This window comes from Theobroma umbraticum, unplaced genomic scaffold, assembly GCF_002168275.2.
Source record: "Theobroma umbraticum cultivar Fairchild unplaced genomic scaffold, ASM216827v3 scaffold_12.1, whole genome shotgun sequence".
In the NCBI taxonomy this organism is placed as follows: domain Eukaryota; kingdom Viridiplantae; phylum Streptophyta; class Magnoliopsida; order Malvales; family Malvaceae; genus Theobroma; species Theobroma umbraticum.
The window spans coordinates 12,208-81,090 of NW_018397269.1; the positions used below are offsets into that span (position 1 = coordinate 12,208).

The window sequence follows — 68,883 nt, forward strand, 5'->3', positions numbered from 1 at the left end:
GAATCTCTAACTCAAAACCTCTAGAAAGATTGATAGAGAAGTTTAGGATTAGAAAGATGAGAGGTTTCTGAAAGATACGAATGATCAAGGAAGGTTTAAGCTCAAGGAGAATCATTTGAAAGATAAAAATGTGAACTTTAAGTTCTGCTCTTACTCAAAGATAGGATTTTTCTGCTTACTACTTTTTCTCTTGTTTTTTGACTCCTTTCTTCTTCAAAGATGATTCCAATTCTTTCAAATTCATCCAAAATCCCTACTTTGATGTCCTTAAGGTAGGTGTTTGTAGCTCTTTTCCGCTTAACTCATTTAAGACCCATTAATCCGTTTAGATAATTGTGTTATTGTGTTGACTCATATAACTTATTTAATTAATCATGTTACTGACCTATGTAACTTGTTTATTGGTTTAGTTAATTGTGTTACCATGTCAACTCAAGTAACCCGTATAAGTAACCAACACAAAATTTTATCCAACTTTATTAATATATTGTTTCTGTTTTATTAATATATTTTGTGGCATGGAAATGATATGAGGCAATGGTGAGTTTGTCTTCCATTTTCGTTATATTGTTTTATTATGCTAATGGATTATGGATATTATTTGGATTTTATTATAGTTCTCTTTATGTTGAGTTGATGTTGACTTTCTGATGGATTTTTCAAATGCTTATGGGTTTTATTGTTATTTTATAGTTTTTTCATAATTATTAGTTTTAAATTTGAATAACAAATTTAAATTTTATTTGTAAGTATGTTACAAAATTAAACTTTGAACAAAAGTATTTTAATTAATCATGTTAATTGTATTTAAAAATTTAATTAGCTTTATCATGTTAATTGTTTAAATGAGTTATCAATTGTGTCATGTCATATAAAATTTAATCGGACCCATTTAGTGTAATTGCATGCTACCCATTTAATAAGCATATCCATGTACATGTTTAGGATATTGTCACATTTAATTAATTGTTTCGGGTTCATATTTACCTTTATAATTATTAATACCTTATATTTACACAATACAATTAAGATATTCTAGTTAGATTTGAATATAATTTTTTTTTAAAAAAAAAGTGAATATTATTATTAATCCAACAATTAGAATGCCATAACGAGTCTTGAATCATGGTGGTAGAAGATTCATATTGACATAGAACATCTAGCTTTGAAGAAAAGTATAAATTCGGAAAGGAAATGTGTAAGTGGTTCAGTAAGAGACTGGGTAAAGTTGTATATTTTATTGTATATAAAAATATGTTGCATTTGAAGATGAAGTGGACATTGAGCTTAGACGGTAGAAAGGTGATGACAACTTGGTCTTTTGGGTTGAAAATGGTAGTAAATGTTATTGTAATAAAATTTGAGTTGGGGAGAAGGACAATAAACAGGGAAGGAACTCATGAGAAGACCCGGGTCAATATGCATACTGTTAGAAGATCAAAGTCAATTGGCAATGTTAATAAGACCCTCGTTTGTAACTATCATGCCAACTGGAAGTTGATAATGAAAAGGACTAGGCTAACCCCATTCGTAGACTTTTCTTCGGTGCACCTTTCTTACAAAGACTCATGTGAATGGAATAACAACTTTTCAACAAAATGAATAACATAACAAACAAGTCAAGTTCACACGGAAACAAACAATCAAAATGATAAAGAGTTAATATTTGAACAAAATCAGCCTTGATGGAGTAGTTTCTTGTGAAAAAATTAATTAAAAAAAAAACTATAATCCCTACTTTCTATAAAAGTAGAAGACACCAGTTTTAGAAACAATTAAAGAAACAAAATAAGTCATAGTAAATAAAACCAAAACATTTGATCTGCTTCGTCAAATTATCGTATTGTCACCCTATTTATTACATGTTCGCAACAAAGTAGCAATATCCACATATTTATTTGATTGTTGATTTACGATTTTTTATTTTTATTTTTATATTTTACAATCCGTTCGCTGTTGGACTTAAAAACCGTGTTCAAACCTTAGCTGGAATCTACTGGAATCGGCAGTGCAGAGTTGCCGGGTTGTCCCTCTCCAGTTTTAGTATTGGTCCTTAAAGCATAGCACAAAACTTTTCAAGCTATTTGGTTAGCTATATATAAGTTGTAGCTTCTACCCACCACAAAACACTAACTTCACAATGCAAACCATACTCGTCTCTACTGTCTTCCTCCTCATTTTTTTCTCTGCAGCTCCCTTAACAAATTCAGCTCCTTACACCCCTACGGACCACATACTCTTGAATTGTGGTGCATCATCGAACACTACATCTTTGGATGGCCAGAACTGGGTCGGCGATGCTGATTACAAATATTCCTCCTCCATCTCTAAATCCTCTTCATTTGCATCCATAGCCTCCTATCAAGAACCCTCTGTTACTGAAGTGCCTTACATGACAGCTCGTATTTTTCATGGCAAATTCACATACAAATTCCCTGTTTCGCCTGGCCCGAAGTTTCTTCGTCTCTACTTCTACCCAAATGAATATCCTGGCCTTGATATAACCACTTCCTTCTTCTCCGTCACTGCTAATAATTACACTCTCTTGCACAACTTCAGTGCCTATTTAGTTGCTGCTACTAATCCCCAAAAAGGCTTCATTATCAAAGAATTTGTCGTCACTGTTAGTAACAATAAGATGCTACATGTCACCTTCAGCCCATCGCCATATTCTTTTGCTTTTGTGAATGGCATAGAAGTCGTTTCCATGCCTACCCACCTCTATGCAGGCCAGAAATATGGCTCTGTTCGCTTAGTAGGCACCAACTACTTTTTCGAGCTTGATAACACCACTGCTCTAGAAACTGCGTATCGGCTAAATGTTGGCGGAGGAGATGTTTCAAATATAGACGATACAGGGATGTTCAGAACATGGCATGGAGATATGGACTATATCTTTGGAGCAGCATCAGGAGTTGCCCCTTTTGAGCCTGAAGCTACAATAAAATACACCCTGGCCACGCCGATTTATACTGCACCACAAGTTGTATACAAAACCTCTCGTACAATGGGCCCTACTGCAAGTATTAACTCGAATTACAATCTTACCTGGGTTTGTCCTGTTGATTCTGGATTTTACTACCTTGTCAGGCTTCATTTTTGCGAGACTCAACCGGAGGTAACAATGCCGAATCAACGTGTATTCAACATCTTCCTTAATAATCAGACAGCTGAGGCCAGTATGGATGTGATCGCCGTTAGTGGTGGTAATGGCGTTCCAGTGTACAGAGACTATGTTGTGTGGGCACCACATGGCAGTCCAAGTACACAAGATTTATGGGTTGCAATACACCCTTCCACCAAAAATCATCCAGAATTTATAGATGCTATTTTGAATGGTTTAGAGATTTTCAAGTTGAATAAAACAGATGGTAGTCTTGCGGCGCCAAACCCTGAAGTAGAAGTGGTTCACATATCACCACTGCTTGAGCAAAAGCACTCAAAGACGAGGAGAAAATTTAAGGCCGTCATCGGAGCTACAATGGGCAGCGCCACATCACTCTTTCTTCTATTTTCCTATATTTTCTGGCAAAAGAAACATCTTCTGCTCATACAGAAATTCTCACAAAGAAGAAAAGTTTCACCTTTGTCAAAAGGCATAGGATGCAAGCACTTTTCACTTGCCGACATCCTCACTGCAACAAACAACTTCGACGATGCTCTCGTTATAGGACGTGGTGGCTTTGGCAATGTATACAAGGGTCACATTCAGGGTCTACAATATGAGGTGGCAATTAAGCGACTCAATTCAATGTCCCATCAAGGTGAAAATGAGTTTTGGACAGAGATTGAGATGCTCTCTCAGCTTCGATACATTAACCTGGTTTCACTAATAGGTTATTGTAATGATAACAATGAGATGATTCTTGTTTACGATTATATGGTCAATGGAACCCTTCGCGATCACCTCTATAACAATGACAAAATCCCTCTCCCATGGAAGCAAAGGCTGCAAATCTGCATTGGTGCTGCTCGTGGATTAGACTACCTTCATTCTAGTGCAGTTCAGAGAATCATCCACCGTGATGTCAAGACTACCAATATTTTGTTGGATGAGAAATGGGTAGCTAAAGTCTCGGATTTTGGGTTGTCGAAAATGGGTCCAATTTTCATGGCCAATGTCCCAATCACAACTATGGTGAAGGGTACCTTCGGGTACATGGATCCAGAGTACTATAGAAGGCTACAATTGACAGAGAAGTCGGATGTGTACTCTTTTGGGGTGGTGCTATTTGAAGTATTGTGTGCTAGACCCGCTGTGGATATAAAATTGGAAGATGAGCAAATAGGTCTAGCCGGTTGGGCTCTCAAATGTGTAGAGAATGAAACCATTGAACAAATCATTGACCCTTACTTGCAAGGTAAAATTGCACCAGAGTGTCTAAGAGTGTTTGCTGAGATTGCAGAAAACTGCCTACGTGAAGTGGGACTTGAACGGCCAACGATGAGTGATGTGGTGGGAATGCTCGAGTTCGCGCTGCAGTTGCAAGAAACCGCAGAAGCAAAACAGACAGTCCAAGTTGGTGATAGAATTCAGGCCCGAACCATTGATGAAGTAGTCTAGTTTTTTTATTTTCTTTACTGGTCGGCTGTCTTTTTTATTGTTTCCGCTCTTCTCTACTTTGTTTTTGGTTTTCTTTGCTTTCATCTCTGTCTTTCAAGCCTTGACTAATCAAATTAAAAAGTCTACATAGTTTCTATTTAGGTTTAAGAAATGAATTTCATTAAGAAATAAAAGTAATAGATCAATAATAGGTCTTAGAGTCATTAGCTTTTAGATTCTTTTGTTGACTAATTGCAATTACTATAATGTTTATTGTAATTCTTAACATTCTTATTTAAATGCAAATATAAAAGACGTGATTCATTTTCCACGAAAAGAAAAATTTTTCTTTCACCGTTCTTTCTAATAATTCATTTGGGGACCAACATCATGCATTTCATCTGTAGTTAGTCTAAATGGAAAATGAGCTGGAGCTTGGACATTAGGAAAATGACTGCTTGATTTTCCCACCTGGAATCAAATGTTTGATTGGAGGTCAGCAACGAATACCAAAGTCCTCCTCCGACAACAAATTGAATTGATTTATTGGTTGTCTTGACTAGCAACATGGCTAATTATCAACCATGCAAAACCTTCATTCTTATGCTATTTAATTAGTCACAACAGCTTCCTTTACTAGACTGGGGACTTTTGCAAGCCCCATTCCGAAAAGAAGTCGGCTTACTTACCTGGTATATTTTTCTAGCCTATTGAATTTTTTTTTTATTATGCGCATGGTTAAAATTTATGAAGTTATTTTAAAAAGTGAGCAAGTAATAAGTATGATGAAAATACAAATCTTTAATTGAGAAAATCGAATACTAAAATGTAATATTTAGAAAATTTTCCTAACAAGGAGATTTTAGAAAAGTTATAACCGACAATTTTTCTATATTTTCGTTAGTGAAAAATAGCCCTGGACCCTTATCAAAACCAGTGTTGGGTTTCTCCCAATGATTTTTCACAAATTGAATTATTTCTAAATAATTAAAAATATATAGAAGAAAAAGAATAAGTTGTATTTAAAATTATTAATAATTTGTAAATTTGTATTATCATATTTATTTACTTGCATCATATATATTTTTAATTTAAAATTTTTTAAAATTCTTGAATACTCTCCTGAGAAAAATTTCCTTAGGCTCCACTAGATGTGTTGGGAAGGCCTTCTGAAAACCTTCAATATTTAAATAGTGGAATAATAAAAAACAGAAAGAAAATAAGACAAGAATAATAATATAGGGAAATAAAATTAAATATGAAACGCATAATATTTTAAAAAAATTCAAATAAGCTCTTATACTTTTATTGCATTCAATCAAGTCCTCATATGTTTTATTTTGAGTCAAATAAGTTTTTATATTTTTATTTTAAGTCAAATAAGCATTTATAATTAATAACTGACTTAATAAAAATGTCATTTGTCATTCTATGTCACATGGCATTAACATTACATGCTGACATATCATAATTGAAATGCTAATTTAATATGATAATATAAGCATATAGCCTTTTTTACCTTCCACATCAACTTCATGTCAATGTCATGTTGATATAAAATAATATGTGATATTTTAAAAAATTACAAGTGACATTTTAACTAATGGCAATTAATAAATCACTAGTCATGAAAGCTTATTTGACTCATAGAAGTGTAGAGGTTTAATAGAATGTAATAAAAAAAATAAAAATTTATTTAAATTTATTTGAATAATTTAGAAGTTTATTTGAGCATTATACTAATATGAAATTAAAAATTATTTGTCAAAGTTAGGAAAATATAACACATGATTAATTGGTATTATTTTTTGAACTAGCGTCTCGGGATCCTAATATCTTCTTTAAGCATAATTACGCTCTCGAACCCAATCCTATTTCATAGATTGAATCTTATCTTTTTAATGAATTTAAGGCAAGTTTAGGATTTCATTGAGAATGATAAATTTAATTAAATAGTCAATCACACTTTAAAAAAAAGATTAATGACAATTCTTTCACTTGTCGGGCAAATGGGTTCTTGAACCCGTGGGCCGAGACAAAGAAGAAACAAGTAAGATCACATTTATATAGCAACTTAATTCCCAAGCTGTTGCAGTATTTGTGTTTTTTTGTAAGGACTCGCTTGGTAAGGAGGATAGAAAGGAAGAAGGAAGGGAACAGGAATTCCCAAGATTGTGACAACAAATGTGGTTATGAAACCTAACCATTAGGCTGAAAATTTTCATGAGAATGGTGCTCAGACTGCTATATCTCGTTCGAATAAGTCTCCATCAATACCGTGAACTAAAGTGATAATCTGACACCTCCACCTCCGAAATAAAAATCAGGAATAGCATAGTCAACGGATGCTTGAAATGATGCTTCTGGGTACACACATTCAGCATGAGGATTTATACTTTTCATTTCAGAGTCTGCTTTGTTTTGCAGCTCCAACACATGCTCTAGCATCACCTGCACTTCACCCATCGCAGGCTGTTCATTTCCCTTCTTGCCAATACAACTATAAGCTATCTCCACGAATTTCCTGAAACATTCTGGAGCTATCTTTCCTTTCAGATGCGGATCAATGATACGATGAATGGTCTCGTTTTCGATGCATGTGAAAATCAGATAAAGTGGAACGATTACCTCTCCACCACAAAGTACTTCAAACAAAAGAATACCAAAGGAGTAAACGTCAGATTCGTCCGTCACAAGATGATTCTGAAGCTGTTCCTCACCGATATAGCCTTCAGTAGTTTCAGTACCAACAAGGTCTTGCTCAATTTGTCTTAAAGCATTTGACATGGCAGGGGGACCAAACATGGAATACCCAAAGTCAGAGAGCTTAAAGCCCCATTCTTGATCCAAAAGAATATTGCTACTATTGATGTTGCGGTGAATTACCGCATGCTTTGCGCCAGCATGAAGGTAATGTAATCCTCGCGCTGCTCCAATGCATATCTTCAGCCTCTGTTTCCATGGGAGTGGATCACACTCGCCATGGAGATGATCGTAAAGTGTCCCTTTGCCTGAGTATTCATACAAGAGGATCATGTGATTTTTCTCATTGCAAAATCCAATGAGAGGCACGAGATTTGGGTGACGCAGTTGGCAAAGAAATTGCACCTCAGTTCGGAACTCTTGAACTCCTCCACCCATTATCAACTCTTGATCAAAGTTTTTGAAGCATTTGACAGCAACGGCCAAGGTTCCATCATCTATAATCCCTCTATAAATTGAACCTACATAACTGCCTTGACCAATAATCATGTCTTCATGGAAGTTTTTCGTAGCAGCCTTAATCTCAGCTAGTGAAAACTGACGACATAGTCCATCTGGAAGTGCCAGATATTGTTTCTTTGCTTTGTTCCCACCTAATTGGGACTTTATTTTGTGTGATGTTTGCTTAAAAACTTTGGAGAATGTTGTAAGACAATTGGAATGACTTCTCATGGTGGAAGTTTAGGATTTAGTAACTGGAGATTACAAAAAGAGAAAGCCAAAGGAAACAAATTTGGATTTGATCTTGTTTCGGTTTCATCTATCATCAAGTAGAAATCTGACTATATCATTTCAAGAGATTAACCTTGCATTAATTCAACGGTCATGCACATTTCCTGGCAGCTTCCACCTACATGCTGCATATTTACTACCGTTCCACTTTCCCACTGACCTTCCAAGAGTTGCCCAACTTTGTCAATAATAGCAGACGTTAGTTCACTCTGTCGAGTGTGATAAAAGGGAAATTTCACTGCACGGTGCACAATGGCCTTGGTCTTCTAAAAGAACGTTGGCATCAAGCCCCAAGCCGAGTTTTCTAGAGGGCCAAAACAACTACACTTGCGGGGAAAATCAAAATTGAAAAAAAAAGAAACTAAACACTTAATTTATGATTTGTAAAATGGTTTTGCAATGATATTCCGAGCTATTAGTTTTAATCAAATGCCATATTTGCATCTAAAAATGGAGAAAGAATCTGAAATAGTGTTACTAGAGGAAAAGTTAAGCGTAAGTGCAAGGAAAGGAGAAAGATCTAGCTCTGCTTCGGGAGACAAAAGGATTTAAGCTAAGATGATCTTGCTTGTTGAAGAGTATTGTGTTAGGTTTCAGCTCAATTACCAACATTTTTGTTTAACTCTAATAGTTTGAGCAACAAATCTAATAGTTTAACTCTAATGTTGTTTCGAGTAAAGATAGGTCGACACAGCATATCAGTGAACAAGTAGCTAAACCTAAAGCTCAGAGTAAGTAAAGATATTTGTTCTAACAATAAGTTCTTGATCTTGTATGCATTAATTTAGAAAATATACACAGCAAAGACTTAACAAGAAAGCTTTAAACAGTAGTTCGACACAAGATTACATGCTAATCATCTCATAAGTCATTCACTAGGTGCACAGCTTTCATAATTTGACAGAAAGTAAGCTGTTCCAATACAAAAATAGTCACAAATAGTCTTAAAGTTAATAGCATGAACTGATGAGGTTTTCAATGCAAGTCACAAATAGTCTTAAAGTTAAAGCAATTTTTTGAGCTATATTGCCTAATTAGTGGCAGTTGCAGTAGCAATATATTCTGCTTTAGCTGTTGATTGAGCCACAACATCTTGCTTCCTAGAATTCCAACTGAAAGCAGAATTCCCAAGGAAGAACACATAGCCAGAAGTGCTTTTGCAATCAATAAAGTCCTTTACATAATCACTGTCGCTAAAACCACGTAAACTTTCTTTTGAAACCCTGTTGTAACTCAAACCAAAATCCAAGGTGCCTTTCAAGTATCTTAAAACTCTCTTTGGCAGACTTGAAATGTTGAATTGAAGGAGTTTGCGTGAATCTTGAAAGGTAACTTACTAAGAACATAATGTCTTGTCGAGTGCCATATACACACAATAGACTCCCTATCAAGCTCCTACATAATGAAGGCTTGGTAAACTTAGGAAGATCACCAACATCAGCGTTAGCATTCTCAACCACAGGACAATCAACAAGTTTCCAACTCAACATATTAAACTTCTTGAGAATCTCAAAAATGTAATTTTTCTGAGAAAGGAAAATACCTTGTGAACTTTGATCAACCTGATATCTAAGGTAAAACTTCATTTTTCCCAAATCACTCATTTCAAATTCAGATTTCATTGCATTCTTGAATTACATGATGAACTTTCTTTAAAGACTTGTAACAAACAGGTCGTTTATATACAATGATACCATCAATTTCATTGTTTTATTGGCTTGTAAGACATATAAAGTAGGTTCATTCATACTTCTAAAGAACCCTTTTGAGGTCAAGTACGAGTCAATTTTGTTGTACAAGGATCTAGGGGCCTATTTAAGCCCATATAGAGCTTTATGCAATTTATACATGGGGTTGACCTTACTATTGACTTTTAATTCTTCAAGTATTTCAACAAAAATATCTTCATTTAAGTCCCCATTCAAGAATGCTGACTTGATGTTTAGATGATGGACATCCCAACCAAGGCATCTTACAATTGAAATAACCAACCTAATTGTCTTAAATCTAGCAACAGGTGCAAAAGTTTCTGTATAGTAGATACTCAGTAGTTGAGCCTTGTGTTTGTTGACAGAACCATTTGCATTGTATTTGGCTCAAAAAATCCACTTAATGTCAATGACATTCATGGACTTTATCCTTTCCACAAAGATCCAAGCTCTGTTTTTATTGATCATTTTCAGCTCATCCTACATTGCATCTTGCTAATGAACTTGATTCTTGACTTCATAATAATTTTTAGGATTTGAAATAGCCATATTGCATATATCGTATATGCTCTCCTAACTCCTGGAACCTCTAACAGCAAATTCAGTGTTATCACAATCATGATCAAATTCATGAATGACTTCTGATAATGACCCCAAACCAAGTATTCTGTGATCAAATTTCTCAACCAGGTTAAACTCCCAATTCCACCTTGCATTTTCATCAAATATGACGTCTCTTGCAACCTGAACCATTTTGGAGTTTACATTGAAGACCTTGTAGCCCTCGGCTTGCAAAATGTATCCCAAGAACACTCTAAGCTTTGCTTTAGGATCTAATTTTGTTCTTTTGACCTCTAGAACATGAAGATAACATATGCATCCAAAGACCTTGAGTTGGTCAACTGCTGGTTTAACTTTATACCATGCCTCATAAGGTGTTGAAGGGGATTCGAATCATGTTATGGCGGATCATACGCAACGAAGTATTAAAATTTTAATTCCTAAGTCGTAAATCACTTTAATTGAAATTAATTTAAAAAATCAATAAGAGAAACATTTTGACATATTTGAAAGTTTGATATCTGTTTTCTTTGACAGAGTCCTCTTTAGCTTTTCATTTTTTATTTTTGTATATTAATTAGGACTTATCAAACCATAACAACACAATTATCCTATCTCTAATGGTGATCCACACAATGTCTTCACTAAGAATATGTAAATCTCTAAATCAAAGTTTGTACTCGCAAACTCTCAACTTTAAACTTCCTTGTGTTTTTCTTTTTTATTATCATCCTATCTCAACACATAAGAAAATAAACAAAATTTTTGTGTACATTCAAAAAACTGTTAAAGGAATCTTTTATAGAGTAAATTGACCTAATTTATATCCAATAATCGGTCATTTGTTTTGAGTTTTCTTGGTAGGTTCGCATTTGAGGGGGGCAAAAAGGACAAAGTCACAAATACTGTTCCAATTATATGCGAAAGTGACAAATAGTAGTAAGAGCTCGTGAATTAATAGAGGCAAATAAATGTCTCAAAGATTCAGACAAGATGATTTTTTGCCCTTTCTGAGTTTTGTTAAGCAGACGACAGACGATGCCCTTTAGAATCACCCAACAGGAGACACGTGGTGGGTTTTAGCTAAGTTCTTTTCTTTTTTTACCAGCAAAATGAGCAGCATGCGCTGATTGCCCAAAAAGCACACAAAGGGAACGCGTCGGTTTGAATTCTGATCAGAAACCATGTTGCTAGAATCGTATTTGTTGACTCTCAGCAGCGAACAGTTTAGTTTCATGTCACATAATTTTGGTTGATCCCGATGGAGCTACAGATCTTGCCAGCATAGAGTGGGGCTAGTTTTAGACCTACAAAATCATGGCGGTGGCGGTGATGGAACTTTCATATATAGGCTGACCTCGTTTTAGCCCCGCCTTAATTATACGACTTTGTTGAGGCATTGAGTTTGTAGTTTGTGATATGCATTCACTTCACATTTCAATTCCTTTTGGTTAGTTCACCAAAACCCTTTCTCAATAATTCATGAATAAGAATGCACGTTGAGCAATTCATTAGTGGACCATCAAGTCCCCCCGCCCCACCCCACCCACCCACCCTCTTTTTTCCTAATTAGGATTAATTTTAAATCCAGTAAATCTCAAAATTTATGCATTTTGCTAAAAAAAAAACTGTAGTAATTAAGATTTATAATGTTTTAAAAAAAATACTAAATAGAATAGTAATGTGTGTTTAAGACAAGATATGAGTGGGCGGGAGACGAAGAAAAGTACAAAAATTGCATGAGCAGCAAAAATAACATCTCCCCAATGTGGGCAAACAAAGAAATTTTGGTTATATCAATGAATGCCAAAGCCCCTTTGTCATGTATAATGTGAGAATGGGAGGGTGACAACTGCAGGGTGAAATGCTAGCAATACCAAAATCCATCCCAACAAGAAAGAAAAGGGGAGAAGTCTAGTTGTTGCCAGTCTTTTGCCCAAAAATCATGGGACTCTAATTTTTCTTGACGTCCGATTCAAGGGTTAACTGGCTGAATGACATTGTTTTGTCAAGAATCTCCTGAACAATAAAATAATGGCTGAAAAGATAGGCCAATCATTAATCTTTATGGAAGTTGCTGGTAGCAGCTTTGATCTCGGCTGGTGAAAGACAGCTTAGTCCGGAAGAGCTAAACACCGTCTTTGAAGGAAATTCGTTTTTCCCCCCGTCTTATTGTGGATTTCATCTTCTTAAAAATTTCGGAGAGAGATGGAAGAGACTGTAAAGAAAAACTGATTTTTGAAGGTGTTCCAAGAATTCAATCTTGTACTGTTGGCTTGAATTTTGTTTATTATTTAACTGGAAAGCGGTCGGCACAAAAGGTGGACAGAACGTGATCAAATCCAATCCCCGTTCGTTCCCTGGTTGCTGCCATTCATAAAAAGTCAAAGCTCACACTTAAATCATTAAGGGTGAATGCTGGAATGGGACAAAGGCCATCAAAACGTAACTCGAAAAGTGGCATTGCCATAAACAATTCAGTTGGGAGACTGCCTTTTCTGGCCCACCACGCATTGCATTGCGTGGAAAAAGCAAGCAGCCTCGGGCCAATATCCTTCATTAAACAACCAAGCAAACAAAGCGACGACCCTTGACTTAATTGATGCCGTTGGATCTCGATCTTTGGTTTTTAAAGTTCTTTTTTATTATTATTGCCAAATGGTTTTCACAGAGTTAACTGGTTTTGTCAAGCACTGATCGGCAGTCATTATGTTGTGCAGAACAGCACATTTTCTTTGGTAAAGCAGACAGAAGTTTCATTTGAACTTCAGTCCCTCCATAGATGAATTTCTGTTCCACTGAGTCATTTCCCTAATATAAACTTTGCCTCTGTTCTCTTCGCAACACCTGCAAATTTTTAATGGCTTCCTTACCAAACTAGCCTAAAGGAAGCATAACATGGCTGAGTCCGTGGTGTCTTTTCTTGTAGAAAGGCTTGCCGACCTACTTATTCAGGAGGCTTCACTGCTATGGGGAGTAGAGGATCAAGTAAGGCAGATGCATATCGAACTAAAACGGATGCAATGCTTCCTGAAAGACGCAGATAAAAGACAAGATGAAGATGAGAGTGTTAGAAACTGGGTTTCAGAAATAAGAGATGCTGCTTATGATGTTGAGGATGTGATTGACAATTTTATTGTTAAATTTGCATCCAAGAAAGGTGGAAAAATCCGAAATACCGTTATCCAAGGCAAGGAACTCCATAATCTTGCATCAGAAATTGAGAGGATCAAATCTAGAATCTCTGACTTGACCAGAAGTTTGCAAACTTATGGAATAACTGCAAGAAAAGGAGAGGGATCTAGCTATGCATCAGAGAGGCAAAGGCAGCTGAGATGGTCTTACTCCCATCTTGTCGAAGAGCATATTGTTGGGTTCGACGAGAACATAGCGGTACTGATCAAGAAGTTGGTGCCTGAAGAGGAGCGTTGCCGCGTGGTGTCTATATGTGGAATGGGAGGTCTAGGGAAGACCACCCTAGCTAAGACCTTATACCATCACGCAGATATCAGGAGACACTTTGAAGCTTTTGCTTGGGCTTATGTATCTCAACAATGCAGAAGAAGAGATGTTTGGGAAGGAATTTTGCTAAAGCTTATCACCCCGTCTAAGGAGGAGAAGGAAGAAATTTTGAGAATGAGGGATGATGAGTTAGCAAAGAAGCTTTATAAAGTTCAGCTACAGAAAAGATGTTTGATTGTAATTGATGACATTTGGACCACTGAGGCATGGGAGACTCTACAACCTGCTTTTCCTAAAGAAACAACTGTTGGTAGCAAAATATTGCTTACAAGCCGCAACAAAGAAGTAGCTTTGGGTGCTGATCTGAGTCGATTTCTTCATGAACCACAGTGTTTAAATGAAGAAAAGAGTTGGGAGCTATTCCAAAGGAAAGCATTTCCATGGAAACACGAATCAGGTAGTTTATTATTCTGTTACTCATACTCCTAGAGATTTAGATTCCCGTAGTCTTTGATTGCTTAAGCCATGATTCTGCCTTTTGGTATCTGCTTTGCCTAAGATCTCTGTCTTATCTGAAGCCATTCTTTAGGATGTTGCAGTATATGATAATTGAACTTTGGATAAAGAAAAAGAAAAGTACATAATAACTACTTAAACTATTGTTATCACCATTGCTAACCTAACAATTGCCAGAACCAATACTTTACATTACCCTTTCTGGGTTTTTTTAACAAAAATTTAGCATGGTTCAACACTAGGAGCTTAATTTGAATTGTATAGATGAAGCTCCAGCAGATCATATTTGAAGCCAAGTGCATTGACTAGGTTCATACTAAAGCTATAGGAACAAGATGGTTAATATTTCAAGCCAAGCATTGAGTAAGATTAACATCATTGAATTTACAATTACTGGAAGCACAGCAATGACCATGATAACCAAAATCAAGAGGCAAAGCCATAAACTAAGCAAGATTAAAGTAGACACTAGGAAGGAATTGGCAATAAAAGTCAAAAAGGCAACTGCTGGTTCAACGGGAATGGTATACATAAAAATTTATACCATACTAGTCATGGCCAAAAAATTAAGTACATTTTCCTTTCAGCAGTATAATAATTCCCCACACACATGCTTTATGTGTAAATATTTAATTCCCTTTGAACATACATGTTCTGTTCCTAAATTTTGCATTGTTACGACCATCCTTCTTTTTCTCCTTTCTTTTCTCCGATATACATTTTGTGATAATTTACTACGTCTCATACCATACACAAGAAACTTTCCTAATTGGTATCCCTTCGTGAAGCATGACAATCTAGGGATAGACAATCTTTTCTTTTTTCTGTTTTGTCTGTTTTTTGAAGAAGAGAAGGATCAGAAAGCCTTGGATTCAGAATCCCCACCCCAATGATAATTCCACCCTAAACAACTAATTAAAGCCCAAGTGGCAAAATGAATGATTATTGGGGAAAGCACCTGGTTGTATATCTCTGATTCATACAAGAAACAGAAAATTTTCTAATTTTTCTTGTCTTATTTAGATCTTTTTATTTCTTTTGTCTTTCTTTTTCAGGCTTTACAGTCAACAAAGATATGGAGAATTTAGGGAGGGAAATGGTGGGGAGTTGTGCAGGTTTACCGCTAGCTATTATTGTGCTTGGTGGGCTTTTGGCAACAAAAGAAACAGTGAATGAGTGGGATATGGTGCACAGGAATATCAAGTCCCACTTAGCAAGATCTCAAGGACGTGGAGAACAAGCTAGACTATCTGAGGTATTGGCTTTAAGTTACCATGAATTGCCTTACCAGCTGAAACCATGCTTCTTATATTTGAGTCAGTTTCCAGAAGATTTTGACATCCCAACAAAGAAATTAGTTCAGCAATGGGTTGCAGAAGGCATCGTATCCTCACAAGATGAAAAGGAAGTAGATGGAACCATGGAGGAAGTCGCAAAAAGCTACTTACGTGACTTGATAAATAGGTCCATGGTTCAATTGGGAGTGAGGGGCTCAACAGGAACAATCAAAACTTGTCGCCTCCATGACCTTATGCGTGACCTATGTCTGTCGAAGGCCAAACAAGAAAACTTTTTCGATATCATTGATCATGCGGATGGAAACAAAACTAATGGTGATGTTCGATCTTCTGGATATTCTAAAACAATGTCAGCAAGCAGAATTCGCAGGTGTGCCATCCATTTGAGTCATGTTCAAGAACCTGTTTTGCCAGAATACCAGAAAAATCCCAACCTTAGGTCCTTATTCTTTTTCCGTCCAAAAAAACATAGATTACATGATGGACGGCTTTTGAAATCTGTGTTTGACAAATTCAAATTGCTTAAAGTGCTAGATCTTGAAGGAATTAAAGGACTTGATGAGAAGTTACCAAAAGATGTAGGAGCTCTAATTCAGTTGAGATTTTTAAGTTTGAAGAAAACACGAATAAGAGAATTACCATCATCTCTGGTCAATCTGGTTGGCTTGCAGACGCTGAACTTGCAAACCATTGATAAAGTGTCATGGGAATCAACTGTACAAGTGCCAAATATGATATGGAAGATGGACCAGTTGAGACATCTATATCTGCCTAAGTGGTGTGGTAACGTTACAGATAAGTTAACGTTGGCTAATCTGAGCAACTTGCAGACTCTTGCAAACTTTCCTGCTAATAAATGTGATGTTAGGGATCTTCTCAGATTGACCAACCTCCAGAAACTTGTTCTGAATGACCCTAGACACTTTGAAACGTTTGTTGAAATCTTTGAACCTCCAAATAACACATTGCAATACCTCATGTCCCTGTCTTTAAAAACTGACCTCCTTTCCTTTCCCAATAAGGTAGTTAATTTAAGGCGACTATTATCTGGCTGCCCCCGTCTTTCCAAGCTGCATGTAGAAGGGAGAATAGACAACTTACCCAAAAACAATCAATTCCCTTCATCTCTCACCAAGTTAACTTTATGGGGATCTAGACTTGGTGAAGACCCAATGGAAGCTCTTGGGAAGCTGCCTTACTTAAAGTACTTCAGTGGATGGGAAGTATTCATTGGAAAGAAAATGATTTGCTCTAAGGACACTTTCCCTCAACTCAAAACTTTACTTCTTCGGGGGTTGCCCAATTTTGAGGAGTGGACAATTGAAGAAGGAGCTATGCCTACTCTAAGTCGTCTGGGTGTTTCAGATTGCTACAAGTTGAAAATGGTTCCAGATGGGCTGAGGTTCATCACTACCCTCCGAGAACTAGAGATTAGGTGGATGTCTAGAGCATTCAAAAGTAGTCTCGAGGAAGATGGGGAAGATTTCTACAAAGTCCAACACGTGCCTTCCATTGTGTTTTCGAACTAAGCCAAAATTATGGTAGGTGAGTCTAGACAATTAATGGTAATATATTTATTCATTATTAGGTAGATTTAATTTGCATGTTGACAATGTCATCCTCAAGACCTTTCATACGTGCGTTGCTTATCGGTTGTATTCTATGCTTGCAATCATTTCTTCTACAAGTTGCCTTTCACATCATATTTTTCAATTACACTCCTAGAGCTCATCGTTGTGTTGAATTTCATGAAGTTTGTCAACATAACCTGGAAACAAGGATCCTATGTTCTTCTTTTGTCAATGTACATAGGAAATTTGGAGATTGACTATTATTTTTCTGCTATATAAACAGATCCTTTTTGCTGCTGGAACTTGGAATTTCAACTGGCAAAGTTTACTCTTAAGGGCCAGATTTTCTCATCAACTTTTCTGTGATTGGCATGAAATTGTTACTGTTATTAGATGTTGCAAGAAACAAATTAGAGATTGGATTTGCAGAAGACACACCTGTTCAGCTTGTTTCCAAAGCTAATGCCTATGTTGTCTAGGATGGAGTTTGTAATTTTCATAAGATTGATATGAGTCTTTATGAGAGTATGAAGACTGATTTCGGACTTATTACTTTATCTTTTGTTCTATATGAATTGTAGTATTATCGTCTCGTTGTTAGGACCCTTGTGATCTATTATAGCTGTTGTTTCTTCTTTTTGGATTATGACACTTTCATTTATCCAATAAAAAAAAGGAAGTTCTACTTTCATAGCTTTTCCTACCATCATTTCGTTTTGGAAACATTATCCACTATTATATTTGCTACTCTCATTTCTTTAATTTTTAATTTCAGTCAAGTGTATAGAGTTATAAATTTGATAGTTAGTTGTGACAATATAGTAGATAATACTATATATAACACCTGCTTCTGTAAGTTATTCACTTTATTGGCTTTGTGCTAGAGATCTATATACATCCAACCATCATGTATAACTTTGAACAATGTGCCTTGTCAAAGATGATTGAAGCAAAACAAAAAACCTCCGGCGAGAAACAGTTGTGGATTTCACCTGCAGCAAATTCCTAATGCTGCTAGATGTTGACATGGATCTCTAGGTTTAGACTCCTATCTCCGGTCTACTGTTTACTCTAGAATGAAAAATTTTTATGTTCAAATGTTCAGAAGTTCATGGAAGCTGTTATACAAATCCTGATGCTTTTAAAATTGGAAGGAGCAAGAGGATGTAGAGTTCTTGGGCTGAAGCAGAGTTTTTCTTTACTGAGAAGGCAATATCTCTCAAAACTGTTTGTTTTCTGTGTAAGACTATCCCTTGTTATCTAAAATTTTCAAGTGTCCTGCTTTTTTCGTGGTTAAGACTTCTGTTACTATCTTTTTGTCTTCCAGCATTAAAGTTATATAGTATCACTTCCTTCTGCACACTTGATTTAAGTGCTTGTTGGCATTGACCAACTAAATGGATAAAAAGCTTATTAGTCACCAGACATAAAGCAGAATAGGGATCTTTATCAAGCAAATTAACTGGCGTTTTCTGTATGTGGTCATGACAACATCAAGCCTCATAACAAACCGCATAGATGCTAGGCTGCCATAGGTGAATATCATGCATAACTACAAACACACGCAATTCATCAGATACCCCGCTAGAGAATAAGAATCATTTAATCTCGCTTCACAGATAAGACTTACGAACTAACCTCGTGAAAAGGAAATCTCTCCAGACCTGAAGCCAGCCCTTTAGTCAGCGTGAGTCTCCTCCTTCATTCGATATGGAGAGGAGTTTTGAGCTACACAAAGTTTGGGACTCTAATCCTTTGCGCTCTGATGGTGGCAGCCTAATAAAGACATGAAGCTACTTCAATTTGCAATCTCAGATTCGAATCAAGCAAAGCAAGAAATAGAAACGCAACAAGAAAGGGAATGATTTTGGCAAATTCAACTAGTGTCCCAAAATGCTATCCATATTAAAAAGCAAGCGAAAGCAGCACTAGCATTCACTCCACAACCCAAAATGCAACTAAACTCGACTAGGAATAGAAGCTGCAACTCCTTATTTGAGACAGCTCCAAAAGCATATTAATCCTATTCAAACAAAACATCAAACACCTACCCTGCAAGTGCAAACAAGCGAAATTTTTACCGCCATCCCCTCAGAACCAAGCAAGCAACAAATTTTAAGCCAACCCATGAGCCATAAAATTTTTCTCTCTTAGAAAATGCAACAGTTCGACCACCTCAAAGTTATTAACTTGGTAAGTCTATTTGTTGTTCTTAAGCCCCTACCAGCTGTTCTCATAACCTACAACAATACGGCAACAGGCAAAGACAGAGATATAGTGGCAAGAAACCAGTGGTGACTGGGAATTAAGTTAGAAATGCAAGACTTTTGGGGAATAAGTTTTCGAATTACTGTTGTTAGATAAAAAAAAAAGGGTCATCAAATTCCCCCACGACAAGTTCATTTCAAGGCCAAAAACTGAGTAATGTTTAATGGCTTCTTGGACAACCCCAAAGATGACAAAGCGGCTTATTGTAGGAAGAAGCTGAAAAATCTTAGCAGCAATTAATTATGTTTCGATCGACTGCAAGGATTAATAATGATTAATCCAAGTAGTAATTAATGAATTTCAAACCTGTTACACAGTGCGCATTCAAAATGAGAAAGCAAACTTAATGAGTTGTTCCTCTTGAAATTCTGCAAATGGCACTCCAATCAGTTGCAGTAATAACTTTATTTATCGCAATTGATCGATGAATTTTTCCCAATATCAAGACGAGGCTTCTTTCGAACTATTCCGTTAGGTGTTCTAGATAGCAATGTCGTGAAATATCTTTGGTAAAAGAGGATCGAGATAAAGTTGATTTAAAACCGTGATAAGATTGAGCTTTTGCAAAGCAAAAGAATGGAAAAGAACCCCAAAAAGAAGAGTGAGACAGCTGTTTGTAATTCTTTATCTCTGGCTCAAAGTTGAGATAAAGGGGTATTGTTCCCAAAAGAGTCCGAATTAAGTCATTGTTTAATGCAAAATTGGTGAAGCATGTTGTGCAATTTTCTAACTGTATTGCTTGTCCTAAGAAGATGCCATCACTTGTAACAAGCACATTTTCATTGCAAAAACAAACAATCTTAGCAGGCAGAATATTGGGTAACCACTGTCTACAGGAGAGCAGAAAATCCCAGTGTCATTTCTTCGTTTTTTGTCTTATATCGATTTTGAGAATCTCAGAGATTTCACTCCAAACAATGTCTTGTGAGACTTCTTTCCTTTGGGACAGTTGTTGGCATCTTGAGATATTGTGGCGATGTCAGATTCGAAGCATTCTTGCTCAATATCTCTGAGGAGCCGAAGCAATTCCAGCGCGCTTGCCTTTCCTTCTTCACTCCCATTCTCGGCTACATCCACAAGTGCAGGGATACATCCCTCATCCATCACCAATTGACAATATTGAACACTTTCAGCGCACAATCCAAGGAGAACAGCCGCCGCCTGCTCCCGGTCCTTATAATGGCCAGTCCCAAGTAATTCAACAATAGAAGCAATGCATCCACTGGTTTCAGCAACAGAGGCCCTAGCCTCTTTGTTGTTGTTGCACAAGTTTCTCAACACGATTATACAGTGCTTTGCTAAAGTCGGATCGTTTAAGAATGGAACCAGTTTTGGGATGCACTCCGAAGACACCAAGTTGGAACAAGAAGCATCACGTGAAGACAGATTGCACATAATTTTAATGACTTGTTCTTTGAAATCTCTGATGTTGGAGTCAAGAATACCGAAAATGGAAGCAAGAGCACCAGATGCAGCAATCTTAGATCTACAACTAGTATTGCCAGACAACACTTCTATGATGTCTAGAGCCTCTTTCTTTACTTTTGAGTGGAGAAACAATGATAATAGGCTATATGTATCTTCGTGCAAGTTTCGAATGCCACTCCTGCAAGAAACATCACGATAAGCCGCCATATAACAAAAAAATTCATGAACAACTGGAACATTGGGCTAAGTAATGGATAATGCCCATCACTGAAACAAGCTTTAAATGATAAAAAAGAATGCAGTTTTGTGATAGAAAGTTACAATATACAATAAAAATTATTCCAAACTAATGAAATTTCACATCAAGACAAGGTACTGTAGCCACCATACTGAACATCCAACAACATAGTAGTACCTGTTTTGGCTTAGAAATGTTAATAACAACTGAAGTCCACCTCTCTGGGCTCTTATATCATGTAAATCATGGGCACTGCTCAGAAATTTAGTTAGAGGTTCGAGGAAATTCTTGGATGACATAGCCAGACAGGCTAGATGGTCACTTGTCATACGGTTTCTCATATCTTCAACCACCGAGCATCTTGATTCCCAACAAAGCTCGGCAAGGCTATCTAGACCCTCCGAATCCATCCTACTTCCATTAGTGGAAGATTGACATCGGCCAAGATTATCACTGGTCTGCTCCACTATCAAACTTGAGCCATCCAAAACCTGGTTACATGCTGCTTCAGAACTATAACTAATATCTAAAGATCCAAGTGATATACTGTTGTGACTGTCCACACACAAACTGTGGTCAGAAACAGGAATACAAAATGATACTTCTCCAAACTTACATTCACCATGAGGATCAAGATCCACCATATTGGAATCTGCTTTCTCTTGCATCTCCAATGCAAGCTCTAGCATCAACTCCACTTCACCCATCTCAGGCCGAGTATTTCCCTCGTCACTGATACAGCAATAAGCGATGTCCACGAATATCTTGAAACACTCTACAGCTATCCTCCCCTTTAGATATGGATCAATGATGTTATAAACGGTTCCTCCGCCTATGCACCGACGGGCCCATTGAGCTAGATTTACTTGATGCTCGTTCAACTTTGTATCAATTGCCTTTCTAGCACACAGCACCTCTAATAAAACAACCCCAAATGAGTACACATCAGATTTCTCGGTAAGTCCACCTCCTCTGGCATACTCTGGATCCAAATAACCCCAAGTACCCTTCACTTGTGAGTCTATTTTTTTCAAAGCTTTTGACGTGCTACGGGGACGCATCTTGGACAATCCGAAAGCAGAAAGCTTACAAACCCATTTATCGTCCAAAAGAATATTGCTGCTCTTGACGTCACGGTGAATTACTGCTTGCTTTGCTACCGTATGAAGGTAATGTAATCCACGAGCTGCACCAATACATATCTCTAGCCTCTGCTTCCATGGGAGTGGATCACAATCAGAACCATAGAGATGATCACGAAGTGTCCCGTTTTTTATGAGTTCGTATACAAGGATCATCTCGTCATTATCATTGCAGAACCCGAAAAGAGACACGAGATGTCGGTGGCGCAGCTGGCAGAGCAACTGCACTTCGGTTCGGAACTCATTGAATCCTTGTGCTGAATGTTGATTCAAGCGTTTGACAGCAACCAAGTTTCCATCGTCAAGAATCCCTTTGTATACATTTCCAAAACCACCTATACCGATGACCAAGTTTGGATGAAAGTTGCTGGTAGCAGCTTTGATCTGGATTAGAGAAAACTGACGGTGAATTTCCTCGGGAAGAGCTGCTGGATATCGTGTCCTAACGTGTTGTTCATTTCCCTCACTTGTTTCTGATTTTCTATTGCCTGTTGTTTTGGTAAAGACTTTGCAAAAACTACAAAGAAAACGTGAAGGATCTCCCATGTGGGCAGTAGTGAAGTTCGGATTTAGATTGATACTTGTGGTGTTATCTCATCAAGGAGAAATCTTGCTTGACTTGCTCTTATCACCCATGTAACACCCTGAAAGGTAGTGTATCCATAGTTAACCATGTATCAGTCTCAAATATGCATAACACATCGTAGAAGTATATTTGTAAAAATGCTTTAGTACAGTTTGGTGAAGTCCAAGTCAAGTGTTATTCGGGCTGCTTCCAACTACACATTTGGTAAGTGCTGCTACAAGGTTCAAGCACGCCACTCTCCAAGCCCCGTTCATGTACAATACCGAAAAAGATGAAATCTTGATCCGTGATCCTCTGGGTCTAAAAGCGATTCCCAATTTTCATTTTCAGTGACCACGACCGTTCTTGTCCTGTCCAGGACTAAAAGAGATTCCCAACTTTTATTCCAAGATGCCAAGCCCCGACCCACATGTTTCTTATCCAAAACAATACAATATGGAAAAAGTCATTGTACCCTCACCCCACCTATTTTGTCCAGGTAATTGAACAAAAACTTTGTATGCTTAATTGGAATTAATTTGACTTTTAACATTTCACCTTGGTTTGATCTTATTTCTGAGCCTATTTAGACTCAATTTATTTGGGTCAATGGGACTCTTCTTCTACTCAGGCCTTTTCAATTTTGGGCTTAGTTAGATTGATTTGGTTTGTATCTGTTTTTCATGAATGCAAGTTTCAATCCAACAATTAAGATTTGAGTCATATGGGCTTAATAGTCCTAATTAAATGAATGCAACCTTCTGGGACTATTCTTGAGTTCCTTAAAATTTAAAAATACCAAAAAAAGAAAAAATAATGAGGAAGAAAGAGTTGAACTACAAGGACAGTCTACCTTTCCCTTCCTCACAATTGTTGCACCATTTTCAACCCTCTTTTCTTCTTTCAAGATTTTATCCCTTTCACCATCATCGTTTTGACAAAATTCAATTAAAATAAAACAAACTGATTATTTGTTTGGATACAAGAAAATTTTTTAAAAAGTAATAGTAAGAGAGAATATTATTTAGACAAGAAAAAAGTTCCCATTAAGTTTGATCCCTTTTTATTCATGAGAAAGGACAACTATACTTGAAAGAAATTTTATATAAAAGAAAATAATTTCTACTTTGGAAATAAAAATAAAATAATTTTAGAAAAAAAGTATTTGGAAAGAGTTTTAGTAAAAGAAATTTCTTCTTCTTTTTTTAATATTGGATATAATGCTGCTGCAATATTAATATCTATATTATTCTTTTATCATTGGTTTTTTCGCTACAGAACTAAACTGAAGAAAAAGTAATGAATCAAGCAAATTGGCGTGTGAATTCATTGTTGAGTGAGTTGTGCAGCAGAGGAACTCTGCATCTCTATGACTAGTAATCCTCCTGTCAGCTCCATTTGCATGATGCAAATGTTCATAATAATCAAGTACGGCTGCTTCATTGCGGTGAAATAATTTGTTTTCCTGGTAAGAGACTTAAAAACACTACACAAGACATGTACTGGTGAACCAAATGGCACAACGGTTTGCGTAGAATTTTCTATGCTCTACACCCCTTGGGGCTTGATATGGGAATTGAATGTTGATTGTCCTAATCTGTAATTGGCTAACAAATTAAAAATCTAGCAATGGCATGCATAAAATATAAGTAAGATCTTCAGAGAAAACTTTTGAAAAGCACTGGAAGAAGAAATTAACATTCTTTGAAACAAAGGGTGTGTATAGTCACAGTAAACTTACTTCGATTAGAAGCATACATATTGTGTGTCTTCATTCTTCAATGCCTGGCAGTGAACCGCCAACTGCTGTGCTTGCTATCAACATAAGAAATTTTATCAGAATCTATTGCTTTTCGGGTGCACAAAATAATACATCTTCGTAAAGGAATTCGCCACAAGGATTGATACTTTCCATTTCGGAGCCTGCTTTCGTTTGCAGTTCCAATGCGAGCTCTAGTACTGTCACCTCCACTTCACCCATGGATGGTCGCTCATTTCCCCTAACACAGACACAACTAAAAGCAATCTCCACAAATTGCTTAAGCACTCTGGGGCCCCTTTAGATGTGGATCGATGATATGATAAATGGTTCCATTTTCAATGCACTGACAAGCCCATGTGTGTAGCCAGATGTGGGTGATTCCGATTCATATCAAAGACAATTGGTTTTCTACAGCAAAACATATCAGATTTCTCTGACAGATACTCGGCTCTGTAATATTTTGGATATATGTATCCTAAAGTACCCTTCACTTGCGACTCTATTCTTATCAAAGCTTTTGACACGCTAAGGGGTCCTAACTTGGAATCCCCAAAACCAGAAACTTACTAAACATAAGAGCAGAAGCTTGACTGATGTGATCATAACAGCAGAACATGCAACTTAAGCTGCAAACCAACTCAGATGGACAAGTCAGCCACAAGCTTCAACAAGATTGTTATCCGACTCCAATAAGTATTTAACTAATATCACAATTGCTATCTGTCTCTGATGAGCATCCACTACCATGATAATATCCATAAAGATCAAGATCGCTAACACTGACACGAAATGATGCTTCTTCATACATATATTGACCATGAGGATTGATGCTCTCCATTTTAGAATCTGCTTGCTTTTGCAACTCTAAGGCAAGCTCTAGCATGACCTCCACCTCGCCTATTGTTGGCCGTTTATCTCCCTCGTGGTGGACACAACTACAAGCGATTTCCAAATATTGCTTGAAACATTCTGGAGCTATCGTCCCCTTGAGGTACGGGTCAATGACATGATAATTGGTTCCTTCCTTTACGAATTCAATAACCCACTCAAGTATGCGTTGTTGATTCTTTGGTAATGTTGCATCATAGACTGTTCTACCACAAAGAACTTCAAATAAAAGGACCCCAAACGAGAAGACGTCAGCTTTTTCCGTTAGTAACCCATGAAGCATGTATTCCGGAGCCAAATATCCGAGGGTGCCCACCACTCTCGACTCTGTTCTTATCAAGGCTTTTGACATGCTAGTGGGACCCATTTTCGACAACCCGAAATCGGAAAGCTTACCCGACCATTCGTCATCTAAAAGAATGTTTGAGCTCTTGATGTCACGGTGGAATACAACATGCTTTACTCCTGTGTGCAGGTAATGTAATCCACGCGCTGCACCGATACATATCTGTAGCCTGTGTTTCCAACCGAGTGGAACACAACCCTTACGATGGAGTTGATAATACAGTGACCCTCTGCTCATATATTCATACACAAGGATTATTTCATTTTGCTCATGGCAAAGCCCGATGAAAGAGACGAGATGTGGATGGCGCAACTGGCACAGCAACTGTACCTCATTTTGGAACTCGGTAAGTCCTTGTAATGATCGCGATCGGAGACGTTTGAGAGCAACAACCATGGTTCCATCATTGACAGCCCCCCAGTATACGGATCCAAAACCACCTTCAGCAATAAGGGAGCCTTGATGGAAGTTGTTGGTAGCAGCTTTGATCTCGGCTAGTGAAAACGGACGGTAAATGTCTTCTGGAAGTTCTGGACTCGGCATACGGACGGGTTTTGGTTCACTTTTTTGGGTTTTCTTCTTGCCTAATTTTTGCTTAAAAACCTTCAAAAAGTGTAGAAGAGAACGCAAAGCGTCTCCCATAGTGGATGATGAGGATTTTGTAGCAGCGCAAGAGATCGGAGTATAGGAAAAAGAGAAGCAAGTAGGAAATTTATGAAATCAACGCATTTGTGATGAATTAGATTGCATTTGTTTGCTGGAAACAGCTAGACTTTTGTCATGTTATGTGCTTTTAAATTTGACAGCCTAGCAGTACATATTATCCATCACAATCGTGTAGAAACCATGATAGTCCGATACAGTCCATTTGTCTTTACTCCACCGCACGCTGTTTCTTTTATTGATAAAAAATAATAATATAAAAAGTAAAATAATCACATTCAGACGCCAATTCTGAAAAACCAAGTATGCTCAGGACAAAGCCATGGCCCTTGATCGGGTGAGGAACCAAAAACCTTTTTCCCTTCTTATTCTTGTAATTAACTTTATACTTTTTAGCCTCGCAATATAAGTTAGTCAGATGTATTAACCGTTGGATACACAAGGGCAAACTTCAAACCGTTAAAACTAGAAAATTAGAAGAGAATTTCATAATCTAAAATGTATGCCTTGGGAGAAATTAGTAATACTTCCTCTGCTAGGCAACATTAAATCGTTTCTCATTTATTTGGATATATCTATATATATATATATATAGTAGACACAACTGCAACCCATATCCACAAATGCCTTGAAACATTTTGAGGCTATACCATGAATCGTTCACTTTCTGGGGAATTCACTGGCCCAATCAAGTAAATTTACTTGATTCTCCGGATATGAAAAGCTCATTATTTACTACTTTTCTGGTTTCTTCAATGCTTAAATGCTTTCTTTCAATATTATTTCTTTAATCATTTTAGTTTTTTTGTACATAAATTCATACCTCAATTTTCACTTTCAAAAAACTCTTTCTATTACATGATTTTTTATGTTTTACATATTAACATACAACAAAATTTAATACAGTTATATATATATATATAGATAGATAGATATTCATCTTAATATAAGAAATTACTTTAGATTAAAAATATTCAAAAATAATGAGCATGTGCCAACATTAATTAAAGTTTCAAGTTCAACTTAAAGAGTGGTTTACCATTTTAATTTAATCCTCTCTAACCTTATTCTCACTATCTCTCCACTAGGCAATAGGGGTGGAGCTAACCAACTTTTGTTGGGCGTTAAAAGATAAAAAAAATATAAGAGTTAAAATTTTTTAAAATTAATACATTGAATTTAATCAATAATCAAAATATTCATAATAAATAATAAATTTATATAATATGTAAATCAAAAAGAACGAAAAAAAAATTTACAATAGTCTTTTAAAAAAGTTGTGTTTGACAATATTTCATGAACTCTGCAATAGAGCTTTGGGAGACATTGAAACAATGGTTCTCTCAACTCGATGATACTTGCATATGAAATTTGCAATACATGTTAAGCAATCTAATTCAAGGAACAAGGTCAATAAACTTTTATTTCACTGAACTCAATACTATTTGGGAAGAGTTGAAAAGTTATCGTCCATTACCACACTATGAATGTGGATGATGTAATTAAAAATGTTCTAAAAGTATGTTGCACAAAATCAAAAGGATTGTATGTTTAGGTTTCTGAACAGACTTAATGAATCTTACTCTGCACTTAGATTACATATCATCCTTATGGAACCATTTCCATCCTTGGACAAGGCTTATAGTCTTGTATTAAGAGTAGAGTCTAAGAGGAATATGTATGTGACTCAAGTGCTATGATGGTAGTTAATAATCACAAAGGAAAGAATAAAAGTAATTTAATTTGTAGCCACTATGGCAAGAAAAGTCATATAAAGGAGAAGTGTTACCATTTTATAAAATTTCTTGAGAATTTTTATTTTACTAAATGAAAGCCTAATTTCAAGAAAAATAGACTTACTGTTAATAGTGTTGCGAGCTCTAATCAAACAGATCAGGGAGAGGAATCAACTAGCACGATGTCTCAAATAAGTCTCATCAGGAATCAAGTTTAGAAACTAATGGTACTCATCAGTGATGATGGTGATGACAGTGATGGTTCATACTTACCTCCAACTACTCAGCAAACCAAACCTACTCTAGTGAACCCCATAGTAGCAGGTATCATTCTTAATTCTTTTAGAGTAAACAATAGTTCTACAAATAAGTCTTTCCATTTCAATTCAATTATGTTAAATCACAAGACTTTGATAGTTGATATTGGTGCATCTGATCACATTGCTTGTTCCTTGAAACGCTTTAGTACCTCAAAGCCTATAAATAATATGTTTGCTCATCTTCCAAATCATGCTAAGGCATCTATTCCTCACATAGGTATTGTCCATATCTCAAATTCTTTTACTCTTACCTATGTTCTTTATGTGCCTTCATTTAGTTTTAATCTCGTTTATGTTAGTAAACTCATAAAGTTAAAACAATACTAGCTTGCATTTATTGACAATTATTGTCTCATTTAGGCTGTTACCACACATCCTATTACTAACTTTCCATCCTCTAGTCAATTGTCTGCTAAACATAGAAATTTTACTACTTCTCTTTCTCAAACCCAAAAGCCTCAACATTATCATCAAGCCATTCATTATCATCACTGGAGAGAGGTTATGGAAACTGAATTAGATGCCTCAAAGACTAATGGTAAGTGGAGTATAGTTTGTTTACCACTTGTCGCACATTCCATTGGCTACAAATGGGTTTATAAGGTGAAAATGCATGCTGATGGTGGTATTGAAAGATTTAAAGCTAGATCAGTGGCTAAAGGATATAATTAGAAGGAAAGATACTGTTGTGAGAGTATTTCTTACTCTAGCAACTATTAAAGGATGGTTTTTAACTTAATTAGACATCAACAATGCCTTCTTGAATGGTGATTTGGATGAAGTGGTTTATATGGATTTATCACAAGGATATTAGGTCAAAGGGAAGTATCTCACTAGTTCTAAGTTTGTTTGTAGGCTTCACAAGTCTTTTATATGGCCTAAAACTGGCTTCTCGATAGTGGAATCAAAAGTTTATAGAATCTTTACTTAGATATGGCTTCATTCAATCTCAGTTTGATTACTGTTTGTTTACAAAATCTACTAGTAATGGAGAATTAGTAGCTTTACTAATATATGCAAATGATATTGTTATTGGTAGTACTTTAGTTCAATAGGCAGCTGAAGTGAAAGATTACTTGAGTTCTTAGTTTAAACTCAAAGATCTTGGTAGCTTGAAATACTTTCTTGGACTTGAAATTGCTAGATTAGCAAAAGGAATTATGGTTTGTCAAAGAAAGTACACATTGGATATGTTAAACGAGCACGGATTACTTGGTTCAAAACTAATTTCCACACCCATGGATTACAATCAGAAACTTTGCAAGACTATTACGGATGAGTTTTTAGCAAAAGCAACAAAGTATAGATAGCTAGTTTGGAAATTGCTATATTTGACTTTCACAAGAATAGATATAGTGTTGTACATGTCCTATCACAATTTATGGATAGACCTAGTTAAAAACATTTGTATGCAGCATTTAGGATATTAAGGTACTTGAAAAATGCTATTGGGCAAGGAATATTGTTGAGCTTGAATTCAAAATTATGCTTAAAAGCATATTTAGATAGTGATTGGGTTTTCTTTACCTTTAATCATTACCTGAATATATATTTTAATTTTAAGTTTTCTTTTTTTTAATATTTGTAAGAATAAAAAAATTTTAGATTTTATTATTTTATTGTTGAATCTTTTAGAGATCGTGATTTTGCATTGGAAAAACATAATTTGCAAAAAAAGAGAGGGGAGAGGGAGATTGAATGAGAAAGGGGAATATTTCTTGAAAAGTTAGTGTGTTTTTTTTTAAAAAAAAAACTCTCTTTACAACTTTTAAAGATTAAGAAAAAAGAATATCCAAAATTCAAAACTCAACACTATTTAAAGTTTTTCTATCTTCACCAAAAATTTTATTATTATTATTATTATATAAGTTTGAAAATTATTCCTTTTTTTATAGATTTTTTTATTTTAATATTAAAAATCGTATATAAACTCAAAGCAAATTTATTTCACTTTAATTTATTAGGTGAATGAAGATGTCATGAATATCCTTTTTAGTAATTTTAATCAAAATTAGAGTTTATATAATTTATTTTATCAAATAATTTACTAAAAACTTTAGTTTAATTTTAAAAATTATTGTTTTTCATAAAAGCTTCATAATAGCTTTTAAATTAAAAATAAAAAATAAACCAAATAGGTTCTTAATGTTTAGATAAAATTTAATAATTTTAACCATTAAATTTAAGTTAAATATTTTCTTTCAAAATTAAAATATTACCATCTATTGATATTGTAATTTTGAATTTACATTTGAATTATAGTAATCCTTACGAAATCTAATATGTCCAACTCGAATTATTCTCTTTGGATTTCTAGGCAATGTTTTAATGAGCTAAAACTATTTTATTTAAAACTTTACATAAAAGAAAATAATTTCTACATTGGAAATGAAATAAAATAATTTTTTAAAAAATGTATTTGGAAAGAATTTTTTTCTTTTTTTTTCAATATTTGGATATAATTCTGTAATATTAATATTCTATTCTTTTATCAATGTTTTTTTTTTTTCAATATTTGCATAATTTTATTTTATAAAGAACAAACACAAGTATTTTTTTTTCTTGGTAGGTCACATGAACAAACATATTTAGATGCTGAGTTATAATCTTAGCCAAAATTTGTTAGATTTTAATCAATATAATTTTGTTTTCTTATTCTTTTAACAAACTTTCTAAATAGAAAAAGAAAATAAAAAGAAACAAATATTACTAACATAAGAGAACAGTGTTTAGGTTAATAGAATTCCAAATAATTCATTAAAGAAAAAGGGGGGGAATTCCTAGCATAAGCTAAGACTATCTCAGTCGGCGGCCAGCAAGCAATAGAATGAGCAGTCGGCGAGGGCCACCGAAGCATCAAAACCGCTATGCCTGGAAGCCAAACGCCGCCATTAAAATCAACGAGACGGTAAATGAATACTACTGAACTTTCTACCGTTTTATTTCAATTACTAAAAATTCCATGTTTTTTAATAGGAAGTTGGAGGGAAGCTAAAGCCTTTCTCTGAAATAACCGGAGTGTGTCCTCGATGTAAAGAACAAATTGATTGGAAACGCCGTTACGGCAAATATAAACCCATAGCTGAGCCTGCTAAATGGTAACCTTTTTCTTTTAGACCCAAAAACAATTGGTTTTTTTTTTTTTTGAAGTTTTTGTGAATCCTTTTAATGGTTTTTCTTCTTTCTTTTTTTTGTTTGGGTTTTTCGCAGTCAGCTTTGCTCGAAACGTAATGTGCGTCAAGCTTATCATAATCTTTGTTCTGGTTAGTTTCTTCTGTTATTAGTTCTCTGTTTGTTTTGATGGAAAGCGTTTTCTCTGGAAAAAGAGAAGGAAGTCTTTCCCGTGGAAACGTTTAAAGTTCAATTGAGCAAAATGTATGTCAAAGGGTGTTTCTTTTTATTAGGGAATGTTTTTTTTTTTTTGTGTGTGTGGATATTTTTGTTCATTTGATCATTGGGATGGATTTTTGTTTTAGGTTGTGCTAAGGAGCAAAAAGTATGTGCAAAGTGCCGTTGTCGTGTTGATCAAATAGTTGGAAGGTTTGTTTTGATTTCTCATCTCCAATGCATATATTTGAGCAAAAGCTTGAACATTGAATGTGTTGACTGTGTAATTTGTATAGGGACTCTGCTGATGTTGAAGAAGAGCAAAAGATGCTTGAGGAGGTTGGTTTGGAGCAATATCTTCTGTTTTTTATGAGTTAATAATATGCATATTAGGTGTTAATTTTGCACTGATACTTGACTTTGATCAATGTTGTTTCAGGCAATAAAGAATGCTCGAGAAAGGGATAGGCGGACACTGTTACGTGCTGTAAGTGTCTCAGAATAATTCTCTTCTTGTATTAAATTATATAGGTTATTTATGTGGTAAAGACGTATTTGTCTCCGGTAGTTACTTTGCTATTGATAAACAGACGGCTTGGCATAGGAAAGAATTACCTGTTTGATGATAGTATTTGTGAGATGGTTCATGTTTATGGTTAATAATTAGGAGTTTTATCCAATTAATTATTCTTTTGATGGTGTCTGATATAATTTCATGGTGGATCCAAAATCCTAATATAAAAAAAGTGTGGAAGGTATTACCTTTTCAATATGAGATTTCAGTCTTCTTCCTTATTGTAGGCTATTGTGTGGTAAATAGTATAACTAAGGGCTGGTTGATGGAGGTCAAATTTGTCTATCATGAAGGCATGTTTGTTGATCAGTTCTCCTGGGTGTCGTTTTTAAACTGGATCATGAATTGAGCTCAGTGTGGTATACACTTCTAGGTTCAACAATATCTTCTTGATATTAACGTAAGAAGGAAAGATTAGTTAAATGCTTAAAGGTTATATAAGGCTTTCTTGAATTGAGCAGATCTTTGTTGAGCTGACATGGTTCTTTTTTGAAAGATCCAATAGGACAAGGGCTCTTGAACATTCAAGACTCACAGCCCCCCTGAAGGACATGTATCTAACCCAAGGGCATGGCCATTCCATAACTTGAATGTTGCTCTCTTTGTCTGATATAAAATTTGTTTAACAAGATCCAATGGGGTGAGGGCTCTTGAACCTTCAAAGACCCACAGAACCCAGCACCCCCTCCCCTCCCGGGGGAAGGGTATGTGTCTGACCCCAAAGGCATCGTCATTCAATAACTTGAGTGTTGCTCCCTTTGTTTGATATAAAATTTGTTTAACCTAAACTGCTAGCTGTTATGTATTTCAGAAGAAATATATATCCTTGTCTAAATAACAATTCAATCTTTGTTAGTTTGACAAGGCAGAGTGTGCATAACTCTGCTCACACACTTCTCAGGATGCCTCTGCAGCTTCTGCTTGAAAGAAAAATAGTATAGGCACATATTTTCTTTTAAATACATTACTTAAAATTAGAACGTGAATCAAGGTTGATTCTGCATTTTTTCTATCATCAAGGCAAAAAAATAACTTGGATTTGCAAAACTCCTTGCATTTGGAATTCGGCATTGCTTTTGAATGTGCTAAATATAGCTCCTGCATACCTTTCTATTGGCAAGTATTGAAAGCTAAAAGCGACTCTATTTGTCGATGAATTACATTTCACCCCCAAAAGTTAAACATCTGTTTTGTCATTAGTTGTCTGAAGTGCTTAGCTGAGTAAGACATATATAATTGAAGTTGAAGTTATTCTTGATATATCTGCATTGGCTATGAATATCATATTTCATAACTGCTAAGATACATACAATCTCTTTGGCACAGTTAATTATTTCAGCAGGATCCATTCTCTAATGTTTTTGTTATTTTCTAGTACTTTTATTCTGCCAAGTGCTATAATGTTGACCTTCTTTATTGTAACAGATGAACAAAAGTAAATCTAAAGGTTCATCAAAAACCACAGCCAACAAAGAAAATGGTAGGGTGGGTGAAATATTTCCTTCAACATCACTTGAGGAATATGCCAAGCTAGGTAGAAAAGATGATGGCAATCATGATGATTGCTATGACTCTGGGAATGATGACATTAATGACCACGATGACAATGAAAATGATAATGAAGACAACAATGAGGATTGTGAGGATGGTGAAGATGATGACGGTGAACCAAGTGTGTAACGGAGATGCACTTTGATTACTATGTTTGTCAGATGCATTTCTTGTGTGGGTCTCAGATCATCAGATAGTTCTGTGAAATGAAATTTTTGCCTCTTTGAATTACCAGAGTCTCATTGTCCATTGCAGTAAAATCTGGATAAGATCCCCTTCTCCCTTTGAAATGTCGGAAGGAGCCATATGCTTCTTTTCACGTCATTATTTCTTTTTTTTTTTTTTTTGTAATTTTGAGGGAGAAGGAATCTGGGAATACATGATCTGCCACCAGAATCTTCTGCATTTTGCTTGACCTTTGTCCAAACCATGTTCTGCTCAGTCATTGTAGCAGCTCTACTTTAACCGTGGTTGTATTTTGGCTCAAGTTTTGATGGGAACATACCCTACTGCTTGGAAGTTCTTTTGGTTCGAGAAGTCCAATGAACTTGTTTCTCACTAATTTGTAAAGACAAATGTCAACTCGCTAGAATTTAACTGTTTATAATGTGCTTTAGCTTGCATTCTTGTTTTTCTTTAATTATTGAAACTGCCTAGCTGAGGATGATATTTAGGAATTCCTGTGGCATGGATCAACCTCAGTGCTTAATCTTTTACTTTTCTCTTCCCCAAGTTCCAAGTAATGTCATTCGATTAAGCAGCAATTTGTTCATACTCCTCTCTACAGCCTCATGTGATGCTTCACATCGTGTTTGTATTATTGCATAAAAAAGTCTGCTAATTTACATTGACCAAGTAGTTTCTTTATATTGCTGGGCATTGAAAGAGCTTCCAATGTACTAATCATTGCTTCAAGTGCAATTCAAAACCGCATCTCCGATCACTGCATTAGCGAAAACACCCTTTACCGCTTTGGGATTATCAAAGATAATGAAATTCCAAGTTGTACACATTTGCAGGGAAAGGGAAATCATTTTGTAATTCAAACACCTCAGAAAGAGCAAAACCTGAAATGAAGAGCCAGGAAATCTGAGTCCTCTTGGGATCGAACAAGGAATAGATGGTAGCTCCTCATACGTAGCCAGGATCACAAACTCAACCAAGAAATGCAGAAACAAAATGTGTCTAAATCGCAAAAATGGCTTCCTGCTGCCCTGCCTGTAATGCTATGTCTGCTTGTATTGGCAATCAATATCAGCCTAACAGTCACAATCTTAAGTTCCAACATCATCTGTTCTCAGACAATCCTCAGAACCACCACCTCCACGGTCAGTATCTACCAAGGCCGGCTTGTCTTGCCTCATTCACTTCCGAATCAGATCTCTAGTTTGCAAAGCCAAGTGGGAATTCTTCTGGAACAGCTTCATGTTGCAAATCCAGAATCTAAAGCACTAACAAAATTTGCTGATCAACTTCTACATATTGCCATATCTTTAGACAAGTTTGTAGAAGCCTTATCAGGTTTGTACGGCAGTACTCCAAGTACCAATGAAATCAGCATTTTGGATGAAGACTTCAGCGAGCCTGAGGATAGTGAAATTGAGGAAGGATCAACTCATCGTTTTAACTCAGGTGAGCTTCATAACTACACTGCATTGAAACCAAATAGGTTAACTGGGAAGAAAAACTTCCTCGGGGTGGAAGCAATTAGTCCATCTGTAGGACCAGCTTGTGCCAATATGGCCCCAAATGTAGATCGATTCATGAGTTATAAGATATATGAGACGTGCCCCGATGACTGGGACATTTCTCAGAAGCTTATTGTTGATGGCTGTGACCCATTGCCAAGGAGGAGATGCTTCTCTAAAACACCTCCACGTTACAGTAATCCGCTTCCTATAAGCTCGTCCCTTTGGTCTCAACCTAGTGATACCAATATCTTATGGAGTCATTACAAGTGCAAAGATTACGCCTGTCTTGTTTCAAATGAAACACTGGGCAAAAGAGGCTTCTTCAAATGTTCAAATTGTTTTGATCTTTCGAAGAGAGGATGGGAAATCCGAATGAATGAATCTATTTCAGCTGAATTCACCATAGAAGAAGTTCTGAGATTGAAGTCTGGGGAGATGAGGATTGGACTCGATTTTAGCCCCTCAACTGGTACCTTTGCTGCTCTAATGAGGGAAAGAAATGTAACCATCGCATCAGCCACCTTAAATTTAGGGGCTCCTTTCAATGAGGTGATTGCACTCAGAGGCCTCCTACCACTCTACCTATCAATTGGCTCAAGGTTGCCATTCTTTGACAACACACTCGACATCATACATTCTACACTTTTCCTGGATGGCTGGATTGGAGTAGAACTTCTCCAGTTTGTGCTTTTTGATTGGGACCGTGTTCTTCGACCCAAAGGACTCCTTTGGGTGGATTGTTTCTTCTGTAAAAGGGATGGTTTGGAGATCTATTTGAATGAATTTTCCAGGCTAGACTACAAAAAGCTGCTGTGGAGGGTTGTACCAAAGACTGATAAGATGGAGGATGAGTACTTTTCTGCTGTATTGGAAAAACCACTTAGAAGCTGAATTCACCAGAATGCTAGAAGTTGTGTAAATAAACGAGTGGAGGCCTTGCTACAGCTCTAAACAGAGTTCAAACAGAATTTTCACATATTTCTACTTATCGGCAAAAGATTTGAACTTTGGTCTATATAACAGTAGAGAATAAAACCAGAAAAATCAGCTGCTTGGTTCATTCTATTGTGACAGGTTAGGTCCGAAAGAGGAACAAGGAAGAGTCAAAGAACAAGTTGTAGCCTAATATCTGGTAAATTTTTATGTATAAAACATTAAGAAGCTGCTGTAAGTTGGGAATTCAATACATTTTTAACTGCTTACATGCCATAATGATTGCAGCTTTTCTATAAGCAATGAAAATCTCATCATCTGACCATGATAGTTTCATTCCAAGAACAAAGGGCAATTTCATTCACATATTTAATCATGCAGTAGCTTCAAGACTTGTCATCTTCCAAAACTATTGAATAACAGAACCAAATAGTTACTGTTGATTTGTTTATGACAAGCTCACAAACGTCGAAACAGCTTATTTCCATTATTTCAAATGATAGAGAACAGAACATAAGTTCAAATATCCAAAAACAAAAATCAGATAGAATAACTGTGCGCCTAATGAAAAATCTTGTGTAAACATACAATTTATGTTGAATTTTGTAAGAGAGATACACTTGCTACTTGTTATAGTTTCTAAGTGTCAGCAATTTTATCCTAACGAGAAAAAAAAAATCTAGCATGAAAGAATCTTAGCCAGATCCAATGTGTCTCTTAAACAATCAGTCACTAATCTGTTTAATGAATCATTGAGTTGGTTTCTATGAGAAGACAATGATAGTTGCTGCACAATCGCAAGCCATTTCTGGATCTGGAGAATGAAAGAAAATAATCTTTGAGACTGTCTGGCAGAGCTGTCTTCAGAAATATAACGACTCACAGCCAGCCTAGGACCTAAATCTATGCTTTTCATGCAACAAGAAGCAAAACTGTTTGACAGGTGTTGGTCACTTCTATTCCTCTTTCACACATAAGCGCTCTGAAAGAAAATCAAAAACATGTTCAGACTGAGTTCAGGTTATAATTTGAATGGCAGCATTAAATAGACTCATAGCAGCTATCGTCATGGATATCCAAAATGTAGATCTATAACTAATTCATCAAGATGGAAAGCATAAGCTTATTTTACAAAGAACAAATGATTATTTTAAACATGGTAGAACCAGCAATAGTTTTAACTCTAAAGAACACATATAGTAATTTACTTTCACCAGGTTCAATTATCAAACTCCAGAAATTAAAGGTCTTTGTGCTTTGCATATCACATCATTCATTTTAACATTAAACGAAAGTAAAAATAATAAAAGAGAGGAAAGGATCCATACTCAGGTATTCATATGACAATATCATTGAGGTGCCCCATGCTGACATACTGAAGAACCTTGGACCCAACCCTTTGTACAAACCTTTCCAACCATCATCTGCAATTAAGTTTTTTACAACTTGTCTTGTAGAGGGTCGCTTCTCATGCCCCATCACCTAGAACGGCAAAATGCAACTCAAAATGAATAACAACACACACACACACACGCAAAAATGCAGTATGGAGACCAAACAAACCATTATATGAATCTTGAAAAGGAAAAAGGTCTTTCAACCTTCACAGAAAGTGGTCTACCTATTGCAATCAGACAGAAAAATGTTGTAATACTAAAACACCATGTAAATTGTCAAAAGAACATATAATTCCAATTTCGAAAATGGAATTATCTAAACCACAATGCAAAAGTAAAAAAAGGAAGAAGAACAAGAACAAGACACATGAAGCAGCCATCACAGAGAGGAAGAAAAATTCCAAGAAGGATTAATGTCAATAAGGTCCTAAGAATACCTGTAAGCGAGTCTTAATAGTATCCAATGGAGTTGTGATGCAGGAAGCTGTAGCACCTGCAATGATTCCTCCTGCAGCTTGCACTGACACTATTTTCCATGTGTCAGGAGCAGCAGCTTCCTTAAGGTCTGTGCCATGGCCTAAGAACCTGCCCAAAAAGTAGTACACATGGTAATGCAGAGCTAAATTAAGAAGAATGAATCAAATGCCAGAAATTCAGCCAGACCCAAAATCATAATGGAGAAAAAACTATCCCCTTTGGAAGCCTACATTTGATCTAAAGAATAAGTGTGTCTTGTTTGATCTAAAGATGACTAGTTGTTGCACAAAGACCTAAGGTAACCAGCTCTAAAAGCACATCAACCCTTTTCTCAACAAAGAAAATTAACCCAGCCAAAGACAAAGGAGAGAAGATAACAACAAAAACAATCACAACTGACCTCCAGATAACACGTTGGCTTGAACCATAACTAGCCCACCATACAGCACTGGATGGAGAGTAAGTCATGACTGATAGACCAAATCCTCTGTATAACCCTCGGATTCCATCAGACTTTAAAACCTTACGAGCAACATCCAAACCCCCACTGTATTTTGCATGGCCCGAGTATCCTTGGACCATCAACTTTTGACTAATCTGAGCATAATTCATAAGAAATAATTTACTTATGCAACATCTCTTTTCCAGTTTAGATAAAGAAAAAAGAGAAATAAGGAGGACAGCCATAGATGGAGTGAATTTTACTCTGCATTAGAGCATTTCAAAGAGAGTCTGGAGAACAGTCATCCAGACACCCACTATGCCAAACTTCTAGCAAGATCTTAACTAGAAAGGCTTTACTTATAGACAAAACCACGAAACAAATTTTTCTTCTTCGGGAGAGGGAGAATAATTTCATTGAAATAAGCTCACACAGCAGCGTGTATGTGGGCATGTAATTTTGCTTATATAATAGAAGAAAATACTAAATTAAGATAGTAGAGAGTAAATTTCTCGTGTATGAATCTGAACAACTGACCACATCAATCGGAACAAAAACAGCTTGAGACAATAGTGATGCTGTCATTCCAGCAATTCCATTCGCTATAGCTGCTTGTGTAGGTTCAGACAATTTAAATGGTTCAATCATTCTGAAAGCAGTCACTTTTGTAGTTTCCAAAGCAGTAAGAAATATAACCCTGGCAGGAATCGCACCAGTGATGACTGTTCCAAACCCTCGATATAGACCAGGGATTCCATCGGTTCTTAACAAGCCTCTGATGACAGAAACTGCACTTTTCTCAACAGTGTCCTTCGAAGCAACCTGAAGTCTGGTTTTTACAACAGAGACTGGGTACAATGCTACAGTAACTCCAGTAAAGATTCCGGCTCCTACAACGTAAAATTTAGTTTTATCGAGTCTGCATCAAGAAGAGAAACTAATAAACATTAAAGAGATACAAATTAAAAATTCACGGCAGAAAAAGGGAAACTATTTGCAGATTTCTGATGACCATAAAAAAACAATCAAGATATCACAAAGAGCAACTGCAGAACATCATCTAACAAAGGATTGCCTTCAAGACTTGCACTGTTTGAAACTTTTCCTACTCAAAAATTCTTCATTATTAATTGAATGATTTCCACTAATAAAATGCTAAATGATGGATGAAATAGAGTGCAATTAAGTGAAAGAAATGCACAAAGTTTATTAAGCAGGTAAAAATAATTCGAAAACTATACAATGGTTCTCAAGCAAGGCATAAAGATCACAACTATACATGGTTCATTCAACAACAATTCAAAAACCAACTTAGAGGAAAACAGTTAGAATAAAATCAGATCTTGAGTTAACCCATTAAGCCATTGAACATAAACAAATATACGAATAAACTAAAAAATTCACCTTATTGCATACCCCGAAGCTCAATAAAAGGATTGAAATCATCCAATCCAAACCCAAAACTCGTTTAAAAAAATGAACAACAATTCAAACTTTCATTGAAAAAAGGCAGAAATTTTTTTCATTCAAAACAAGAATCCAAAAACGACCAGATTAAGGCAGAAAGGAATAAAAGATTAGCGCCCAAAGAAAAAGAAGTAAAATCCGATCAGATAAAGAAATAAGCTTTAAATATGATTAAGGAATAAAGATTAATGATACGTACTTGTCCCAATTAATCTCCGTCTGACCAAACGTCTGCATTTGAGGAGTCGAAGCTTCCATTCTAAACCAATCAAAAACGATTCCAAAAAGGAGAAAAAGTATTGAAATGAAAGAAAGAAAGAAAGAAATGATTTCTCGTTTTCTTTCTTTGTCTTGGTTTTTCCCCTTTTGCACTCTTCAAAGTTCCCGCATTTCAGATTTCTTGGAGCGAAAACAAATTTTTCTTTTCTTTTCTTTTTTTTTTGACAAAAAATTTCTTATTTAGCAAGTTGTTTTGACCGGAAAATTAGGTTAGTTTTGGCGGCTGATTTCTTACAACGTGCACTGCTTCCTACTTTATTGCTAAACTGGGCATTCTGTCTAATTAATTAATTTTATGATTTTTTTTAACCTCATATTTCTTTTTCTGACCTTTTTAGTGGACAGCAATCCAATTTTATCCGTACATGCGTTAGAAAAATTTCATACTATATGTTACCAAAAGAGAAATGTTATATTTTGAAATTGTGCTTTTACCGAGAGTCTAATAAGGTGGGTAGATATGTATGAGGAATTCTCAATTATTGAGGAGGGATTAAAGTTAATGGTATCGTGATCTAATAATATTGTAATATATCGTAATCGCACCGGTTTAGTATATAACATAAGAAATTAAGAAAATGAGAAATGAAATTTTGATAATGAGGAAAACAATGTACCCTCTCAAAATGTAACATGTCTAAAGATAAGTAACCTATTTGATATAGGATCTCAACAATGGTCATCCCATAACTAAGGAAATGACAAAGTTGACATGTGGTTACAGTAGAACAAAACAAACATACTCACAAGGCTTAAGAATTGAATAATCAAGATGATTACCAAACAAATAGTCGAAAGGAGAAGGATTATTAAGGATCAAAGTAAGAGTAGGATTTATTGTATACATGACACTTCAGACAGCTTCACCTCAAAATTTTTCAAGACTTGAGATAGAAAAAAGAAGAGCATAAATCGAATCAAATATGTGATGATGTTAATGTTCAGCCTTATCATTTTGTTGAGATGTATCAGAAAAAGAACATTGAAGGATAGAGCTCTATTGACCAAGGACTTGATAAGGTGAAAAACCTTGATACTTCAAAGATTTTAATGGTATGAGAAAATTGAATTTTGATCATGATAGCATACTTAATGTACGTAAATTAGGGGTAAATCAAATCTTTATTTAAGAAAATAAATCCAAATAAACGAGAATAGTCATTAATGTAAATAGCCATTCACAAATGAAATAGAAAAAAGGACTCTAAATGTAAGAGTGAACAAGCTCAAAATTGGAATCAAAAAATTGATTTTTTGCAAGTTAATAATTCAAATAATGAAAAGATTCAAATTTAGTAAATCCTCACAATTTACGAGAAACTAAAAAGGTGAATTTTAAGAGTTGAAGCATGATCAAAGATGAATTGGATATAATGACAGTTGACACATGTTTCACAAGAATATGGAAAGAGAAACACTCAAATAATCTCTCCACCTTGTAACTCATCTCAAGAGTCTTCCACATTTGTGGATCTTGTACTTGACAACTAGAAGAAGAGAAGAGAATAGTGACGCCTAAATCACATAAGATTCACCGCTAAAGTAGGAACATAGTAGGCATCAAGAAGACTAAGATACTAGTAGAAGCATATCCAATGTAAGTGACATCATTTATGTAGCATTGACAATATGGATTAGGAGTATATGATTACAATAAGCAGAGTCCATGAATCAAGATGAATTGCTATAAGTAATAGAGAAAGTAGTGTGAGAAAAAGAATTAAAAGAGATAACCTGTTTTATTAAAGTCTCAATGTCACTTACAATGAGAGTAATATTTCCTTCATATGCAACACAACAATAGATGAAGATTAGATATTGAGAAATCTTCCTTAGGTTTAAAGGTTCTGCTCATAGTTCTTGACGGGCGCATACGATAGCTTTCAATAATATTTCCAATCTTATTATAATACCTGCATTCAATTGTGGGGAGATAAAAAAATTGTGACCTCTTTGTCGATGATTCTTACAAAACTTATATTTGACTTTCTAGTTTGATGGATTGCAGTAGATTTTAGCAATAGTAATACCAATTCGTGGAGATTTATCCCAATCAAGAGGTGCCTCCTAAAAAATAATTTCCCAAATAGTAGTATCTAATGTCAGAATTGGATTTCGACGTGGTAACAAAACCTTGACGGCTTTATATTCTAGATGAAGAGCCATGAGAATCTGAATAAGATGAAAATGATCGTTACTGATTTTAGCTTAAGTCAAATAGTTCCAAATAAGTTGAGCTATGGGCCAACAAATCATTCAATTATTGGCCATACTCTTGTTTTATATGTGAATAGTAGTTTACTACTAATTATAGTGAACAAGTCCAAAATTTTCATACTTGGTGGCAAGAAAATCCCAAATCTCCTGTAACACCCCATACTTCGAATGCTAGCTATTAGAGCTCATTAGATAGTAAATAGGAAATTTTGGAATCAAAATTATTTTATTCATGGTATAATGATATTAAGATAATATCATACTAATACTATGTTGATAGGAAGGCCAAATTATTAGATTTACTGTAAGATGAAAGTTAAAGGTTATTACACTAGGCCTAAATGGGGAAGTAGTTATGATGTGCATATTCTATAAATGTAAAGCATGCACATTAATTTAATAAGAATATATATAGAAATATATTAGTATATTATATCACAATGTATTACATGTGCATAAACGCATATGTTAGTAATTTACAAATTCAAACAAGTATAAATAAACTAGGATAAGGATATTCCTTTGCGAATGTGGCTGACTATAATAGATAAATTATGCATGAAATTATATTAATGAAAAAGGTGGCAGTTCAACTTTTTAAAAAACAAGATAAATTATTTTAAGGGTTAATGAGGACCATTGGTGAAGGTAACGGCAAGGGATTATAATAGACAAACAGACTTGGATGGCATGAAATCTAAAGATGACCTATGATGAGAGTGATAACCGGCCACACGTCCTAAAGAAAGATTTCAAGAGATGAAGTAGTTGTAAAAAAAAAAGAAAAAGAAAACAAAACAAAACAAAATGATAGGAAGAAATAAAGAACAATAGAAGTAATGAGCTTGAACCTTGAGAGTTCCACCCATCCCATGGAGAGTTAAGAAGCATTCGGCATTGTTGAGGCCAAACCCAAGAGCTTTGATTAAATTCTTCAAATTGTTTTGGAAATGCTCAAGGACGGTAATGAGGAATATTGAAGAAATTTTTGTTTCCTTTGGAATCGGAGGCTATTGAACCAATTTTCTTTTTGAAAGGAATTAACTAACCCAAATGGAATTTGATGCTGGAAACCAAATGTGTGAGTAATAATTCTTTATTATTAGCAAAAAAAAGGGTTTAAGAAATTAATAGTACTTAAATTTTGTGATGGCAGATTTATAAGTATAAGACAGGGCAAAGTTTACCTAGATTTTTTTTCTTTTACAAGTTCAATCATTAACAAGGTAAGACAATTGGAAATTCATTTTTGGTTGGTTACCTAGACTAGCTACGAATTGTAAAGAGCAATTGGGTATGCTAAATTGACTTGATATATTTCGTTGTAAGGAATTGTAAAAGGGAAGCTACTGAAAATCTTACCTAACAGAAGCTTAGTTCTAAGGGTAAATTGGTGAAGTTTGAAAGGTAAGAATAAATGGATGAAGTGAGGTCTTAGTTACTAGAATATGCTGGCTGAATGTATACTTAGTTAGGTTTGATAACTTTTGCTAAGAAATGTGCTGTGTGTGTGTATTGTTACAAGGTTGTAAAGAAATATCAAGTAAGTGTATGGAAGCTGCCAACCCAAATATTAACATTCATTGAGTTGCTAAATTGTTGTGATAAGGTAAGAATGATGGATTTTAGTTGAGCTTTGAGTATTAAATCATTGCTGCCCATATGTGTAATTAGTAGTATTGGAAGAACCATATATATGTATATGTATGTATGTATGTATGTATATATGTATGTATGTATGTATGTATATATGTATGTATGTATGTACCAAGTAAATGTGAAATGACAAGGAGATTGTTTAATCAATGCATTGATTGGCAAATAGTATTTGGTCAAGGCACGAGTGATTGGCACCTTGACCATAACGTTGAGCCTTCAGGGAATGGTCATTGAGCTCATTAAAGGATATTACTAGGAGCTAAATTAAATTAAGGAGGAACGGTTAGTAAATTGGTGAGCAATCCCATTAATTGAGGTGAGGGGGGTGTACCTATTCTAAATTATATTCTCTATGCTATATCAGATATGTATATAGAGTTTGCTATTGAATGTCATTGTGGAAAACATGAGCTGGTAGAAAGGTTTTAGGATATTGTGATTGTTATATGGTTTTCAAATTTATTTTGGGTATATACTATGTATAAATATATGAACTATATGTTTTGAAAACTGGAAAACAAGCCCTTCAAGATGATTTAAGCCCAAATTGCTTTACAAGTGTTTGTGTTTGTGAAGATTGAGCATGATGATAACTATTGATTTTTGGAAATGTAGCATTTCAACTGATTTTGTGTTTAATAACCATATGTTTTTTAATATTACACCAAGCTTTGAAATACATTTATATGAAAATTGTAATTTGTTACTCTTTTGAAAAAATACAACATTTGAATACTATAGCATGCCTTAAAAGTGATTATATAAACAACTATTTGTTTTTGATATTAATACCAGTTTATTGAGCTTGCTCATTCATTGAGATTTTACATGATTTAATAAAAGGATATACTTGGAAGTAGGCCTGTTGTAGCACCAGAATGTGTTACCTTTGTGCACAAAGTTAGTTCTAGTTAGAGATATACCAAGAATGCCTGTTGGCACGTGTTAAGTTGCTAGATCATGAGTTTTTATATTACGTGGCTGGGGCCACGAGTTGGCGTAGTCGGGAATACTTATTACAAGAGAGGGCTCGTGAGATTAAAGTCCTACCCAAGATTGGATGTTCCTTGATTGGTTTTGATTTCAATTATGGCAGGATTGTGATTTTTAAAATAAGTTTCCCCATGGCAAATGATTGTTATAAACATGCAGAAATATATGCTTTTAAATTATTTTATACATATGATATCATTATGTTTTTGCATGTGAACTGTTTTAATGTAATTGAGTTAATACATGATTTAGCATAATGTTGCAAAAATGGTTTTACTACGATATAATGTTGTATAACCAAATATAGTTTTATATTTGCAAGGCCGTTCCATTTTATTATTAATTTATTCATCAATATCTTGATTTTACTATTCAAATAAGTTCCATTATAATGCTTGTTTCTCTTTCTTACTTCACTCACTAAGTAAATGGTCACTGAGTCTGTGAGACTCATGCCACTATTTTATTTTGCAAATAAGCCATTCGTTTACTGTATCCTCTAGCTTTTCACTACGAAATAGGCAATGGCATCTTGTACTTCCTTCCTCCATGTCACTTGGCTGCTAGAGGACTTTATGTTGATGATATGTTTTGTTTAGTTATGTCTACTGAAATTTACGTGAAGTGTAATCTAAGTACTAAGTTTCTATTTTCAATGGGAAGTATGGACAAAGATGTTTCTAGTTTCTTGTTATTATAAAATGTATTTGTTTAAGTAAAAGTGTTTGTTATTTAAAATCTAATGACGGGGATAATTGACGATCTATAAGAAAAGTTCAATTAAGGTTGGCTTGGGACTTGGCGAGCTTGCTTGTGAGACTCGAGCACCTGTAACGATCATGGGTTTGGTCATTACATCTCCTTTGTTGTCTCAAAATCAATGAACTGAACATGAATATTTGACATAGAAGTGTTATAAAATCAAGTTATGATCTAATGATTTTTGTTATCCCAATCTTTATGACCTGCAAACTTGATTGCAATCTCATCAACCCTACGTGTGTGTTGAATAATGTCTCTAATAACAATGTGTCAAAATTTGCATCCAATTAGAAAATTTCTCATACCTTGGACCCACAAATTGTAATTATTTCTCATTAAAACAGTTGCAATTGGCCTAAAAATTTTAAACCTTTCGTATAAGTTAATAAAGCTCAATTAGATCGTTTTAATCCTAAAATAATATGATTGGTTGTACTTAATTATCAATCGTAAGATCTTAATCAATCATCACCTTCCAAAATGAGAAGGAAGATAGGAAAACTAAGACAATAAGAGAAATCAAATAGGATTGTTTCGGTTTCAATAGAAAGATCAGAAAAGACTTAAGAGATAGACAACAAGCAAGGAACAGTGAGGAGGCAGGAGGGGCGGTTCAAACAGGTTAAAAGACAGCAATTAAATTATGGAAATTTGTAAGGTCAAAACCAGATAGCTAACCATATTTGACTTTTGATCGGTTCTATTATATACGTACCAAAGAGAAAATCAGTGGCCCTTGCGTCCAAAGCCACATATCAAAGTGTAAAAGTGTCTACATCTTAATTTAAACTTTGGTTTTCATTGGTCAAACGTGTTAAATGGGCTAATCTATGTAGTTCAATAATAATAATAATAATAATAATAAAGGGCTTCAATTACTCCATGTTCATATAATTTAGGTCAATGAAACATACAAGCTGGGGATATTTGAAAATCAATATTAAAAACATGACATGGCATGATGTCACATCTTTTTGAAATTTTAACTTTTTTATTAGTTCCACGTTAATGTTTTTCAACAAAAAATAGTAAATTTAGTTTTGATTAAAGATAATTAATTAATTTTTATTTTAAAATAAAAATATAAAAATTTAAAAATAATTTATTTAAAATTTTTAAATAATGTAGAAATTTTTTAAAATATTATACCAAAACAATTCTATATACTAAATTATCTCTCCAATTTCTCTCACTATTCTCGTCTTCTACTAATTTAATTGTTAACAGAATGAGCTGAATCAAAGTACAAAACGAGAAACGATGACTTTTACATCAATTAAAAAAATAAAAGTGAAATAATGAAAATTTGAGTTGAACTTAAATTTGAATTTGATTTAACTTCATTAATTATTTAATTCCATTGTCAATTCAACTTCAAATTTAATTTATAAAACATTATGAATCAAGACCAAAATCAGGTGTAATCTTCAACAGATTACTGACTTGATTTGTTTACAATCTTAAATCTCAATGTATTGTTAACATTGTGTGAAGTATCTAGCCATGACCCTCCCCCTGCACACAAAACCAAAGAAAGAAGAACGAAGGGACAATATTGGAGAGAGGGGCTGTGGCTTTATTGAATGACAGACAAACCATTACCAAGCATTGCGTGGCACCGACTCCATGATCAAAGCGGTTGATGCCTGATTAGTCAAACTCGAGTAGCTGGGCCCCTCGTCCTCTAGAACATGGTGACTCCAAAGCTGTCATTTTCTATTGTCTCACAAACAACTGTCATGCGTCCAGACTATCTCAGCTGTAATCAGCCCACTTTTTTCTTCTTCCTTCTTCATGAAGGCAATTCAACCCCCTTTGTTTCTTTCAATTTTTAATTGACCAGCATCAAGGCATGCATGCGCGCTCCATCTTCTTTACCCTTTGTTTCTTTGCCAGCACACACTTTCTTTACCCTTCATTATTGTCCACTTAATTAAAGAAAATTTTACAGTAGACTTAGAAGTGTTCCACTACTTAAACTCGCTTCCGCGTTCTCTCCCTCCTTCTCTCTCTCTCGTCCTTTCTATCTCTCTCATTGTCTGAGTCTTCCCTGTTACAGATCTTGAGCCACAGTCAAGAACCCAAAAAAGAACAGACTCTTAAAACCCAAAAGAACAATCTTTTTGCAGCAAAGAAATGGCTAATCTTTTCTTGTTCATTGCTAGATCTTTTTTCAAGCTAAGTTCTTTTAGCATTTTGCTTCTCTTTTTGCTTTCTTTCTCAGGTTTAACTACAACAGGTTAGTAGAATCTTTCTCTTTCTTTCTTTCTTTCTTTAAAATGTTTCCATACTTGGAATCATTGGTTGGTTTTTTGTTGAGAAATTTGGTCTTTTTAAATAGTATTTTTTATTCTTTGATGAATTTGGGAAATGGGTTATGTGAAAGCTCTCTTTTTTTTTTTGTTTTTTTGACTCGTTTTTGATGTTATGTTGATGGTTTTTGGTTGGATTGCCCGGGATTTAGCTCTATAATTTTATATTTCTGTAATGGGCTATGGATTTTCTATGGAAAATTGGGTTCTGTTTTTCCAGTTCAGCTTTGCTTTGTTAAGTATAAAACTTGACTGCTTTTCTAGTGATGGTCAGAAGTAAAAAAGGAAATGAGGACTAGATTATTTTCTATTTTGAAATAATTTTCTTTCTAGACTAATGAACTTGCAAAGAAATATTATCTCTTTCATGAACAAGACAACTCAATTAACTGTGAATTAAAAATAATAATCTTTAGATTAATGGGTTAAAGAAAGTTCTGCAATTAATGATGAGGTTTGAGTAATTAATGGTTTATAGATAATGTTCAATTTAGAATAATAACTTCCCTTCCCTTGAAGAAAACTTAATTTTCTTAACATAATTCATAGTTGATGGTGTAATACACCTGTTCCAATGTCAATGAAAAAAGATTGATGTGAAAGACTACTATTAACACAGGTTTTAAGGCTGTTTGCTAGTTATGTCGTGTCATCTGTAGGTTATTTACCTAACACTATTCATTTAGCCAGAATATGAACTTTGTGAACCTTGGTCCTTTTATGCTTCTGACTAACGATTATCTGATTCTAATATTCTGCTTCATTTCTTAATGCAAGTTAATTTATCATAATTTAGGAATTGGGAATTAAAATTCTTTTATTCTTTTTAATTATGGTCAGAAGCCTATGATCCTCTGGACCCAAATGGAAATATCACAATCAAATGGGATATCATGAGCTGGACTGCTGATGGCTATGTTGTAAGTATTGTTTCATTTGTATTACATATTACATGCAGAAATTTCTATATATAAGAAAGGTTTTTGTATGCAGTGTGACAAAAAGTTAGAATTTAATAAATTGGCTATCTAGCATGGCTTGTACAAAAAAGGAAGTCTAGATATACTTTCTTGGAGGTGCACTTGCTTTGTGTTTTCAAAATTTTTTATAAACTAATGCTGGTAAGACTGAATATAATTCAATAGGTAGAAGTAAAACTTGGTTTTAAGTTAAGATAAACAAATGAAGAAACAACGGTTTGCACAATTGGGCATTATTATCCCTTAAGCATGATTCACCTATTGTCTCTGTTGGCTGAAAATGTGATTAGCATCTCAATGACGTGAGCAGGCAGTTGTCACAATCTATAACTTCCAGCAATACCGTCATATTCAATCACCAGGGTGGACATTAGGATGGAAATGGGCTAAGAAGGAGGTCATTTGGAGCATGATGGGAGGGCAAACAACTGAACAAGGGGATTGTTCAAGATTCAAAGGGAACATTCCGCATTGCTGTAAGAAGGACCCAACAGTTGTGGATTTATTGCCAGGAACCCCTTACAATCAGCAGATTGCAAACTGCTGTAAAGGGGGAGTGTTAAACTCATGGGTGCAAGATCCAGACTCTGCAGCAAGCTCATTCCAGGTGAGTGTAGGTCAAGCCGGAACCACAAATAAGACAGTTAGAGTACCCAAGAACTTCACTTTGAAGGCACCAGGGCCTGGTTATACTTGTGGACCTGCAAAAATTGTGAAACCCAGTAGATTCGTTACTCTGGACAAAAGAAGAGTCACACAAGCTTTGAGTAAGTTACTTGATGAAGATCTGGAATGCTATACACATATTCATGTTCCTTTAGCTAATCTGCGTGTCATGTTTCTCATCACTGAACTTTGCTAAAATGATATTCTGAACTATACTACAATTTGCTTACATTGTTATTTAGCCAACTTATTACAAAAGATGTCCGTAGTGGATATGGTTTTTCTTGCTGGCCACTTGTTTTATTGACATAGTGCATTTAATAATTGCTATATTGTTCTTGTTAAATGCTTTGCACAAAGAGATGTGTGGAAGCAAATTTTCTCACCTAGAATATAACTTGAACTTGTAGTTATATAGATGGTTGTAATTGACGTTACTTCTTTGTGACAGTGACATGGAATGTTACATGCACATATTCACAATTCCTAGCTCAGAAAACACCCACTTGTTGCGTCTCTCTCTCGTCCTTCTATAATGACACCATAGTACCTTGCCCTCAATGTTCTTGTGGCTGCCAAAATACTTCTCAGCCAGGGACCTGTATAGAGTAAGTTCTCTCAGCCAAAAAAATGATACTTGTTTCTTGGAGTTTTTGTTGGTTGGGATTTCTATGCTATTTGTTTATTGCTTCCTAAAGCTTTTTGTTGCTAATGTACAGTCCAGAAACTCCACATATAGCTTCTGTTATTCCAAGTACAGGGAAAAACAGCTATACACCTTTGGTCCAATGTACAAGCCATATGTGTCCAGTCAGAATTCATTGGCATGTGAAGCTTAACTACAAGGAGTATTGGCGGGTTAAGGTCACAATTACTAATTTCAATTACAACATGAACTATACACTGTGGAACTTAGTTGTGCAACATCCCAACTTTGACAATCTGACTCAGATTTTCAGCTTTAACTATAAGTCTATAACTCCATATGCTGCGATAAGTAAGTTCAATCACTCTCGTTCACTTTTTGTATGTTTTGTGCTCTTTGCATCTTATGTCATAAAGTGGAATGGTAGTTTAGATAAAACGCATTTTAGATTCTCTGTATATCATTTGATGGGAGGAGTAGGAACTAAGAGCGGGTGCAAGGTTGGTAAAATATTCAGGAAAATAAAACATGTATGGTGAGACTAATTGGTCCATGCATGATCTGGATGACTTAGTGCATGAAATCTGTGAATCAGTTCTTAGTTTCTGGTTGATTTTGTTGTTTCAGAGTATGCATAGGAGCAAATGTTACATGTAAATAGGAAATATGCTAGTTTTCTCCCTTGCTTCCAAACTGTTGAAGAATGAAAATTAAATATTCATTTTTTAAAAAAGTTACTAAAATTATAAATTTTGTCTGTTCAATTATTTCAACAGATGATACTGCAATGTTATGGGGTGTTAAATTCTACAATGATTTGCTTTACCAAGCTGGTCCACTTGGTAATGTGCAGTCAGAGCTACTTTTCCGAAAGGATAAATCAACTTTTACTTTTGAGAAGGGCTGGGCTTTCCCTAGAAGAATTTACTTCAATGGAGATATTTGTGTTATGCCTCCTCCTGATGCCTATCCTTGGTTGCCTAATGCAAGTTCCCACCAGTTTATCTCTACACTTAGTCTGTTGATGACTCTCCTAGCAGCAATTGCATTTTTATTCGGATATGCATAAACTTCAATCATTGTTGTACTGCAAAATCTGGTTTGCTACCATTTTTGACTAAATGAGTTCAACTCTAGAACACATAACTGGCACACCAAGAAGTTCCCCTGTTTGTTGTAATGAAGTTCAGCATTTCAAGTGAGTCAGGATGCGGTGGTTTCTTTTTGATGTATGGTCGGTGAATTCACTATGATTTGATCACTTGTGCTGTTGTATGCATGCTCATTTCTGTTCTTAATCATCTGATTGTAGTATTTCCACAATATTTTATGATAGTTGTAACAAAAATAAGTCATTAACATAGAAAATTTAGCTAATTTATGCTTGCAGTGTTGTACTGGTTGGTTTTCTTCTGAATCTTAGTTCGACTTATTATATTCGTTTCATGATTTACTGAAATGTTGAGGGCAGTCGTGGGGTAAAATTAAATGCATTTCATTAAGGTGCGTCACCAACCATAAAGGGAAAAAAAATAGGATGCATTTCAATAGGGTGCATCACCTTTATACATTAATGAGAAAACCATCTGTAAAGCATCTTAAGCTTAAAGATATCTTTGGGGCTTGGGTGGTAATAAAGGGTGAACTATGTTGAAGAATCTATTTGATGGCATTGCAATACAAAAAATATAAGAAATTCATGAATAATTTTTGTTATGAAGAGGGGGTGCATATAATCTCTCTGCTCACGAACTCGGATACCATTTAGATAGAATTTTGTTACAAGATGATTTTTTTGATTCGTTTAAAGAATTTTGAATCTGTATATCTATGCTCCCTGTTATCTCTGGTAGAATCTCCCCAGTCAAAAACTTCAAATGCTACTTCCCCCACCAATTCATACTCCATGGAAACAATCACCAAAAGCTCATTAACAAGAAGAGGATTGCAGCAATTACTGTTGCGATGGAATATAGGTCTTGATGGGCAGAATTTGGTAGAAATGGGTATGTATCAGGTGGGGGTAGCATGCATTCATCACCATTGAAGTAGACTTTCCTTGGAAACGCCCATCCCTCCTTGAAAGTGAAGGTATTCTTGTCCTTCTGGAGAAGCACTTCGGATTGAACATTTCCAAATGGCCCTGCTTCCATCAATAGGTCATTGTAGTACTTCATGCCGTAGAACATCCCCGTGTCGTCTGTGCATAAATAAATAGCATGATTAATTGTAATTATCTGATAATAACATTTGATTGAACTGAGAAATGTAAGCAAAAACTGGTTAAGGCACTCACTTATTGACTCGTAGGGAACAAGGGGCTTGTAATCAAAACTGAAAACTTGTGTTACATTATTAAGATTAGGGTGCTGGACAACGAGGCTCCAAAGTGTGTAGTTCAAGCGGTAGTTGAAGTTGGTAATGGAGACCTTAACACGCCAGTAGTCCTTGTAGTTGAGTTTGACATGCCAGTGCACCCGAACTGGGCACATGTGGTGCGTGCATTGAAGCAGCGGGGCATTATCTTTCCTTGGAGTGTTTACTCCCACCATTTTAAGAATCTTGGAGTCACTCCTGCATATCATCATTCACCGTAACATTTTGATGCTTATGCTGTCTGATAAGTAAATCAAGTTAAGGTATCCGAAATGGCAGCTTACTTGACACAGTTGTTTTTCTTCTGGCATCCACAAGCACAAGATGGGCAAGGAGTGATGGTTTCATTGTAGAAAGACGAGAAAGACACACAACAATTCGGGTTTTTCCTAGCGAGAAACTGTGAATAAGTGCAAGTCACGTTCCATGTCACTGCATAGAATAAAGACATGATTAATTACTGTAAATTTGGATCACCTTACTTTGTTCAGGAGATCAATATGGTTGTACCATTTCTAAGTCTACTCGTACTAAACAATCTTCCATGAATTACGAAAAATCTAGATCATGTGAGCCAAAAGATCTTACTGAGGGCCTGAGTTTTTCTGCGGCGATCAGGGGTGAGAAAAGTGGTGGAAGGCACAACCTTTGCTGGACCACAGGTGTATCCTGGTCCTGGACCAAGTAAAGTGAAGTTCTTGGGAAGTTTCACAGTCTTGTTTGAAGTTCCGGCTAATCCAACACTCACTTGGAAAGCTGAGACAGCAGCTTGAGGATCTTGACCCCATGCTGAAAGCACTCCACCTTTGCAGCAATTGGTGAATTGTTGGTTGTAAGGAACACCTGGGAGCAGGTCTACAACTGTGGGGGTTTTCTTGCAGCAGTGAGGAATGTTTCCTTTGAACTTGGAGCAGTCACCTTGCTCAGTAGTTTGAGCCCCTACCATGGACCATAGAACTTCTTTCTTAGCCCATGTCCACCCCAAGGTCCACCCAGGGCTCATGATGTGCCGATACATTTGAAAATTGTTCATTGTTACAACAGCCTGGAATATGTCATTAGGCAACATAAGCTCAGATATTGGCTATCTATGATCAGTAAAACAGACATAAATCTTAATACGATCAGAATCTTGGATAATGAATTAATATTTATCAGTTTAGTCTCTTTGTGAACGAATTCTAAGAGAGAAAAAATGCAGACCATTGATGATTGAACTTAATTTGGCTGATGAATAATTAGCACTTACCACGTAGCCATCTGGCGTCCAAGACACAATATCCCATTTGATAGTTACATTTCCATTTGGATCCAAAGGATCATACGCAGCTGCAGCCACAAAGCAAAAGAAAATGCGAGCGCCATTGAATAAACAGAAATGAACGAACTGAGAAAAACAATTCAGGAGCTAAATAAATGTTCACCTGCATGAGAAAGGAGAACAAGAAGAAACAAAGCCGAGATGACAAATCTCATCTCCACCGGGTTGTAGCAATGGCAGGGAGTTGGGTTCGGTTTTGAAGCAACAATTTTCCGCAACCCGGGTTTTGGCAACTGCTGAATCCAAACTCGAATGTGTCCTTCAACAATGAAATGCAACTGCAAAGGCTACCATATGTAAGAGGAAATGTCGGTTATGTAAGAGTGTTAAGAAAGATAAATAACATAAATTTTCCACATTTCCAGTATAGGAATTATCTAGAGTTGGGAGGATGGCTTACCTACTGGTTGTTAACTACTTGAATCGTGTCTTATGGTTATATACATCTCTCTCAGCCTTCTGGTTTTTCGCTTTCCATATCTTGAAGCAACTGCTAGGTTGAGACTAAGCGGGAGACTTAAAGAGTTGTCTGAGCACAACATCCCACCGGCCCCCGTTGAGAGTGACTTTTGACAGGTTTTCTAACAAGATTCATGCTATTTCCAGAAGCATTCTCTTTTCCATATATAGAAAAAATAATCAAATTTTCCTTATTACATGTAATTCGCTGACATAAGGCGCTTGAGTTTGGACTGTCCTGCCCTGGTTAGGAATAAGGTTCAAGCTCAGCCCATTTTTTATCCGGTTTAAAAACCCATATATATAATAATTAAAGTTAATAGCCAAAACCATTATAATAATGAGAACATTCTTAAGCTTTTGAATCACAATTTTCCTTCCTTATATATTAAAGCATCAGCCGATGGCTGCTTTCAATCTTTCAATCACTTAATTCTGTATTTTCGTTTTTCTATAACCACTCAATTCTTTATTGGTCTTGCATACTAATAAGACCTATAAGAACTAATTTTGTGTATATTTTTTTACCTTTTTTGGGAGTATGAGTAATGAGGTATGAGATGAATAGGTATTTCGAATTTTTAATTTTAATCTTAATCTTTTTGAATAGAGTAACAATTATTGGATTAAATTCAAATCGTCTGAATTTATGTATTAATTTAATTTATTAAAAAATTTGTCAATTTAAGATTAGAAAATAAAAAATGATTGTCTGAAATTAATGTGTAAGAATAAGAATAGATGCAATTGAATGCAGAGGCCATAGTTTATTTGTAACCAATATTGTCTTTGAACATTTGCATAGCTAAAGAAATTAACATAAGAAAATGAATACAAAAGAAATCATTATTCAAAGCTCTGATTTTCTTCCCACGTTTTCGTAGAAGCAGAAGGAAGAGTTAGAGGCAAGTAAACAGTGTAGGGACAAGTAGTGAGTTCCCTTCCTATAAAAGGACAAGCCAACAAATCATTTGAATGCTTCAACAGTAAAATTTCTCACATGCATGCTTCTCTTTCCGCCTGCAGTCTTTTTCTTTATGGCCCCCACCCCCCTGGAGAGGAACGAAATGCGAAGAAGGAACTCTCTCAACCATGGTTCCCAAGGGCCATTAATGGTGAAACTAGCAAAAACTGAAAGGAGGTAAAGCACCAGCACTTGAACGAACCTCTACTCAATCGGCCTAATGCTTCTTGTTACCCCCACCTTTCCATAGGAAAGTTAAAAGCCATGGCTTCCATCTCTCTTCCTTGCCTTTCTTGCTTCTGACCTGCTTGGTGCATTCTTTAATCTGTTAGTCGCCATTTTCCAATTTATTTCCAACTCATTCTACCTTCTCACACGATTAACTTATCACAATCGGCATGTTTATGCTGCAACACTAGTCTATTAATCTCCCATTTTTGGGTCTTAGCCTCTCTATTCTCTAGTATTTTACTCGTAGTAAATGAAGGTTCAAATTATATGGCTGCCTCAGAATTTTGTATGTAAAGCTTAGAGTTAAAATGCATGATATTCACACATTTGAATTTGCTTCATTAATAAGAGTCTTTCATTTCATGCATCATTTAAACAATAGAAAGAATCAAAGGTAATGATGAAATGTTAGGTAAATCTCGAAATTTTGAGTGAGTCTTGCACTTTTTCAAGCTTCAAAGTTCAAAGTAATCATCAGCCATAGTTGGGAACTTAAGAAACAATGCTATCACCACCCCATTAATGCATAATCTACCTATTCAGTTACTAATAGGAGAAGTAGTAACTTCCATTTTAAAATTCTTAACAATAAAATGTTCTTCTACCAAAGATTGAGCTGGCAGATATTTGGCTTTGAGACTTAAGCTCCTCATCTACATTATATAGGTCTGTTTAATAACGTCAATAATAAATTTAAAAAATCAAAATACGAGATGCATTAAAAATTATGCATAAATACTTTAAAACATTACTAAATAAAATTTAAATAAATTTTTATTTTTCTATTATATTTAATTAAATTTTTATACTTTTATTTTAAAATCAAATTAATTTTTATAATTAGCGATTGACTAACTGCTAGTCAAAACGTTACTTTTTATTTTATTTTTATATAGTGATAATATGACGTTGATGTAAAAAATTAAAAATATCATATAAATATATTATGTTATCATTTACTATGATATATTAACATATCATGTCAATACTATTTGATATGAAAATGATAAATGAGATTTTAATTAATGATGTAAAATAAAAATATAAAACTATAATTATAATAATTTTTAATCATATGTCCAATCTTAATTCTTTAACTTAATTGACGATTCAAGTTCGATTTTAATGCCATATATTAACAACATTTGCAAATGCCCAAGTTTAGGCCCAGCCCCAACCATATAAGCCTTGGACCTTGGGCTGAACCAATCATCTCCGAGTTTACATGAAATGCAGATTCAACTGCTGAACCTCTGACGTCTGGACAACCTATTAAAGATATTTCCTTCTATATCTGTTTGAGAAATCCAGCAGAATTAGATTGCCAACAATATATTACAGACTGGGTGGAAAAGGAAAAGGGAATTTTACCACAAAAGTAAATATTATTTGCCCAAATTGTGAATTTTTAACATGTTTTGAAGGAAAGAGTTAAAAGAGAGGATAGTATAGTAGCATTGCCAACCTAGAAAGTGAATGACAGCTACATCTTTTTTTTTTATTTAATGGAAAATTAAGAGATGTTAGAGATAAGAAGATAAGCTAGATTAATTATTCTTAAATTAATAACCATGTTGTAAGGAAAGATATGTTTGGAACAGCAAAAACACATAAAAGTCAAAGTCCATAAGAAAATTCTAATCCACAAAAACAAACTTCCTAGTCATTACCTAGTAAAACACTGCGTTGGTGGATGAGTTTTAAGAGAATCAGAACATTCTACGTAGTCTTTCAAATTAAACCCAACTTGTCAACCCAATCAAGGAGGCTAGAAATGGCTTATTCCAAAGTTATCAACTCAGGAAAACAAGAGGCCGAAGCACCTGGTTTTGGTATCGATTGTGAGGGTAGAGTCAAATTGTTAAATGTAGCCCACTGAAATGAAACACACGTCTAGCCAGCCAGGTAAGCTTCCTAGGCTGGCTCTTTCAAATCCCATTAACACTATAAATACTCAAAGGGCACTGAAATGAATTTCAAATAGTAATATAATCAGCAAAATCTGCCAGGTGAAGCAAATCCAGTACCCCTTTTTTGGGAGTGTTTTAAGGTTCATTTTCACAGGGGAAAAGAAGAAGAAGAAGAAGAAAAGTTTTCTGATGGGGCGTTGGATGAGGCCAGAGGTAAGGAGTAGGCAAAATGGTGCCAAATGCAATGATTCGTTTAACTTTATGTGAGAGCGTTTATTGGAGCTATCTACCACATTATTTTTGTTTGTCCTACGAATCACTTGTCACGTTTTCCATTTTTGCTTTGTTGATGGATTAAATATTCAGGTGTACCCCCTATTGGGTGCCATGACCTTTGTAACAAGCATGTGCATCTTTCAGCTTACAAGGAATGTTTTCCTAAATCCTGCTGTCAGGTATATAAGAAAACTATAATCTCCTTCATAAATGTTCTTCTAATTAATATGTTTTAATGTTTTGGCTTTGTCTTGCTCCCATTCTTAATACTGCAGAATCAACAAAGCTGACCGTAGCAAGGCAGTGCTAGAAAACTACGAGGAAGGAGAAACATATGCTGAACATGGACTTCGCAAGTTCCTCCGAACCCGCCCGCCCGAAGTCATGCCTGCCATCAACCATTTCTTCTCTGAAGATAAATGACCTATTCAAGCTAAAACCATCTCAAGCTTATTGCAGAAATTTGTTTATGGAAAAATGAAATGACAGTCTTCAGTTTTCCTTTCTTTTTGGGGTTTGGTTTACACAGCATTTAGAATCATACAATTAAAGATTTTCTTTATCGTTATATAAATAAAATAACAGACAGTTATTTGGTTTTCGTTTACTTATTTTGCATGAATATTATTTGATTATGGATCCTTAATACGATGGAATTCGGCTGTATATATACTATTCCGGTTTGAGGGTTTAAGTGTTTTTATGCATGGTGTATGCATTAAACATAAATACATTAATACTTTTGCTTATATTTATAAGTGCCAAATCCTCTTGTACATAAATATTTTGAAGTATTTCTATGTATCCAACACGTATTGATTAAAAGAAGGGAGGCTTCTCTATAAAAGCGGGGGTCACTCTTGGAAGGTTATATATGCGAGTCTCTATTTGTTCATGTTAAAATGCAACTATAATGTTGTATCGAATCCAATCTAGGAGGGGATTATTTATGGTAACAAATTTGTATTGAAATTACATTTTTTTTAATTAAAAAATTTAAAAAATGAGTACAATAACTCGATCAAAGAAAAAAAAAATAATTAAGATGTTAAAATGTGAAAGGGAAATCTTAAGGATAGTCTAATTTTTCCGATCCTATTGTGGGAATACACTGCGGACATTTGATTAATAAATAGCTTATCTAATCTAATAGGCATAATTTGAAAGTAATACTATAATTTCCAAACCGTTAATCAGACCTTGGGCCTCTTTACTACTGGCCCGTTGACGCATAGCTGGCCTCAAAAGACCTGTTGGACCTTCTTTTAAAACAAGCTGGGCCTTTGTGTTTAATAATTAATATGGTGCTTGAGGCAAGTACTAAAGCAGTTTTGGTGAAAAAAGTTACAGCATCTGATGTTTTTGCTACAAACTAATCAACAAGCAAGTAATTCTAAAATATATTAACAAACTCCTTAAGGTTAATCTAATTATAACTCAAATGATAAAGTTTATCTAATGCAAATATAATTACGATGAGAGTAACTTAACAAAGGTCATAACATTCGATTTATTATATTATGAGCAAAAGCAATTACGATTAAAATATTTGAAATTATTAATTCTTGCCTAAGTTTCTTCAAAAAGAAATTTTCTTGCATAATTTATTAATAAATTCAACCCTTTCAAATGCTACTCTCTCCTCTTTATATATATATATATATATATATATTAAATGCCATTTAATTCTCTTCCAATTTTAGTCCTTAGATTTATAAGAGGCAATACATTTTAAAGGTATAAAAAAAGCTTAAAATAAGAATAAAAGCCATGAAATGAATACATTATTTTTTAGATTAAAAATAAATAAAATAAAATAAAATATATTAATTACAAGGCATAATGTTTGAAAAAGCCTTTTAACTAGTTAAGAAATTTTAAATAAGCCCTTATTTTTTTATTATGTTCAATCAAGCTTCAATACTTTTATTTTAGATTAAAATAACCTTATGATTAATAGTTGATTAATTTTTATTAATCAAAAAATTATTTATTATTTTATATTTATAAAGTATTGATGTGACGTTGATGTAGAGGATAAAAAATATTACATGGCTATATTATCGTCAATTATTAAATGTTAACATGCTACATTATTATTAATTTTGACATTTCAGCACCTCACGTCATAAAATAGTAAGTGACGTTTTGATTAAGTCAACTATTAATCATAAAAGTTAATTTGGTTAAAAAAAAGTATAAAAAATTAGTTAGCTCAAAATAAATGTATAAGGACTTAATTGAACGTAATAAAAGAATAAAAACTTATTTAAATTTTTTAAATAATTTAAAAACTTTTTAAAATATGATACCTAATTAAAATAACTTATGCTATCCATATTTATATTTGTTAAAGAGTTAATTCCAATTAACGGTGTTATTAACTTTTTTTATTTTAATAGTTTAGCAGTTGTTACATCCTTAATGAAATTAAGATTTGAAATTTGAATTCTCATTTTCATTTGAAACTCGCATATATATTTTTTAAAAAATAAAAAATATTACATCATAATTTAACAGAAACAATAATTGAATTTTGAAATGAAAAATTCAATAAACATTAATTTTAAAAAGAGTATTTAATTTTATTTATAAAAAAGAAGTTCAATATATGACTAAGGACCGAACAATCTTGCGCTCATATCTCTTCATTATTCAATTGACAAATGTAGATGGTAGATTTGACGTTGTAGAATTAGGCAAAAACAATATAAACCTTCAATTAATGGAGAATACAAAGTACTCCTACGCTATTAAATTTGACTCGTTTTTTCTCACTCACTGCCACATTGCTGGATCGGATCAAATTAAAGCAAAACTAATACTAACTCAGTGACGTAGATGAACAGCCATTTGTGCTACTCGTAGAAAGGACAGAAACAATAGTAACCAATTAAAGAAGAAGAAAAAGTAATTCCCTCAGTTTTAAACTTTAATTTAAGATTTCTTGTTGGAGCTCACTGTGCATCCAACCTTTGAAACCATCGATCCTATGATTGCAACTATAGAATTCTTTTATTAGGAACTCTTAAGGTCGTAATCTTACCCGGTTCATAGCGTAGTAAGCATGAGTATTGTGGAATAGAGTTCACATTTCGTTGGACTCTGTTTAACAGTTATCATTGACTTGTTGCTTCATACCATTGTCTTGGAGTGGGTTGCCAACCGCTTTCCAGTTTTCTTGCTTTTTCTATATATATTCTATGTCGAAGCATCATGCTTGTTTCTCATGAAAATTCTCCTTTGTTTTCTCAGCCAAAGCTGGAAAACCCCGCAATTTTTCCCAGAGAAGAATCGCTTTTCTAGGATTTATTTTATTTAACAAGGATTGCACCTCTGCCTCTTCTCTGTTGCAATCCTTTCAATCTCCAACTATGAGTCTTTATCAAAATTTGCTTCTTCTCACAGCAGTTTCTCTGTTTCTAAGTGTTGCTTCAGCTTGCTCTGATGGACAGTGCAGGGTTTGTCTCGAATCTTTCCATCCTAATTGTATATGGTTTTAATTTGTTGTACTTTTGGAATTCCTTAGTGCTCTTAGTTACAATATGCAGTTGCTTGATGGATGTTCTTCGGATGGAGATTGCGAGGCTGGACTCTATTGTTTCGCTTGCTCCCAAGGATTTTCAGGTTCCAGATGCGTAAGATCAACCATTGCAGACCAATTCAAGCTTCTGGTTAGTGATGAGCTAACAAACAACTTTTTCTTTCTCTACTTCGTTGAAGAAATGAATAAGGACAACATAGACATTTATGGCTAGCTTCAAAGAAAGTCACAGCCGCATTAAACACTTTCACATCAGTAGGCCTGGTACACAATTCCTAACCGTTTGCTCATGTTGACTGAGCCATGGAGCCAATCTCTTGGCCCATCAATTATGTCATATTGGTTTCTTTGGCTACCGCTCGGATTTAAGATCTCTTAAGTACTTTCAGCCTTGTCACTGACAAATGCCACTTGCACATACTAATTCTTCCGCTTCTGGATAGAACAACTCTCTTCCTTTCAACAAATACGCATTCTTGACAACCCACAATGCTTACGCCATCGACGGATATCCTTTGCATACCCCAGTTCCTCGAGTTACTTTCACCAATCAGGAAGACAGCATCACCGATCAGCTCAATGTATGTTTTAATTTTCTCGAAGTGGCTTTTCATGTTAATTAGTTCCTTTGATTACTTATCTACAGAGCCATTTGCTACCTTAATTAAACTAGCCTAGTCCACCTGCAGAATGGGGCCAGGGGATTGATGCTTGATACGTATGATTTTGATGGAGATGTGTGGATGTGCCATTCATTCGGAGGACACTGTCATGATTATACTGCTTTTGTAAGTATATTTTCCCTTATTAGGTAACCCTATCTTACGTTACGGTTGCCCTTTCATATGTTTCTTTTTAATTGGCCTAACAGGGACCAGCCATAGACTATTTGAAGGAAATTCAAGCTTTCTTATCAGCAAATCCGGAGGAAATTGTTACATTGATCTTGGAAGACTATGTTGGTCCAAATGGATTGACAAAGGTCTTTACCGATGCTGGCTTGATGAAATATTGGTTCCCTGTATCAAGCATGCCTAAAAATGGTGAAGACTGGCCTCTTGTTAGTGACATGGTTGCTAAGAACCAAAGACTGCTTGTTTTCACTTCAATTCAGTCCAAGGAAGCAAGTGAAGGAATTGCTTACCAGTGGAATTACATGGTCGAAAATCAATGTAAGGAATCCTAATTATGTTACACATTAAAGACTAGTTAAAAATATGTAAATAAATAAAATTAGATTGTGCAAATAACTAAGGCTAACAATTTTAAACATTTGCTAAATATATATATATATATAAAATTCTATTTTAATGAATGGATTATCTTTTTTAAATATCCTTTCCATGAATGTGAATTTGGCAGATGGGGATGGTGGAATGCAAGCAGGAAGTTGCTCGAACAGGGGAGAGTCATCAGCTCTGGATGATACGAGCAAATCTTTAGTATTGGTAAATTACTTTCACTCAGTGCCAAGCAAGTCAGCGACATGTAAGGACAACTCGGGGGATTTGATTAACATGCTTCACACTTGCTATGGTGCTGCTGGCAACCGTTGGGCTAACTTTGTTGCAGTTGATTATTACAAGGTATTTTAACTCTAAATTACTTCTTTGTTGTTAATTTGGTGTGATGGGAGAAATATTAAACCCTATATATATATACACACACTTGTTTGGTTTGCATAGAGGAGTGAAGGTGGAGGATCATTTCAAGCTGTGGACACTTTGAATGGGAAGCTATTATGTGGGTGTGACGATATTCATGCATGTGTGGTAAGCCAAAATTACATTACAAATAATGTCATGATTAGTTCGTAACGTATTAATATTAACTATTTTTTAAATTTATATTCAATTATCTATACTTTTATAATCGTGAGTTTCAGATTTTCTATTTATGTACTCTTTTTTAAAATGATCTTTCAAATCATATATTGAATTTTAAATCTTATATATGTATGTTAAATAGCTATATCTTACTTTTTACAAAAATAAAAAATATTGCATGTTCATGAAAATGAAAAATTTGTAGTGTTGGCAAAATTTATGCTTAGGGCATTTTTCATCTCATCGAATTCACTTCTCTTAGAAGTATGGTTCCACTGTTTTGGACCTTGTGCTCAGAAGTAGCAGCGTACTCAAAAATAGTTACTCCGTCTGACAAATGAAAATGCTGTGTTTCTTCCTTGTTGCAGCCTGGATCAACTTCAGGGGCCTGCACACCATAATATTAATTCCAGCTAGAGGAAATTCAGGGATGAGGGCTTCATCGAGATTTTTGTGAAGAAGGTGTTTTTAGCAATAAGATTTACTTTTATTCACACAACTTTTGAGAGTAATTGTATATATCTACACATGCATGATTATATAACATCTATGCTGAGTTCATGTATTTAATAAAACCTCTTGGCATCCTTATCTACACTAGGGTTTGTGTGATTGTGTTGCTTGAGGAAAAGTCGAGGATCTCTCCACTACAAAACATCATCATCATCATCATCATCATCATAATAATAATAATAATAATAATAATAATAATAATAATAATAATAATAATAATAATAATAATAATAATAATATAATCAAATCTTGTTCAAATCAAATTTAAGATTTGTTGTAACATTCAATAATAATAATAATAATAATACAACCAAATCTTGTTCAAATCAAATTTAAGATTTGTTGTAATAGTCAATAATAATAATAATAATAATCATCATCATCATCAAATATTGTTCAAAGCAAATTTAAACTTTGTTGTAACATTCAAGTTCATTACCAAAAAAAAAGTATTATTGACAGAATATTCAGCTGATAATAAATACTTTTGATTTCGTAAATAAAGGTATTGCTTATGATGGTCTTCACATCGATGAAGATTTGAGTAGGTTCTGATACTGTTTGGCATTATATTACATTTTCAATATAAATGATATACCTATTAAGTGATGGAAAGGAATACATTTATTTATTAATCCAAGACCTATTTCATCTTTTACTGATATGAAATTCGTGACACTTATAACCATATGTAATTTTTACAAGTGGTTGTTAGTTAAAATTTTATTATGCAAGTATACGTATCAAATAGATAGTATATAAGCAAGCAGAGTATCGATCCCACAGAGAATTGATTTAAAATTTTACTAAGTACTAAAATTAGAACAATTTAATCTTATCCAAACAATCAAAACCAATTGACTAAATTAATTAACTAAAACTAATTAACCAAAATTTAAAATAAAAAAATCAAAATAATATTAATTTGAATAAAAATCAAATTAAACAAGCTTAGGATTATAATATTTTTCACACTTCATCTAAATCTTAACTTTCTTTTTTAACTTATTTCAATGAGTTGAATTGCTAACATAGAGTCCTCAATTATTTATGAGTGTCTCCCGACTAATCTTATAAAAATTTTCATTTTAACTAAAACATTATATCCCTATATGAATTGAAATTAAAATAGACTTATTAAGTTGAGGCTTAAATTTGGCTACATATGACCTATAGATATATTCCTATCCTATAAGCAAATCAATTAATATGATCATATGTTTTCAAGTTTGTTTAGGTTCTTAAATCAATTTCAATGATGATTAGACAATTAAATTATTAAGAACAAATTAGAATAAATAATTCAAATTTCATTAAAGATAAGTAAAAAAAGATTAAAAATTTAGATTACGTGTGAGTTCAATTATAATCCTGGAAAAGGAAAATTAGCTACTCATGATTGTAAAGATAAATAACATTATATATAATTCAACCATTGAGAGTAACAAGAAAAATGAAAACTAAAGAAGAAACAAAATAAATATTTGCAGCCTTACTCTTCAAGTATCAGCCTTCACTTTTAGCTTCTTAAATCTCCAAAAGTTGTCTCTTTTAATATCTTTTAAAAATATCTTATTTATACTAACAAATTTAACCTAAAGTTCACTATGTTGACCTATGATTTAATTGGGTGTAAAAGTGTACTGAAAGGCCCAAATATCAATTATTAGTTTTTAAAATTGTCATTTTGGCCATAATATGTCCAGCCATTTTTCAATATGATTTTCTCTATCTTCGAGGTAGAACTGGGTATAGTGATCTCATGAAATTTTAGCTATGTCTCTTAATTTTCTCATGGTTTAAGAATCCTAGCATTTGGAGTTCGATAAGACGAGTTATAGTTAAAATACTGAAGCATATGCAAACAGACTCACAAATCTTTCAACATCTTACTTTCCAAAATTAAACCCAATTTGCTTAAATCCTACAAAAATATAATAACTAATAAATAATAATCAAATTAAAGGAAATAAATATAAAATTAAAATAATTTAGTTAAAAATAAACTAATTATAAAAACAACTAAAAATAACTAAATTATAATTAAATATTAAAAACTTAACTAATATTAATAACAAAATTGGATAAAAATAATTCCATAAAATAGAATTATTAGTGGTTGCAAGTGTCATTTGTCCTTAAATTTTTATCTTTTTGGATTTTTTACTTTGTGAAAATTTAATTTTTTAACTTGAAAAATTTTAACATAGTAAAAGCAAAATTTATGAGATGATTGAACAAAATCCCATTGGGTTTCATGGGCCTTGAGAAGAAAACAAAACTTAAGAGTCAGTCCAAAGAAAAGAAAATCGGATTAGGTTAACAACCCAATTCGTAAATCAAGCCCAATTTGATTCAGAGCCGAAAAAAAAAAAGACAAATAATCTCGAAATAATTTAAAAATTAACAGCATAAAATGTAAATAAGTAATTGAAAATATGAACAAAAGAAATAGAACAAATGAAAAATAGTCAAATTTATAAGAAAAAAATGGAAGGTTTACATCATTAAAAAAAAAATTAAGTTCCACCCCCTTCTTTCTTTTTTTGTTAATATATCTTTCATCATCATTTACATATACGATCTCATAGATAGATGTATAAAAAAATAATAAGGGAGAATCCAGTCGTCAACACTACACTTGAAGTCTCAAATAGCTAAAATGAATGTTCTTCTTAGAAAGTTAAGAAGGCCCATAAAACCTTTGACGCACAGATTGAAAGCCTGGCCCTTTATCATCTCTCCTAAATGAGCTTCACACTTATGACTCTTCTTATAGAAATTGGGCCTACTGGGCTCCATACAAATCCAGAATCAATCAATATTTTCGTTTGTTACTGTTATTCATCTGCATCTACATTCTATTAATATTCCTTTTCTTCTGTTTTTTTTTTCTTTTTCCCACTTAAGTTTAATAATTTTATTTTATTCATAGTTATTACAACCATTAAAATACTAAAACACACATGGGTGTATAAGGACACTAACTGCTCCCATGTGCAATAATACACAAGTAAAAGACAACTCAAATTTCTTTAATTGAAAAGACAATGTAATTAGTAGCAAAGATTAAGGTGATAATCTGTCTTTTCATGCATCCACTTAGAATAATAATTAGCTGAATTATGTTTTATGATTCTTAGGACTATCATATCCAATAACAAATAAACCTTTGTTGTCATGATCTTAAAGGAGTCGACAATTATGCTCTCCAATTCCAATGGAATAAATTAATATAGGAAAGCCTATTAATTGAATTTAAATATGGAATCTGGACAAAGATTAATGCAAATGCACTTTTATTCTCCAGCTTTGCAATATAATGAAGATTTAAAAGTGAAATATCATAATCTCGACATTTGGTTCCATCATTAAGTATACATATCTATATATATCTGGTTTAAAAAGTTAATTATAAATCTTTCTTTTCCATTAAAAAAGAAGTGGAAAATCATGACTTTTCCCGTGTGCTAACTAAAATGTGCTTTCATTTTGATTTGATATATATATATATATATATATATATATTTGATTATTGATTTTTTTTTTTTTGCTAAGATAACTACTATTCTTGGAGCACAATAAGGTGTTATCCCATGTTGCTTTGTATGAAAAATGGCCTACAAAGATTAGAGTAGCGATTAAAAGTGGTTAAAATAAGTAAATAACAAATGCAAAGAAAGATCCTTAATTGTAATGATACCTTCACTCTTTGCAAGCATGGTGGCAATGAGCATCTAGCTTCCCCCGATGGCCCGACATATTGGCCAAACTGGTAGGGCAATCAACAATACGTCTTTCCTTTGTCCATTTCAATAATAGAGTTTGCGTCATTGCTTTGCCAAGGTACTATATCCAAATATAGGGTTTTAAACCTTTTCTTTCATCAACTTCTTGAGTTCACGTGAAGGGCTAGGTACATGCTTGCCATGCCCGCAACCAATTTATCTCATTGAAAATGCATATTTAGTTTACATGGAAGAGACATACTTGATTTAGTCTAGCTTGATTAGTGATTATAATTAATCATTAGTTTATTTGAGTGGATATTATGTTTCCTAGGACAAATTTCCCACAAATCTTGTAATTAAAGGATAGCCTAATAATACCCTATGGTCGGGCTAATATTTTTAACTTTTAATTATGAGTCTTGACTCTTATCTCTTGACTAGAAATATGCGGTCAGGTTTTGCAGTGCGTAGCATTATTCTACTAATTAATCTTAAAGCAGATAGTGGGACACAAAAGTCAAAATTCTGATTAAGCAAATTGACTAGAATTAATTAGAACACTCAAAAAGAAAAAGAAGCAATTTGATCCCAGCTCATGCCACCTTTCTAATTAAACCCCTGATAAATTGGTGTTAATTACTCTAAAAAAATGAGGTTATCTAATCGATTTTTGCTCATTGTTTTCTTTAAACTGATGTAAACACATCAATACTTTCTGATTTTATGATCGCGAGATAGAGAAAGATCATGCAAGAGTCAGAAAGATAGTGCTAAATGATTTGCATCAGTCAATTTAATGCAGGGTGGCGCTGGTGATTCAGGACTTGAGTGGTCAATTGTCAAATATT

General features: G+C 34.5%; 9 protein-coding genes, 1 long non-coding RNA gene and 3 pseudogenes across 16 annotated transcripts; 7 read left to right on the forward strand and 6 right to left on the reverse strand.

Annotated features, from left to right (window-relative positions):
* Positions 1-2,104: 2,104 nt before the first annotated feature.
* On the forward strand, positions 2,105-4,897 carry LOC110425944 (receptor-like protein kinase FERONIA pseudogene; annotated as a pseudogene).
* A 1,685-nt stretch (positions 4,898-6,582) lies between these two features.
* On the reverse strand, positions 6,583-8,044 carry LOC110425886 (receptor-like protein kinase FERONIA pseudogene; annotated as a pseudogene).
* A 4,805-nt stretch (positions 8,045-12,849) lies between these two features.
* Positions 12,850-17,848, forward strand: LOC110425885 (putative disease resistance protein At1g50180). Of its 2 annotated transcripts, none has more exons than XM_021440961.2 (3): positions 12,850-14,227; positions 15,342-17,129; positions 17,439-17,848. In XM_021440961.2, the coding sequence occupies exons 1-2, from the start codon at positions 13,207-13,209 to the stop codon at positions 17,111-17,113; spliced, it is 2,793 nt and encodes a 930-aa protein (XP_021296636.1). In that variant the 5' UTR covers positions 12,850-13,206; the 3' UTR covers positions 17,114-17,129; positions 17,439-17,848. The 2 variants fall into 2 exon arrangements, with proteins under 2 accessions (XP_021296636.1, XP_021296637.1); XM_021440962.2 differs by having other exon boundaries at positions 12,852-14,227; positions 15,342-17,125.
* LOC110425887 (uncharacterized) lies at positions 13,200-19,723 on the reverse strand. The gene is made up of 3 exons (XR_002446074.2): positions 19,207-19,723; positions 18,794-18,931; positions 13,200-13,338 (listed from the first exon to the last, which is right to left on the reverse strand). It is a non-coding gene; the product is annotated as an uncharacterized LOC110425887 (long non-coding RNA).
* A 401-nt stretch (positions 19,724-20,124) lies between these two features.
* LOC110426002 (uncharacterized) lies at positions 20,125-22,806 on the reverse strand. Its single transcript, XM_021441088.2, has 2 exons — positions 21,267-22,806; positions 20,125-21,029 (listed from the first exon to the last, which is right to left on the reverse strand). The coding sequence occupies exons 1-2, from the start codon at positions 22,775-22,777 to the stop codon at positions 20,300-20,302; spliced, it is 2,241 nt and encodes a 746-aa protein (XP_021296763.2). The 5' UTR covers positions 22,778-22,806; the 3' UTR covers positions 20,125-20,299.
* On the reverse strand, positions 20,937-26,535 carry LOC149526566 (receptor-like protein kinase FERONIA pseudogene; annotated as a pseudogene). 2 transcript variants are annotated; one of them, XR_016351844.1, is made up of 2 exons: positions 24,538-26,535; positions 20,937-21,029 (listed from the first exon to the last, which is right to left on the reverse strand). The product of XR_016351844.1 is annotated as a receptor-like protein kinase FERONIA pseudogene, transcript variant X2 (transcript). The 2 variants fall into 2 exon arrangements; XR_016351843.1 differs by lacking the exon at positions 20,937-21,029 and having other exon boundaries at positions 24,479-26,535.
* Positions 26,536-31,244: 4,709 nt separating this feature from the next.
* Positions 31,245-34,640, forward strand: LOC110425814 (small acidic-like protein). Its single transcript, XM_021440858.2, has 7 exons — positions 31,245-31,419; positions 31,488-31,609; positions 31,722-31,774; positions 31,988-32,051; positions 32,135-32,177; positions 32,278-32,325; positions 33,838-34,640. Exons 1-7 carry the CDS (start codon positions 31,339-31,341, stop codon positions 34,090-34,092), a joined length of 666 nt encoding a protein of 221 aa, XP_021296533.1. The 5' UTR covers positions 31,245-31,338; the 3' UTR covers positions 34,093-34,640.
* A 251-nt stretch (positions 34,641-34,891) lies between these two features.
* On the forward strand, positions 34,892-36,730 carry LOC110425968 (putative methyltransferase At1g29790). Its single transcript, XM_089785204.1, has one exon. The coding sequence runs from the start codon at positions 35,130-35,132 to the stop codon at positions 36,543-36,545; it is 1,416 nt and encodes a 471-aa protein (XP_089641330.1). The 5' UTR covers positions 34,892-35,129; the 3' UTR covers positions 36,546-36,730.
* A 323-nt stretch (positions 36,731-37,053) lies between these two features.
* Positions 37,054-40,859, reverse strand: LOC110425782 (Mitochondrial substrate carrier family protein). The gene is made up of 6 exons (XM_021440783.2): positions 40,570-40,859; positions 39,441-39,822; positions 38,862-39,058; positions 38,422-38,569; positions 37,916-38,069; positions 37,054-37,569 (listed from the first exon to the last, which is right to left on the reverse strand). The coding sequence occupies exons 1-6, from the start codon at positions 40,626-40,628 to the stop codon at positions 37,544-37,546; spliced, it is 966 nt and encodes a 321-aa protein (XP_021296458.1). The 5' UTR covers positions 40,629-40,859; the 3' UTR covers positions 37,054-37,543.
* A 7,176-nt stretch (positions 40,860-48,035) lies between these two features.
* On the forward strand, positions 48,036-52,116 carry LOC110426094 (COBRA-like protein 1). 2 transcript variants are annotated; one of them, XM_021441187.2, is made up of 6 exons: positions 48,036-48,519; positions 49,436-49,512; positions 49,883-50,339; positions 50,690-50,846; positions 50,958-51,235; positions 51,661-52,116. In XM_021441187.2, exons 1-6 carry the CDS (start codon positions 48,417-48,419, stop codon positions 51,951-51,953), a joined length of 1,365 nt encoding a protein of 454 aa, XP_021296862.1. In that variant the 5' UTR covers positions 48,036-48,416; the 3' UTR covers positions 51,954-52,116. The 2 variants fall into 2 exon arrangements, with proteins under 2 accessions (XP_021296862.1, XP_021296861.1); XM_021441186.2 differs by having other exon boundaries at positions 48,038-48,519; positions 49,433-49,512.
* Positions 52,117-52,518: 402 nt separating this feature from the next.
* Positions 52,519-54,966, reverse strand: LOC110426095 (COBRA-like protein 4). Its single transcript, XM_021441188.2, has 6 exons — positions 54,685-54,966; positions 54,510-54,589; positions 53,849-54,305; positions 53,545-53,692; positions 53,181-53,458; positions 52,519-53,084 (listed from the first exon to the last, which is right to left on the reverse strand). Exons 1-6 carry the CDS (start codon positions 54,734-54,736, stop codon positions 52,801-52,803), a joined length of 1,299 nt encoding a protein of 432 aa, XP_021296863.1. The 5' UTR covers positions 54,737-54,966; the 3' UTR covers positions 52,519-52,800.
* Positions 54,967-58,229: 3,263 nt separating this feature from the next.
* Positions 58,230-58,999, forward strand: LOC110426097 (B12D protein). The gene is made up of 3 exons (XM_021441192.1): positions 58,230-58,358; positions 58,512-58,600; positions 58,697-58,999. Exons 1-3 carry the CDS (start codon positions 58,335-58,337, stop codon positions 58,842-58,844), a joined length of 261 nt encoding a protein of 86 aa, XP_021296867.1. The 5' UTR covers positions 58,230-58,334; the 3' UTR covers positions 58,845-58,999.
* A 2,560-nt stretch (positions 59,000-61,559) lies between these two features.
* LOC110426096 (PI-PLC X domain-containing protein At5g67130-like) lies at positions 61,560-64,391 on the forward strand. Of its 3 annotated transcripts, XM_021441190.2 has the most exons (8): positions 61,561-61,882; positions 61,973-62,095; positions 62,409-62,546; positions 62,655-62,753; positions 62,837-63,137; positions 63,328-63,551; positions 63,651-63,737; positions 64,160-64,391. In XM_021441190.2, the coding sequence occupies exons 1-8, from the start codon at positions 61,796-61,798 to the stop codon at positions 64,190-64,192; spliced, it is 1,092 nt and encodes a 363-aa protein (XP_021296865.1). In that variant the 5' UTR covers positions 61,561-61,795; the 3' UTR covers positions 64,193-64,391. The 3 variants fall into 3 exon arrangements, with proteins under 3 accessions (XP_021296866.1, XP_021296864.1, XP_021296865.1); XM_021441191.2 differs by lacking the exon at positions 63,651-63,737 and having other exon boundaries at positions 61,560-61,882; XM_021441189.2 differs by lacking the exon at positions 64,160-64,391 and having other exon boundaries at positions 61,560-61,882; positions 63,651-64,150.
* Positions 64,392-68,883: the final 4,492 nt, after the last annotated feature.

Coding starts and splice junctions, on each gene's coding strand:
- LOC110426097 (XM_021441192.1), top strand. CDS start 58,335: ATGGGGCGTTGGATGAGGCCAGAG. Junction 58,359..58,511: donor GGCGTTGGATGAGGCCAGAG/GTAAGGAGTAGG, acceptor TTAAATATTCAG/GTGTACCCCCTATTGGGTGC. Junction 58,601..58,696: donor TTCCTAAATCCTGCTGTCAG/GTATATAAGAAA, acceptor TTAATACTGCAG/AATCAACAAAGCTGACCGTA.
- LOC110425968 (XM_089785204.1), top strand. CDS start 35,130: ATGCAGAAACAAAATGTGTCTAAATCGCAAAAATGGCTTCCTGCTGCC.
- LOC110426094 (XM_021441186.2), top strand. CDS start 48,417: ATGGCTAATCTTTTCTTGTTCATTGCTAGATCTTTTTTCAAGCTAAGT. Junction 49,513..49,882: donor GGACTGCTGATGGCTATGTT/GTAAGTATTGTT, acceptor TGACGTGAGCAG/GCAGTTGTCACAATCTATAA. Junction 51,236..51,660: donor AACTCCATATGCTGCGATAA/GTAAGTTCAATC, acceptor TTATTTCAACAG/ATGATACTGCAATGTTATGG.
- LOC110425782 (XM_021440783.2), bottom strand. CDS start 40,628: ATGGAAGCTTCGACTCCTCAAATGCAGACGTTTGGTCAGACGGAGATT. Junction 38,070..38,421: donor CTATTAAGACTCGCTTACAG/GTATTCTTAGGA, acceptor TTGCCGTTCTAG/GTGATGGGGCATGAGAAGCG. Junction 37,570..37,915: donor ATTGTCATATGAATACCTGA/GTATGGATCCTT, acceptor ATTTTCTTTCAG/AGCGCTTATGTGTGAAAGAG.
- LOC110426096 (XM_021441189.2), top strand. CDS start 61,796: ATGAGTCTTTATCAAAATTTGCTTCTTCTCACAGCAGTTTCTCTGTTT. Junction 62,096..62,408: donor CAGACCAATTCAAGCTTCTG/GTTAGTGATGAG, acceptor GCTTCTGGATAG/AACAACTCTCTTCCTTTCAA. Junction 63,138..63,327: donor TTACATGGTCGAAAATCAAT/GTAAGGAATCCT, acceptor TGAATTTGGCAG/ATGGGGATGGTGGAATGCAA.
- LOC110426002 (XM_021441088.2), bottom strand. CDS start 22,777: ATGGGAGATCCTTCACGTTTTCTTTGTAGTTTTTGCAAAGTCTTTACC. Junction 21,030..21,266: donor ACATTTCTAAGCCAAAACAG/GTACTACTATGT, acceptor TGTTTCTTGCAG/GAGTGGCATTCGAAACTTGC.
- LOC110425814 (XM_021440858.2), top strand. CDS start 31,339: ATGAGCAGTCGGCGAGGGCCACCGAAGCATCAAAACCGCTATGCCTGG. Junction 31,420..31,487: donor CCATTAAAATCAACGAGACG/GTAAATGAATAC, acceptor GTTTTTTAATAG/GAAGTTGGAGGGAAGCTAAA. Junction 31,775..31,987: donor TTATCATAATCTTTGTTCTG/GTTAGTTTCTTC, acceptor TTTTTGTTTTAG/GTTGTGCTAAGGAGCAAAAA.
- LOC110426095 (XM_021441188.2), bottom strand. CDS start 54,736: ATGAGATTTGTCATCTCGGCTTTGTTTCTTCTTGTTCTCCTTTCTCAT. Junction 54,590..54,684: donor TGTTCTCCTTTCTCATGCAG/GTGAACATTTAT, acceptor TTGTGGCTGCAG/CTGCGTATGATCCTTTGGAT. Junction 53,459..53,544: donor AAGAAAAACAACTGTGTCAA/GTAAGCTGCCAT, acceptor GATGATATGCAG/GAGTGACTCCAAGATTCTTA.
- LOC110425885 (XM_021440961.2), top strand. CDS start 13,207: ATGGCTGAGTCCGTGGTGTCTTTTCTTGTAGAAAGGCTTGCCGACCTA. Junction 14,228..15,341: donor TCCATGGAAACACGAATCAG/GTAGTTTATTAT, acceptor TTTCTTTTTCAG/GCTTTACAGTCAACAAAGAT.